This window comes from Hyperoodon ampullatus, assembly GCF_949752795.1.
Source record: "Hyperoodon ampullatus genome assembly, chromosome: 2".
Taxonomy (NCBI): domain Eukaryota; kingdom Metazoa; phylum Chordata; class Mammalia; order Artiodactyla; family Ziphiidae; genus Hyperoodon; species Hyperoodon ampullatus.
This window is the reverse complement of record NC_136915.1, coordinates 130,851,649-130,923,737: the sequence shown is the minus strand read 5'-3', so window position 1 is coordinate 130,923,737 and position 72,089 is coordinate 130,851,649.

Sequence of the window (72,089 nt, the reverse complement as noted above, 5' to 3'; positions counted from 1 at the left end):
GATGGCCATATCCTAGTGGGAACAAAAGTCTCATAGTCAATTGACACTGGAGAACAAGTCCTTATATTTAGTGTCAGGTGGTGGATGAGACTTGAACTCTCTCCCTCTACACTTTCAGGACTTGTAGCTTCATCTTACTTTTGTCTTCACTGTTGATTCCTCATGGAAAATGCACTCCCAGAGGTGGATGAGTCACAGAACACATGCTTTGGGATCACTGCATGTGCTCAGTCTCCTCATTTCAGCCTCAGCACCTCCCAAGGCTGATGTGCTGACATGCTTCCATTTGAGAGGGCTCCACGTCCAGCTGCCCCTAAAGACCCTTCATGGCCAGCAGGAATTCTAGGGGACTGTGTGAAGGGGCTGCTGGGCTTCTTCACACACTGGCTCTCACAGCCCTGCTAACCTGGTCTCCTGGAATTGACTGACCAGGCCCAGGACAGAGACTCAGGGCAGCAGGACTCAGGGTCACTGCTCTTCTTACGACCCACTGCTCCATCCGGCCAGCCCTGCCCCTGATCCCCACACTCCAGTCCTGCATACCCTCTGACCTTTCCTCAAGCCTGCCTTGGTCTTATCCTTCCCAGTTCTTCCAAGGCTGGGGTAAACCCTGTCAGGTGCTGTGTGTTTATAAGGCTTCCTCTGCTGTAGAATTTTGTTTCAGTATTCCAGACTAAGGGAATTGGGACAAGTTACTTTTAACTCTAATATTGCTTTCATCCTCTCTAAGGGACTAAGAGACTTACGGAGTTGTTTTGAAGTACCTAAGATTAGCTCAGGCACAGGACACTTACTTCTTTTGTGAAGTTGGTTGCATATCTAGGCTATTGTGTAGAATGCTGCAATGAACCTATGTTCATCTCATTGTGATATTGATTTAATTTCCTTTGGATATATACCCAGAACTGTTATTGCTGAATCATATGATATTTCTGTTTATAATTTTATAAGGAACCCCCATACTCTTTTTCATAATAGCGGCACCATTTTACATTCCCACCAGCAGCATACAATGTTTCCAATTCCCGACATCTTGGCCTTGACCTGCGGGCTCTAGAGCACAGGCTTAGTAGTTGTTGTGCACGGGCTTAGTTGCTCCATGGGTGGATTCTTAGTGAACAAAACTGGGTTCCAGCATGCCTACTACTGGGCCAATTACAACTTCATTTCATAAGAAATCTCATCTCTTAGTACGTCTCATAGCATTCTGAATGGTTATGATACATCTCTCTGCCACTTCCCTCATTCTAACTGTTTCCTATTAGAGCCTCGGGATGAGTCCTCCCCTCTTACCTGAAGCACCTAGTGCTAGGCAGGCCTCCTTCCTTTTGCAGGGAGCCCATGCTTGTACCCACATGCCACACCCAGTTCTGCAGGATTCCGAGAAAGAAGGAGCCTCCAGGAGTAGATGGAGGAAATTCACTCCACCTTTCTCCTTTGAGGCTAATATTCACTATTGGATTCTGTGCTAAGGAAACGAAATGTCCTTCTCCTGTGGAAAGTTTGTTTTCCATCAGTTGTGCTGGCCCTGTTTCTGTGTGCTGGGCAAGAAACACTGCATACAGTGAAGACAGAACCAAGACATCTACCCCAGGGATTGAGCTCAGGGTGGGCACTGGCTCCCTTCCCAGCAGGGCGGACAGGAGGTTGTGCTTTACAAGGTGGGACAGAGAAACCAAGCAGTGTGACAAGAGCATCTCCACTCATGTTGCTGTGCAAACTGCCAGGTGAAGTAGGTTCTTGGTATTTTCTGAAGGCTTTTGCAAGCAAACAGGTCTGGGAGTAAAGTCAATTAAAACATGGAAAGATATACTTAAAATTTTTTTTTCGATAGTGAGTCCTTTGAGAAATACATACATTAATAGAATATGATTGCCTTATATGTGTCAATATTTTCCCCACCAAAGAAAAAACTGAAAATGCTTGATTGTAAAATGTCACTTGATTACCCAAGAGACTGTGTATGAGTAAAGTTGTTCTAGAAATCCTCAATCCCTAGGTCATAGTTTCCTGATGGTGCTGAGGGAAACCCTGGTGTGCGATTCAGTGCCTGCTACTCACAGGCAGGCTCTTAAGAACTTACAGACCCACCCAGTGTGCCCCACGTGTGAGGACAGGATTAGAGCCTCTGGCTGGACTTGAAGAGGGAAATGCTTTAGAGAAGTGGAAGGAGATACAGGAAGGGCACCTGAGCCATGGGGAGTCAGGGGTGTTTGGTTTAGAGATCAAGGAAAAGTGTACACCTGAGCACAGCCTGGGCCACACTTAGGATGCTATTGGCGCTTCTGGTTGAATGGGGAAGAGAAAGGACATCCCCCTCTTGCTGGAGTGAACTCTGGAGAGATGTCTTCTTTAAAGCCTGGGGAGAGGAGCTTCTCTCCCATTATCTCCTGATACCTGTGTACATTCGAGACCCTTCCTCCTTTCTTCTTCCCCTCTGTTGACTCCCTTTCCTTATTTTTCTTCTTTTTTCCCCTTTTTCCACTTTGTATTTATTTTACATATGTATATTTTATTGTTGTAAAAGTACACATACAATGAAATCCAACGTCTTAACAAGTTTTAAAATGTCCAGGCAGTCCTGTGGACTACATGCACCTTGTTGTACAGCATGTGTCTAGAACTTTTGCATTTTGCAAATAACACGTTCTCACTATTGAACAGAGATTTCCCATGTCAACCTCCAGCCAGCTCTTGGAACCACCCTTCTACTCTCTGCTTCTCGGAGTTTTCTTTCAGTTTTTGACCTTCTGTGACTGGCTTATTTCACTCTTTCAAATGTCCTCCAAGTTCTTTCGTGTTGCTGCAAATGGCAGGATTTCCTTCTTTTTCAAAGACTGAATGACATTCCACTTTATGTATACACCACATTTTCTTTATTAATTCATCTTCCCATGGACACTAGGCAGTTTTCCTATGTTGTGTATTGTGTATAATGCTGCAATGGACATGAGATTGTGGATATCTCTTGGACATTCTTGTTTTATCTCCTTGGTATATAAACCTAAATGAGTGATTGCTGGATTTTATGATAGTTCTCTTAATAATTTTGGGGGGACCAACATTCTGTTTTCCATAATGGCTACACCATTTTACATTACTACAGGGTACAAAACAGGGTACAGAAGTTCCACTTCTTCACATCTTTGCCAGCATCCATTAATTTTGTTTCTTTTTTTTTTTTTTTTTTTTGCAGTACACGGGCCTCTCATGGTTGTGGGCTCTACCGTTGTGGATCACAGGATCCAAACGCACAAGTTCAGCGGCCATGGCTCATGGGCCCAGCCGCTCAGCGGCATGTGGGATCCTCCCAGACTGGGGCACGAACACGTGTCCCCTGCCTCGGCAGGCGGACTCTCAACCACTGTGCCACCACGAAAGCCCTAATTGTCTTTTTATAATACACATCCTAACAGGTGTGAGTGATATCTCCTTGTGGCTTGATTTCCATTTCCCTGATGCTTAGCAATGCTGAGCAAATTTTCATATGTAGATTGACCACTTGTATGCCTTTATGGAGAAATGTCTAGTGAAGCTTTTTACCCATTTTTAAACTCAGTTATTTGATCGCTGTTTTTTTGTAATTGACTTGTTGTAGTTTCTTATATATTCTGGATATTGGTCCCTTATTCAGATTCAAGGTTTACACATATTTCCTCCCATCCTATAGGTTGCCTTTTCATTCTGTTGATTGTTGAAGAGACTATCCTTTCTTCACTTGGTAATCTTAGAACCTTGGCCAAGATCAGTTGGCCATATATATGTGCGTTTATTTGAGGTCTCTCTATTATATTTCATTGGTCTATCTCACTGTCTTGATTCCAGTAGCAGACTCTTTTGACTACTGTGGCATTGTTATGTGTTTTGAGTTCAGGAAGTGTTAATCTGCATCATTGCTCTCTGCTCTCAAGATTGTTTTATCTACTTGTGGGGGGTTCCATATGTATTTTAGGATTCTGTCCACTTCTATAATAATGACATGGAATTATATGGGTTGTTGCGATATATGTGAACATCACTTTATGTAGTATAGAAATGCCAACAGTATTTAATAATCCAGTCTAAGAATATGGTATGTCATTCCAATTACTTGTCTCTTCCTTAAATTCTTTCCACAATGTCCTGTAGTTTTCAGTATACAAATTTTTCACCTCCGATGGGGCCTTTTCCCTGCCTTCCTCAGGTCTTCTAGAGTCAGGGGTAAGAAGGATGGACTCATGAAGAGAGTAAAATCCCTCCCTCCCCTCTGCAGCTACTCTCTGATTATGTCTAATACAGGTGTACTTGGCCATGCCCTTCACCTCTGTCTACAAGTGGGCCCCTTGCTGGGAATTTCTCTTGTATCTGAGTGTTGACTGTACTATTTCAGTGTCCACAAGGACTCTCCCAATGTCTGGCATGGGTTCAAGAGCCAAAGGTATACCTACATACGAATGATCAGATCAGGCCATCAAATTTTCTGCAGTAAAGAACAACCAGGGGAGGGTTGGCTGATTGCCTCTTTCTCATCTTTGGATTTCTTAGAGCTGAGCTTTCCAGTTTGGTATCCACTAACCAAATGTGTCTATTTATAATTAATTTAGTTCAAACAATAATTAACTCATTGTATTAAAAAATGCAAAAAACACACAATTGCTTGGTCACACTAGCCATGTTTGAAGTGTGTCTGTAACATCTGGAATTTCAGGTTGGTAAGGTTGACCGTGAAAACTATAAATGGGTTTATAGAAGTGAGGGGTCGAAAAGTGATTTTCTCAGCATCTCTCCCTCATTTGAAATTTTCAACTGTGATCAAGATCTTATTGAAGGGGCTTCCCTGGTGACGCAGTGGTTGAGAGTCCGCCTGCCGATGCAGGGTACACGGGTTCATGCCCCGGTCTGGGAAGATCCCACATGCCGCGGAGCGGCTGGGCCCGTGAGCCATGGCCGCTGAGCCTGCGCGTCCGGAGCCTGTGCTCCACAAGGGGAGAGGCCACAACAGTGAGAGGCCCACATACCGAAAAAAAAAAAAAAAAAGATCTTATTGAAGGACTCTGTCTGCACAGAGCACAGGGGAGGTCTGAGAACCTGGAGGGAAGACCAGCGTGATGCTGTGTGAGCCAGCAAGTCGAGTAGGAGAAATGGGTGGGTCAACTTGTATAATAACTTTATGCTCATGGTTGTGTTTGTACAGAATGCATGGTGGAGAGCATACATAGCAGTGATGCTGATGACGATTCACATAGGGAACAACTCTCAGGTAGGATCTAAAGTGAGACAATTCCTAGAACACTTGGGTTCCACCTGGTTCTTTAGAAACTAAGGAAGGTGAATATGAAATCAGGAAGAAGAAGGAAATATGTGTAGAATTCTGATTTGTTCTTTCCAAATTTTAATGATATAATAGATTTATTGTGTCCATGTCCTTTGACTGTACTGTGCTTATAGTCATCTTTTCTTGCTTTGCCATTCAGAAATTTTCTTTCTCACAAGACTACTCTTTCATTGCTTTTTCACTGCCAAAGATGAATAGTTCGTTTCTATTTGGTACCTGGAGGGTATTTTGCACCAGGGATTTTGGTTTCCTTTTTACATTCACGTATGATGGCCATATCCTAGTGGGAACAAAGCTCTCATAGTCACTTGACACTGGAGAGCAAGTTCTTATAGTGAGTGTCAGGTGGTGGATGAGACTTGAACTCTCTCCCTCTACACTTTCAGGACTTGTAGCTTCACCTTACTTTTGTCCTCACTGTTTATTCCTCAAGGAAACTGCGCTCCCAGAGGTGGATGAGTCACAGAACACATGCTTTGGGATCACTGCATGTGCTCAGTCTCCTCATTTCAGCCTCAGCACCTCCCAAGGCTGATGTGCTGACATGCTTCCATTTGAGAGGGTTCCACGTCCAGCTGCCCCTACAGATGCTTCATTGCCAGCAGGAATTCTAGAGGACTGTGTGAAGGGGCTGCTGGGCTCGCTTCACACACTGGCTCTCATAGCCCTGCTAACCTGGTCTCCTGGAATTGACCAGGCCCAGGACAGAGACTCAGGGCAGCAGGACCCAGGGTCACTGCTCTTCTTACAACCCACTGCTCCATCCGGACACACCTGCCCCTGCTCCCCACACTCCAGTCCTGCCTACCCTCAGACCTTTCCTCAGGCCTGCCTTGGTCTTATCCTTCCCAGTTCTTCCAAGGCTGGGGTAAACCCTGGCAGGTGCTGTGAGTTTATGAGGCTTCCCCTGCTGTAGAACTTTTGTTTCAGTATTCCAGGCTAAGGGAATAGGGACAAGTTACTTTTAACTCTAATATTGCTTTCATTCTCTCTAAGGGGCTAAGAGACTTACGGAGTTGTTTTGAAGTACCTAAGGTTAGCTCAGGCACAGGACACTTACTTGTTTTGTGAAGTTGGTTGCATATCTAGGCTATTTTGGAGAATGCTGCAATGAACCTAAGGTCATCTCATTGTGATACTGATTTAATTTCCTTTGGATATATACCCAGAACTGTGATTGCTGAATCATATGATATTTCTGTTTATAATTTTATAAGGAACCCCCATACTCTTTTTCATAATAGCGGCACCATTTTACATTGCCACCAGCAGTGTACGAAGTTTCCAATTCCCCACATCTTGGCCTTAAACTGTTAATTTTTTTCTTTATAATACACAGCCTAACAGGTATGAGGTGTTCATTTGCATTGCCCTGATGATTAGAGAGGTTGAGAACCTTTTCCTATATTTGTTAGCCATTTGTATGTCTTTTTCAGGAAATGTCTTATTTAAGTCTTTGCACATTTCTGAACCCAGTTATTTACCCTTTTTAATTTTTTAACGTATTTTGCATTTGAGTTGTAGTGTTTTTCTTAGATGTTTGGACATTAGCTCCTTTTCTGACATATGTTTGTAATCTTTCTGTAAGTTATATTTTCATCCTATTGACTGTTGAAAAAACTATACTTTCCCTATTTGTTGTCTTAGAAGCTTGGTGAATTTCATTTGGCCATGTATCTATGAGTTTTCTTGGGGGTTATTTATTCTGGTCTTTAGGCCTATGTATCTGTTTCTATGTCAGTACCATACAGTTTTGATTCCTGTGGCTTTGTAATGTGTTTTGAAGTCAGGAAGTGAGAAGCCTCCATCTATGTTCTTTCTTCTCAGGATTGTTTTGTCTGTTTGGAGTCCTTAGTAGTTCCATATGTATTTTAGGATTTTTTTTTCTTTTACCTTGAAAATGACATTGGGATTTTGATAGGTATTACAATGAATTAATACTTACCTTCGGGTAGTGTAGAAATGTCAACAATAATAAGTTTCCAGTCTATGAAGATGATATGTCATTTCAATTATTTGTTCCTTGTTTAATTCTTTCAGCAGTGGTTTGTAGTTTTCAGTGTACAGGCCATTTACCTTCTAAGGGCATTTTGTCCCTTCCTTCCCTGGATTTTTCAGAGGCAGTGGTGAGAAGGATGTCCTCATGAAGTGAGTGAATGTCCCTCCCTCCCTTCTGCACCTGCTCGCTGATTATGTCTAGCACAGGTGCACTGGGCCATGTTCATTACCTCTCCCGTCAAGTGGAACACCTGTCGGGAATTCCTCTAGGAGCTGGGTGTTGACATTACTGTTTCAGTGTCCCCAAGGTCTCATGAGTGCCTGGCAAGTGTGCATGAGCCTAGGAAACACCTACAAATGAACCATCAAATCTGGCCAGCAAACTGCCCTGCAGAAGTTGTTGGGCTGCAACTCTCACGCCTGCAAGCCCTGTACTTGCTCAGCCTCAGGGCTAAGGAAAGAGCCCGAAGTCAGGGACAGAGACATTCATGGTTTAATAAATGGGAGATGTTTCACGTCAGAAGCAAAGTGGTCCTGGAGAGACATCCCACTGTAGATAGCCGATGGCAGGCAGAACGCAGCAGCAGCAGTAGCAGCATTCTTCTCTCTGGGCCGAGTAGGCAGGCTACCAGTTAAAGGGGGAATTGACAGCAGATGGTCTCATCGCTTACCAGGGAAACCTGCAGAGGGACACATCCCTCTTACCCCTTGGGCTAAGTACCTTCACGGGGCAGAGGTTTTTCCTTTGGTAAACCATCAGCAAACAGCCATCTTGAATGGGTAGACCATACAGAGGGGAATACCCAGGGGAGCGGTGGTAACATCCTCCATATACTTTATATATATATATATACGTATATATATATATATATATATATACATATATATATATATGGAGAGAGAGAGAGAGAGGGATGTGTATTACAGTGTGGTAGACACTAGCTAGATGTGCCTGTTATAATTTATTTAATTCAATCAATGATTAACTCAGTGTATTAAAATAAAAGAAAATAAAATATCCAATTAGTCACATTAGGCACATTTTAAGTGTATCCATAAGACTTGTAAATTCATATTCGTGTTTCTACAGAATTGACTTTGGATAGCATTTGTGGCCGTGATAAAGAAAAGGATACAGGTAGGAACAACACTTAGGTAGGATCTAATGGCAGAGGGTTCCTGGAACTTTAGGGTTATATCTTCTGCTTTGGAGACTAAGGAAGGTGGATATGAAATCAGAAAGAAGAATGAAATATGTGTAGAGCTCTGACTTGTTTTTTTTTCATATTTTAATGATACAATAGAGAGAAATTGTGTCCTTCGATGTGACTGTGCTCTATAATCACCTTTTCTTGATTTGCTCATCAAAACTGATCTTTTGCACATGAGCTGCTCTTTCGTGTGCTTGTCACTGCCTAATAAGGAAGTTTGTTTTCTGGTTAGCACATCTAGGGTATTGTGCACAGTAGAGTTTGTTTTCGTTTGCATATTGACCTATGATGGACAGAACATGTGGGTCAAAACTCATGGGCCCTTGAAACTTGAGACCAAGTTCTTCTAGAAAGGGTGAGGTGGTGGATGAGAAGTGAACTGTCTCCCTCTGCACTTTCAGGACTTGTGGCTTCACCTCATATTTTGTGCTCACTGTTAGTTCCTCTTGTAAAGGACAGTCCCAGAGATGGATGAGTCACAGAACACGTGCCCTGGGATCACTGCATGTGCTCAGTCTCCTTGAGCTCATCTCAGCCTCTACACTTCCCCAAGGCTGATGTGCTCACATGCTTCCATTTGAGAGGGGTCCACATCCAGCTACCCTAGAGACCCTCCATCGGCTGCAGAAATTCTAGAGGGCTGTGTGAAGGGGCTGCTGGGCTTCTTTACACACTTGCTTTCACAGCCCTGCTGACCTGGTCTCCTGGGGTTGACCAGGCCCAGGACAGAGACTCAGGGCAGCAGGACCCAGGGTCACTGCTCTTCTTACAACTCACTGCTCAGTCCGGACAGCCCTGCCCCTGCTCCCCACACCCCAGTCCTGCCTACCCTCTGACCTTTCCTCAGGCCTGCCTTGGTCTTATCCTTCCCAGTTCTTCCAAGGCTGGGGTAAACCCAGGCAGGTGCTGTGTGTTTATGAGGCTTCCTCTGCTGTAGAATTTTGTTTCAGTGTTCCAGACTAAGGGAATTGGGACAACTTACTTTTAACTCTAATATTGCTTTCATCTGCTCTACGGGGCTAAGAGACTTACGGAGTTGTTTTGAAGTACCTAAGGTTAGCTCAGGCACAGGACCCTTATTTGTTTGTGAAGTTGTTTGCATGTTCTTCCCTCAACACAGCTGTTACCCAGATTTGGTTAATATTCCTTTTCCTCAGAAGGAGATGGTGCAGAGATAAATGTTCTAAGCTCTTGACGTCCTAAGTGGAAAAGCCATACTGAGACCCCAGGGGTGGGTCCCAATGTGGATGCACTTGATCCCTGACCTGCACTTATCACTTAGCCAAGGGGTCCTCAGTCATGGAGCAAGGGAGTCCCTGCATCCGTATCCTTGGCTGGAAGTCCTAGAATCTCCAAAGGTCCAGAACTTGCCTATCAGGTGGCCTTAGTGGTCACAGAATCCAGGGCAGCTATGGGTGGACATATCAGTTGACTTTGGCACAGTCATTAAGGTGAAATTCACCTCAGGACCTGCATTCTCCTAGTCAGCTCACAGATTCTGAGAGGTGTGAGACCCCATGTATACAGTACAGGTCATATCTGTCAGTGCTGGTGTCATTGCTTAAACAAGGCCAAAAGCAGATAAGAATCAGGGAGCTATTTTATTGTATTGGATAACATTACCATAAGCCTTAGCATTGGTCAATTCCTGTAGCCCACACCCAAGGACTCAAAGTGGAACCTGACTGTTAGCCTGTACACTTCTCCTGCACAGCTGGGTTAGAGACAGGCTGTGCTCAGTCCGGGCTCCCTCTTCATAACGAAGTGTCCCACTTATGGAACAGCTCCCTAGAGTATGGACAGCCCCTGACTCAGTGGGCATACGTACATTGTATAGAAATCAAAGACTGGGAGAAAAATATGATACGATTGATAGTGGCTGTATCTAAATGGTAGGATTTCAGTTTTGTCAAATCGTGTGGATTTGATTTTCTTTAAGACAAGTGATTAGTGAATAAATATAGCATATTTTGTCTAGGATTGAATTCAGTCCTTTAATGGAGGTTGCTGTTAATCAAGTATAAAATATCATACAACAGAAGACATGATAAATGCAGTAGCTGGCATTGTGGATGCTGGGGAAAGAGTGATCTGGGAAAAATCAAGAGACAGGGGCAATTTAGCAGAAGCTCAAAAGAGGCAGGATGGGTCATGGGTCTGTGTCATTGAAACAGAGCATGCATTTTAGTGTTTACCATTTTTTAGATCGACCCATCCCTTCTGATTAGGCTCCCCTTAGCTAGAAAGCCAAAGCTCTGTTTTCATTTCCTTCCTCTTGTCCTTTGCCTTCCTTCATCCCCCAAAGAGGATGGCCCAACACCAGCTCAGCCCACACTTACTAACCTCCCACATCCATACACACCACCCCATGTCCTCATCGAGAAGAAAGCCCCTGAGTAATTCCTGAGCCGCATCACCAGTGTCCTGACAGTTACTCTGTGTCCCTGCAGCTCTCCCTGAGGATGTGGCGGATGACCTGCACCATGATAGGACAGGAGAAAAGCCTCTGTGGATCCCCAAGGTAAGCTGGATTTTTTCTGGCCTGAGATAGAAATATTGCTTTATTTCTCTTTCAATAGAATTAAGTTATGAATATTTGAGGGTATTCCTTCCAGATACATACAATTCCCTTGGTTGGGAGAATGTGGAGTGAGAGTCTATTACCAACTCATGGTGCCTGATTCCACAGGACATTACAATTGACAGCATCCATTACAGCCTGTAGAGTATGGAGCTCTCTCTCCTGCAGCGATTTTTCCTCTAGGCAAAGAATTCTGTAATTTCCAACCTAAATGGACTTGGAAGTTCCATCCTCCCAGCAAAGTTCTTGCCTTTCAGCCTGAGTAGGTTTGTTCTGATAACCCTTGCTGGGTTCCCTGGACCACTGTTTCTTATGAGGTTTTCTACTGTCAGCAAATGAACAAAAGACCTGAGCATCACTGTGATCTTATCCTCATAGTGTTTTCTCTTCTGTAATTGCAGGTGGCCTTCCCAGAACGTGAAAACGGTATGTATTCTGGAATCAGTCACTTGGGGAGGAAGAACTTTGAAGATAAGAAAGTTGGACATTCTTGCTGGTTTTAGTGTAGACGGCAAACTAATTCCAAATTTGTGCTGGGAATGAGAGTAGGGGTCCTGGTGATAGAAAGTGATTTACAAGTAATGTGACCAATTACTATAGTCCCAGGAAGAAGCTGTATTACGGTTAGGTGATGTAGGTTTGTGTGCATGAGACTGGGTGTGTCTGTATGTGAAATGAGTGGGATGATTCTGTGTGTGTATGTGAACTTTTTGTGTTGTGTTTCCCTTGATTTATGTTCCCCTAAACATCACTATTACTGGTGCCAACTTTCTAAAAAATATTCCCATCACCACTGCATCATGAATGGGTATGGATATAAAAGTAACTAAACTGTATACTTTCAGTGTGTGCATTGATTTTATACAAAGTGAGCCTCATATAAACTGAAAAACAAATCCTATCACCACCCAGGCAAATGTTTACTGGATTCTTTTTTTTTTTTTTGGCTGTGTTGGGTCTTCGTTGCAGTGTGCGGGCTTCTCATTTCGGTGGCTTCTGTTGTTCCACAGCACGGGCTCTAGGTGCATGGGCTTCAATAGTTGTGGCACGTGGGCTCAGTAGTTGTGACTTGCAGGCTCTACGGCACAGGCTTAGTAGTTGTGGTGCACGGACTTAGTTGCCCAATGGCTGGTATCTTAATGAACAAAACTGGGTTTCAGCATCCCTACTACTGGGTCAATTACAACTTCACTTAATAAGAAATCTCATCTCTTAGTACGTCTCATAGCATTCTGAATGGTTATGATACATCTCTCTGCCACTTCCCTCATTCTAAGTGTTTCCTATTAGAGCCTCGGGATGAGTCCTCCCCCCTTACCTGAAGCACCTAGTGCTAGGCAGGCCTCCTTCCTTTTGCAGGGAGCCCATGCTTGTACCCACATGCCACACCCAGTTCTGGAGGAGTCCGAGAAAGAAGGAGCCTCCAGGAGTAGATGGAGGAAATTCACTCCACCTTTCTCCTTTGAGGCTAATATTCACTATCGGATTCTGTGCTAAGGAAACGAAATGTCCTTCTCCTGTGGAAAGTCTGTCTTCCATCACTTGTGCCGGCCCTGTTTCTGTGTGCTGGGCAAGAAACACTGCATACAGTGAAGACAGAACCAAGAGATCTACCCCAGGGATTGAGCTCAGGGTGGGCACTGGCTCCCTTCCCAGGAGGGCGGACAGGAGGTTGTGCTTTGCAAGGTGGGACAGAGAAACCAAGCAGTGTGACAAGAGCATCTCCACTCATGTTGCTGTGCAAACTGCCAGATGAAGTAGGTTCTTGGTATTTTCTGAAGGCTTTTGCAAGCAAACAAGTCTGGGAGTAAAGTCAATTAAAACATGGAAAGTTATACTTAAAAATTTTTTTTCGATAGTGAGTCCTTTGAGAAATACATACTTGAATAGAATATGATTGCCTTATATGTGTCAATATTTTCCCCACCAAAGAAAAAACTGAAAATGCTTGATTGTAAAATGTCACTTGTTTACCCAAGAGACTGTGTATGAGTAAAGTTGTTCTAGAAATCCTCAATCCCTAGGTCGTAGATTGCTGATGGTGCTGAGGGGAACCCTGGTGTGCGATTCAGTGCCTGCTACTCACAGGGAGGCTCTTAAGAACTCAGAGACCCGCCCAGTGGACCCCACGTGTGAGGACAGGATTGGCGCCTCGGGCTGGACTTGAAGAGGGAAATGCTTTAGTGAAGTGGAAGGAGGTACAGGAAGGGCACCTGAGCCATGGGGAGTCAGGGGTGGTTGGTTTAGAGATCAAGGAAAAGTGTCCACCTGAGCACAGCCTGGGCCACACTTAGGATGCTATTGGCACTTCTGGTTGAATGGGGAAGAGAAAGGACATCCCCCTCTTGCTGGAGTGAACTCTGGAGAGATGTCTTCTTTAAAGCCTGGGGAGAGGAGCTTCTCTCCCATTATCTCCTGATACCTGTGTACATTCGACACCCTTCCTGCTTTCTTCTTTCCCTCTGTTGACTCCCGTTCCTTATTTTTCTTCTTTTATCCCCTTTTTCCACTTTGTATTTATTTTACATATGTGTATTTTATTGTTGTAAAAGTACACATACGATGAAATCCAACTTCTTAACAAGTTTTGAAATGTCCAGGCAGTCCTGTGGACTACATGCACCTTGTTGTACAGCATGTGTCTAGAACTTTTCTATTTTGAAATACCACATTCTAACCATTGAACAGAGACTTCCCATGTCAACCTCCTGCCAGCTCTTGGAACCCCCCTTCTACTCTCTGCTTCTCGGAGTTTTCTTTCAGTTTTTGACCTTCTGCGACTGGCTTATTTCACTCTAACAAATGTCCTCCAAGTTCTTTCGTGTTGCTGCGAATGGCAGGATTTCCTTCTTTTTCAAAGACTGAATGACATTCCACTGTATGTATACACCACATTTTCTTTATTAATTCATCTTCTCATGGACACTAGGCAGTTTTCCTATGTTGTGTATTGTGTATAATGCTGCAATGGACATGAGATTGTAGATATCTCTTGGAAATTCTTGTTTTATCTCCTTTGCATATAAACCTAAATGAGTGATTGTTCATTTTATGATAGTTCTCCTAATAATTTTTGGGGTACCTCCATCCTGTTTACCATAATGGCTACACCATTTTACATTACTACAGGGTACAAAACAGGGTACAGGAGTTCCAATTCTTCACATCTTTGCCAACATCCATTAATTTTCTTTCTTTTTTTTTTTTTTTTTTTTTTTTGGCAGTACACAGGCCTCTCATTGTTATGGGCTCTCCCGTTGCGGAGCACAGGCTCCAAACGCACAGGCTCAGCGGCAATGTCTCATGGGCCCACCCGCTCAGCGGCATGTGGGATCCTCCCAGACCGGGGCACGAACACGTGTCCCCTGCATCGGCAGGCAGACCCTCAACCACTGTGCCACCAGGGAAGACCTAATTGTCTTTTTATAATACACATCCTAACAGGTGTGAGTGATATCTCCTTGTGGCTTGATTTCCATTTCCCTGATGCTTAGCGATGTTGAGCAAATTTTCATATGTAGATTGACCACTTGTATGTCTTTATGGAGAAATGTCTAATGAAGCTTTTTACCCATTTTTAAACTCAGTTATTTGCCCGCTCTTTTTCTGAAATTGACTTGTAGTAGTTTCTTATATATTCTGGATATTCTTCCCTTATTCAGATACTAGGTTTACACATATTTCCTCTCATGCTACAGGTTGCCTTTTCATGCTGTTGATTGTTGAAGAGACTATCCTTTCTTCACTTGGTAATCTTAGAACCTTGTCCAAGATCAGTTGGCCATATATATGTGCGTTTATTTGGAGTCTCTCTATTATATTTCATTGGTCTATCTCACTGTCTTGATGCCACTAGCAGACTGTGTTGACTACTGTGGCATTGTTATGTGTTTTGAGTTCAGGAAGTGTTAATCTCCATCATTGCTCTTTGCTCTCAAGATTGTTTTATCTACTTGTGGGGGTTCCATATGTATTTTAGGATTCTGTCCACTTCTATAATAATGACATGGAATTTTGTGGGTTTTTGTGATATATGTGTACATCACTTTATGTAGTATAGAAATGCCAACAGTATTTAATAATCCAGTCTATGAACATGGTATGTCATTCCCTTTACTTGTCTCTTCTTTAATTTCTTTCTGCAATGTCCTGTAGTTTTCAGTATACAAATTTTTCACCTCCTACGGGGCCTTTTCCACTGCCTTCCTCAGGTCTTCTAGAGTCAGGGGTGAGAAGGATGGACTCATGGAGAGTGTGAAATCCCTCCCTCCCCTCGGCACCTACTCTCTGATTATGTCTAATACAGGTGTACTGGGCCATGCTCTTCACCTCTGTCTACAAGTGGGCCCCTTGCTGGGAATTCCTCTTGGATCTGAGTGTTGACTGTACTATTTCAGTGTCCACAAGGACTCTCCCAATGCGTGGCGTGGGTCCAAGAGCCCAAGATATACCTACATACAAATGATCAGATCAGGCCATCAAATTATCTGCAGTAAAGAACAACCAGGGGATGGGTGGCTGGTTGCCTCTTTCTCATCTTTGGATTTCTTAGAGCTGAGCTTTCCAGTGTGGTAGCCACTCACCAAATGTGTCTATTTATAATTAATTTAATTCAAACAATAATTAACTCATTCTATTAAAAAATGCAAGAAACACACAATTGCTTGGTCACACTAGCCATGTTTCAAGTGTGTCTGTAATATCTGGAATTTCAGGTTGGTAAGGTTGACGGTGAAAGCTATAAATGGGTCTATAGAAGTGAGGGGTCGAAAGGTGATTTTCTCAGCATCTCTCCCTCATTTGAAATTTGCAACTGTGATCAATATCTTATTGAAGGACTCTGTCTGCACAGAGCACAAGGGAGGTCTGAGAACCTGGAGGGAAGACCAGGGTGATGCTGTGTGAGCCAGCAAGTCGAGTAGGAGAAATGGGTGGGTCAACTTGTATAATAACTTTATGTTCATGGTTGTGTTTGTACAGAATGGATCTTGGAGAGCATACATAGCAGTGATGCTGATGACGAATCACTTAGGGAACAACTCTCAGGTAGGATCTAAAGCGAGACAATTCCTAAAACACTTGGGTTCCATCCACTTCTTTAGAAACTAAGGAAGGTGAATATGAAATCAGGAAGAAGAAGGAAATATGTGTAGAATTCTGATTTGTTCTTTCCAAACTTTAATGATATAATAGAGTTATCGTGTCCATGTCCTTTGACTGTACTGTGCTTATAGTCATCTTTTCTTGCTTTGCCATTCAGAAATTTTCTTTCTCACAAGACTACTCTTTCATTGCTTTTTCACTGCCAAAAATGAAAGGTCCGTTTCTGTTTGGTACCTGGAGGGTATTTTGCACCAAGGATTTTGGTTTCCTTTTTACATTCACGTATGATGGCCATATCCTAGTGGGAACAAAACTCTCATAGTCACTTGACACTGGAGAACAAGTTCCTATAGTTTGTGTCAGGTGGTGGATGAGAGTTGAACTCTCTCCCTCTACACTTTCAGGACTTGTAGCTTCATCTTACTTTTGTCCTCACTGTTTATTCCTCATGGAAAGCACGCTTCCAGAGGTGGAAGAATCACAGAACATGTGATTTGGGATCACTGCATGTGCTCAGTCTCCTCATTTCAGCCTCAGCACCTCCCAAGGCTGATGTGCTGACATGCTTCCATTTGAGAGGGGTCCACGTCCAGCTGATCCTAAAGACCCTTCATGGCCGGCAGGAATTCTAGAGGACTGTGTGAAGGGGCTGCTGTGCTTCTTCACACACTGGCTGTCACAGCCCTGCTAACCTGGTCTCCTGGAATTCACCAGGCCCAGGACAGAGACTCAGGGCAGCGGGACCCAGGGTCACTGTCTTCTTACAACCCACTGCTCCGTCCAGACAGCCCTGCCCCTGCTCCCCACTCTCCAGTCCTTCCTAACCTCTGCCCTTTCCTCAGGCCTGCCTTGGTCTTATCCTTCCCCGTTCTTCCAAGGCTGGGTTAAACCCTGGCAGGAGTTGTGTGTTTATGAGGCTTACTCTGCTGTAGAACATTTGTTTCAGCATTCCAGACTAAGGGAACTGGTACAAGTTACTTTTAACTCTAATATTGCTTTCATCCTCTCTAAGGGGCTAAGAGACTTACACAGTAGTTTTGAAGTACCTAAGGTTAGCTCAGGCACAGGACACTTACTTGTTTTGTGAAGTTGGTTGCATATCTAGGCTATTGTGTAGAATGCTGCAATGAACCTATGTTCATCTCATTGTGATACTGATTTAATTTCCTTTGGATATATACCCAGAACTGTGATTGCTGAATCATATGATATTTCTGTTTATAATTTTATAAGGAACCCCCATACTCTTTTTCATAATAGCGGCACCATTTTACATTGCCACCAGCAGTGTACAAAGTTTCCAATTCCCCACATCTTGGCCTTAAACTGTTAATTTTTTTCTTTATAATACACAGCCTAACAGGTATGAGGTGTTGATTTGCATTGCCCTGATGATTAGTGAGGTTGAGAACCTTTTCCTATATTTGTTAGCCATTTGTATGTCTTTTTCAGGAAATGTCTTATTTAAGTCTTTGCACATTTCTGAACCCAGTTATTTGCCCTTTTTAATTTTTTAACTTAGTTTGCATTTGAGTTGTAGTGTTTTTCTTTGATGTTTTGTATATTAGCTCCTTTTCTGATATATGTTTGTAATCTTTCTTTAAGTTATATTTTCATCCTATTGACTGTTGAAAAAGCTATACTTTCCCTATTTGTTGTCTTAGAAGCTTGGTGAATTTCATTTGGCCATGTATCTATGAGTTTTCTTGGGGGTTATTTATTCTGGTGTTCAGGCCTATGTATCTGTTTCTATGTCAGTACCGTACAGTTTTGATTCCTGTGGCTTTGTAATGTGTTCTGAAGTCAGGAAGTGAGAAGCCTCCATCTATGTTCTTTCTTCTCAGGATTGTGTTGTCTGTTTGGAGTCCTTAGTGGTTCCATATGTATTTTAGGATCTTTTTTTTTTCTATTTCTTTGAAAATGACATTGCGATTTTGACATGTATTACAATGAATTTATACTTCCCTTTGGGTAGTGTAGAAATGTCAACAATAGTAAGTCTCCAGTCTATGAATATGATATGTCATTTCAATTATTTGTTCCTTGTTTAATTCTTTCAGCAGTGGTTTGTAGTTTTCAGTGTACAGGCTATTTACCTTCTAAGGGCATTTTGTCCCTTCCTTCCCTGGATTTTTCAGAGGCAGTGGTGAGAAGGATGGCCTCATGAAGTGAGTGAATGTCCCTCCCTCCCTTCTGCACCTGCTCGCTGATTATGTCTAGCACAGGTGCACTGGGCCATGCTCATTACCTCTCCCCTCAAGTGGAACACCTGTCGGGAATTCCTCTAGGATCTGGGTGTTGACATTACTGTTTCAGTGTCCCCAAGGTCTCATGAGTGCCTGGCAAGTGTGCATGAGCCTAGGAAACAGCTACAAATGAATCATCAAATCTGGCCAGCAAACTGCCCTGCAGAAGTTGTTGGGCTGCACCTCTCACGCCTGCAAGCCCTGTACTTGCTCAGCCTCAGGGCTAAGGAAAGAGCCCAAAGTCAGAGACAGAGATATTCATGGTTTAATAGATGGGAGATCTTTCACATCAGAAGCAAAGTGGTCATGGAGAGACATCCCATTGTAGATACCCAATGGCAGGCAGAACGCAGCAGCAGCAGTAGCAGCATGCTTCCCTCTGGGCGGAATAGGCAGGCTACCAGTTAAAGGGGGAATTGACAGCAGATGGGCTCAGCGGTTACTAGGGAAACCAGCAGAGGGATGCATCCCTGTTACCCCTTGGGCTAAGTACCTTCACGGGGCAGAGGTTTTTCCTTTGGTAAACCATCAGCAAACAGCCATCTTGAATGGGTAGACCATACAGAGGGGAATAACCAGGGGAGCGGTGGTAACATCCTCCATATACTTTATATATATATATATGTATATATATATATATATATATACATATATATATATATATGGAGAGTGAGAGAGAGAGGGATGTGTATTACAGTGTGGTAGCCCCTAGCTAGTTGTGCCTGTTATAATTTATTTAATTCAATCAATGTTTAACTCAGTGTATTAAAATAAAAGAAAATAAAATATCCCATTACTCAGTCACATTAGTCACATTTTAAATGTATCCATAAGACTTGTAAATTCATATTCGTGTTTCTACAGAATTGCCTTTGAATAGCATTTGTGGCCGTGATAAAGAAAAGGATACAGGTAGGAACAACACTTAGGTAGGATCTAATGGCAGAGGGTTCCTGGATCTTTAGGGTTATATCTCTTGCTTTGGAGACTGAGGAAGGTGGATATGAAATCAGAAAGAAGAATGAAATATGTGTAGAGTTCTGACATGTTTTTTTCACATTTTAATGATACAATAGAGAGCAATTGTGTCCTTAGACGTGACTGTGCTCTATAATCACCTTTTCTTGATTTGCTCATCAAAACTGATCTTTTGCACATGAGCTGCTTTTTCTTGTGCTTGTCACTGCCTAATATGGAAGTTTGTTTTCTGGTTAGCACATCTAGGGTATTGTGCATAGGAGAGTTTGTTTTCTTTTGCATATTGACCTATGATGGACAGAACCTGTGGGTCAAAACTCTCATGGGCCTTTGAAACTTGAGACCAAGTTCTTCTAGAAAGAGTGAGGTGGTGGATGAGAAGTGAACTGTCTCCCTCTGCACTTTCAGGACTTGTGGCTTCACCTCATGTTTTGTCCTCACTGTTTGTTCCTCTTGTAAAGGACAGACCCAGAGATGGATGAGTCACAGAACACGTGCTCTGGGATCATTGCATGTGCTCAGTCTCCTTGAGCTCATCTCAGCCTCTGCACTTCCCAAAGGCTGATGTGCTGACATGCTTCCATTTGAGAGGGGTCCACCTCCAGCTGCCCCAGAGACCCTCCATGGGTGGCAGAAATTCTAGAGGGCTGTTTGAAGGGGCTGCTGGGCTTCTTCACACACTTGCTTTCACAGCCCTGCTGACCTGGTCTCCTGGGGTTGACCAGGCCCAGGACAGAGACTCAGGGCAGCAGGACACAGGGTCACTGCTCTTCTTACAACCCACTGCTCCGTCCAGACAGCCCTGCCCCTGCTCCCCACACCCCAGTCCTGCCTACCCTCTGACCTTTCCTCAGGCCTGCCTTGGTCTTATCCTTCCCAGTTCTTCCAAGGCTGGGGTAAACCCAGGCAGGTGCTGTGTGTTTATGAGACTTCCTCTGCTGTAGAATTTTGTTTCAGTATTCCAGAATAAGGGAATTGGGACAAGTTACTTTTAACTCTAATATTACTTTCATCCTCTCTAAGGGGCTAAGACACTTACGGAGTAGTTTTGAAGTACCTAAGGTTAGCTCAGGCACAGGACCCTTCCTTGTTTTGCGAAGTTGTTTGCATGTTCTTCCCTCAACACAGCTGTTACCCAGATTTGGTTAATATTCCTTTTCCTCAGAAGGAGATGGTGCAGAGATAAATGTTCTAAGCTCTTGACCTCCTAAGTGGAAAAGCCATACTGAGAACCCAGGGGTGGGTCCCGGTATGGATGCTCTGGATCCCTGACCTGCACTTACCACTCAGCCAAGGGATCCTCAGTCATGGAGCAAGGGAGTCCCTGCATCCGCATAATTGGCTGGAAATACTAGCATCTCCAAAGTTCCAGACCTTGCCCATCAGGTGGCCTTAGTGGCCACAGAATCCAGGGCAGCTATGGGTGGGCTTATCAGTTGCCTTTGGCACAGTCATTAATGTGAAATTCACATCAGGACCTGCATTCTCCTGGTCAGCTCACAGATTCTGAGAGGTGTGAGACCCCATGTATACAATAGAGGTCATATCTGTCAGTGCTGGTGTCATTGCTTAAACAAGGCCAAAAGCAGATAAGAATCAGGGAGCTATTTTATTGTATTGGATAACGTTACCATTAGCCTTAGCATTGGTCAATTCCTGTAGCCCATACCCAAGGACTCAAAGTGGAACCTGACTGTTAGCCTGTACACTTCTCCTGCACAGCTGGGTTAGAGACAGGCTGTGCTCAGTCCGGGCTCCCTCTTCATAACGAAGTGTCCCACTTATGGAACAGCTCCCTAGAGTATGGACAGCCCCTGACTCAGGGGGCATACATACATTGTATAGAAAACAAAGACTGGGAGAAAAATATGACACGATTGATAGTGGCTGTATCTAAATGGTAGGATTTCAGTTTTGTCAAACCTTGTGTATTTGATTTTCTTTAAGACAAGTGATTAGTGAATAAATATAGCATATTTTGTCTAGGATTGAATTCAGTCCTTTAATAGAGGTTGCTGTTAATCAAGTATAAAATATGATACAATAGAAGACATGATAAATGCAGTAGCTGGCATTGTGGATGCTGGGGAAAGAGTGATCTGGGAAAAATCAAGAGACAGTGGCAATTTAGCAGAAGCTCAAAAGAGGCAGGATGGGTCATGGGTCTGTGTCATTGAAACAGAGCATGCATTTTAGTGTTTACCATTATTTAGATCGACCCTTCCCTTCTGATTAGGCTCCCCTTAGCTAGAAAGCCAAAGCTCTGTTTTCATTTCCTTCCTCTTATCCTTTGCCTTCCTTCATTCCCCAAAGAGAATGGCCCAACACCAGCTCAGCCCACACTTACTAACCTCCCACATCCATACACACCACCCCATGTCCTCATCGAGAAGAAAGCCCCTGAGTAATTCCTGAGCCGCATCACCAGTGTCCTGACAGTTACTCTGTGTCCCTCCAGCTCTCCCTGAGGATGTGGCAGATGATCTGCACCGTGATAGGACAGAAGAAAAGCCTCCGTGGAAAATCAAGGTTACCTGGATTTTTTCTGGTCTGAGATAGAAATATTGCTTTATTTCTCTTTCAATAGAATGAAGTTATGAATATTTGAGGGTACTCCTTCCAGATACATACAATTCCCTTGGTTGGGAGAATGTGGAGTGAGAGTCTATTACCAACTCATGGTGCCTGATTCCACAGGACATTACAATTGACAGCATCCATTACAGCCTGTGGAGTACGGAGCTCTCTGTCCTGCAGCGATTTTTCCTCTAGGAAAAGAATTCTGTAATTTCCAACCTAAATGGACTTGGAAGTTCCATCCTCCCAGCAAAGTTCTTGCATTTCAGCCTGAGTAGGTTTGCTCTGATAATCCTTGCTGGGTTCCCTGGACCACTGTTTCTTATGAGGTTTTCTACTGTCAGCAAATGAACAAAAGACCTGAGCATCACTGTGATCTTATCCTCATAGTGTTTTCTCTTCTGTAATTGCAGGTGGCCTTCACAGAACGTGAAAACAGTATGTATTCTGGAATCTGTCACTTGGGGAGGAAGAACTTTGAAGATGAGAAAGTGGGACATTCTTGCTGGTTTTAGTGTAGAGGGCAAACAGATTCCAAATTTCTGCTGGGAATGAGAGTAGGGGCCCTGGTGATAGAAAGTGATTTACAAGTAATGTGACCAATTACTATAGTCCCAGGAAGAAGCTGTATTACGGTTAGGTGGTGTAGGTTTGTGTGCATGAGACTGGGTGTGTCTGTATGTGAAATGAGTGGTATGATTCTGTGTGTGTATGTGAACATTTTGTGTTGTGTTTCCCTTGATTTATGTTCCCCTAAACATCACTGTTACTGGTGCTAACTTTCTAGAAAATATTCCCATCAACACTGCATCATGAATGGGTATGGATATAAAAGTAAATAAACTGTATACTTTCAGGGTGTGCTTTGATTTTCTACCAATTGAGCCTCATTTAACATGGAAAACAAATCCTATCACCGCCCAGGCAATTGTTTACTGGATTCTTTTTTTTTTTTTTTTTTTGGCTGTGTTGGGTCTTCGTTGCACTGTGTGGGCTTCTCATTTCGGTGGCTACTTTTGTTCCAGACCACGGGCTCTAGGTGCATGGGCTTCAATAGTTGTGGCACGTGGGCTCAGTAGTTGTGACTTGCGGGCTCTAGAGCACAGGCTTAGTAGTTGTGGTGCACGGGCTTAGTAGCTCCATGGCTGGATTCTTAATGAACAAAACAGGGTTTCAGAATCCCTACTACAGGGTCAAGTACAACTTCATTTAATAAGAAATCTCATCTCTTAGTAGGTCTCATAGCATTCTGAATGGTTATGATACATCTATCTGGACTTCCCTCATTCTAACTGTTTCCTATTAGAGCCTCGGGATGAGTCCTCCCCCCTTACCTGGAGCACCTAGTTCTAGGCAGACCTCCTTTTTGCACAGAGCCCATGCTTGTACCCACAAGCCACACCCAGCTCTGGAGGAGCCCGAGAAAGAAGGGGCCTCCAGGAGTAGATGGAGGAAATTCACTCCACCTTTCTCATTTGAGGCTAATATTCACTATCGGATTCTGTGCTAAGGAAACGAAATGTCCTTCTCCTGTGGAAAGTCTGTCTTCCATCACTTGTGCCGGCCCTGTTTCTGTGTGCTGTGCAAGAAACACTGCATACAGTGAAGACAAAACCAAGAGATGTACCCCATGGATTGAGCTCAGGGTGGGCACTGGCTCCCTTCCCAGGAGGTTGGAGAGGAGGTTGTGCTTTGCCAGGTGGGATAGAGAAACCAAGCAGTGTGACAAGAGCATCTCCACTCATGTTGCTGGGCAAACTGCCAGATGGAGTATGTTCTTGGTATTTTCTGAAGGCTTTTGCAAGCAAACAAGTCTGGGAGTAAAGTCAATTAAAACATGGAAAGTTATATATAAAAATTTTTTTCGATAGTGAGTCCTTTGAGAAATACATACTTTAATAGAATATGATTGCCTTATATGTGTCAATATTTTCCCCACCAAAGAAAAAACTGAAAATTCTTGATTGTAAAATGTCACTTGTTTACCCAAGAGACGGTGTATGAGTAAAGTTGTTCTAGATATCCTCAATCCCTAGGTCGTAGTTTCCTGATGGTGCTGAGTGGAACCCTGGTGTGCGATGCAGTGCCTTCTACTCACAGGGAGGCTCTTAAGAACTCAGAGACCCGCCCAGTGGACCCCACGTGTGAGGACAGGATTGGAGCCTCGGGCTGGACTTGAAGAGGGAAATGCTTTAGAGAAGTGGAAGGAGATAGAGTAAGGGCACCTGAGCCATAGGGAGTCAGGGGTGTTTGGTTTAGAGATCAAGGAAAAGTGTACACCTGAGCACAGCCTGGGCCACACTTAGGATGCTATTGGCACTTCTGGTTGAATGGGGAAGAGAAAGGACATCCCCCTCTTGCTGGAGTGAACTCTGGAGAGATGTCTTCTTTAAAGCCTGAGGAGAGGAGCTTCTCTCCCATTATCTCCTGATACCTGTGTACATTCGAGACCCTTCCTGCTTTCTTCTTTCCCTCTGTTGACTCCCGTTCCTTATTTTTCTTCTTTTTCCCCCTTTTTCCTCTTTGTATTTATTTTGCATATGTATATTTTATTGTTGTAAAAGTACACATACAATGAAATCCAACTTCTTAACAAGATTTGAAATGTCCAGTCAGTCCTGTTGACTACATGCACCTTGTTGTACAGCATGTGTCTAGAACTGTTCCATTTTGAAAATACCACATTCTAACCATTGAACAGAGACTTCCCATGTCAACCTCCTGCCAGCTCTTGGAACCACCCTTCTACTCTCTGCTTCTCGGAGTTTTCTTTCAGTTTTTGACCTTCTGTGACTGGCTTATTTCACTCTTACAAATGTCCTCCAGGTTCTTTTGTGTTTCTGCGAATGGCAGGATTTCCTTCTTTTTCAAAGACTGAATGACATTCCACTGTATGTATACACCACATTTTCTTTATTAATTCATCTTCCCATGGACACTAGGCAGTTTTCCTATGTTGTGTATTGTGTATAATGCTGCAATGGACATGAGATTGTAGATATCTCTTGGACATTCTTGTTTTATCTCCTTTGTATATAAACCTAAATGAGTGACTGCTGGATTTTATTAGAGTTCTCTTAATAATTTTTGTGGGACCTCCATCCTGTTTTCCATAATGGCTACAGCATTTTACATTACTACAGGGTACAAAACAGCGTACAGAAGTTCCACTTCTTCACATCTTTGCCAGCATCCATTAATTTTCTTTCTTTTTTCTTTCTTTCTTTTTTTTTTTTTTTTTGCAGTACATGGGCCTTTCATTGTTATGGGCTCTCCCGTTGCAGAGCACAGCCTCCAAACACCCAGGCTCAGCAGCCATGGCTCATGGGCCCAGCCACTCAGTGGCATGTGGGATCCTCCCAGACCGGCGCATGAACACGTGTCCCCTGCCTCGGCAGGCGGACTCTCATCCATTGTGCCACCAGGGAAGCCCTAATTGTCCTTTTATAATACACATCCTAACAGGTGTGAGTGATATCTCCTTGTGCCTTGATTTCCATTTCCCTGATGCTTAGCGATGTTGAGCAAATTTTCATATGTAGATTGACCACTTGTATGCCTTTATGGAGAAATGTCTAGTGAAGCTTTTTACCCATTTTTAAACTCACTTATTTGCCTGCTGTTTTTCTGAAATTGACTTGTAGTAGTTTTTATATATTCTGGATATTGGTCCCTTATTCAGATACAAGGTTTACACATATTTCCTCCCATTCTATAGGTTTCCTTTTCATTCTGTTGATTGTTGAAGAGATTATCCTTTCTTCACTTGGTAATCTTAGAACCTGGGCCAAGATCTGTTGGCCATATATATGTGCGTTTATTTGAGGTCTCTCTATTATATTTCATTGGTCTATCTCACTGTCTTGATGCCAGTAGCAGACTGTGTTGACTACTGTGGCATTGTTTTGTGTTTTGAGTTCAGGAAGTGTTAATCTCCATCATTGCTCTTTGCTCTCAAGATTGTTTTATCTACTTGTTGGGGTTCCATATGTATTTTAGGATTCTGTCCACTTCTATAATAATGACATGGAATTTTGTGGGTTGTTGCGATATATGTGTACATCACTTTATATAGTATAGAAATGCCAACAGTATTTAATAATCCAGTCTATGAACATGGTATGTCATTCCCTTTACTTGTCTCTTCTTTAATTTCTTTCCGCAATATCCTGTAGTTTTCAGTATACAAATTTTTCACCTCCAACGGGGCCTTTTCCACTGCCTTCCTCAGGTCTTCTAGAGTCAGGGGTGAGAAGGATGGACTCATGGAGAGAGTGAAATCCCTCCCTCTCCTCTGCACCTACTCTCTGATTATGTCTAATACCGGTGTACTTAGCCATGCCCTTCACCTCTGTCTACAAGTGGGCCCCTTTCTGGGAATTCCTCTTGGATCTGAGTGTTGACTGTACTATTTCAGTGTCCACAAGGACTCTCCCAATGCCTGGCGTGGGTCCAAGAGCCCAAGATATACCTACATACGAAGGATGAGATCAGGCCATCAAATTTTCTGCAGTAAAGAACAACCATGGGAAGGGTGGCTGGTTGCCTCTTTCTCATCTTTGGATTTCTTAGAGCTGAGCTTTCCAGTGTGGTAGTCACGAACCAAATGTGTCTATTTATAATTAATTTAGTTCAAACAATAATTAACTCATTCTATTAAAAAATGCAAAAAACACACAATTGCTTGGTCATACTAGCCATGTGTGAAGTGTGTCTGTAACATCTGGAATTTCAGGTTGGTAAGGTTGACCGTGAAAGCTATAAATGGGTCTATAGAAGTGAGCGGTCGAAAGGTGATTTTCTCAGCATCTCTCCCTCATTTGAAATTTTCAACTGTGATCAAGATCTTATTGAAGGACTCTGTCTGCACAGAGCACAGGGGAGGTCTGAGAACCTGGAGGGAAGACCAGCGTGATGCTGTGTGAGCCAGCAAGTTGAGTAGGAGAAATGGGTCGGTCAACTTGTATAATAACTTTATGCTCATGGTTGTTTTTGTACAGAATGGGTCGTGGAGAGCATACATAGCAGTGATGCTGATGACGATTCACGTAGCGAACAACTCTCAGGTAGGATCTAAAGGGAGACAATTCCTAGAACACTTGGGTTCCACCCGGTTCTTTAGAAACTAAGGAAGGTGAATATGAAATCAGGAAGAAGAAGGAAATATGTGTAGAATTCTGATTTGTTCCTTCCAAATTAATGATATAATAGAGTTATTGTGTCCGTGTCCTTTGACTGTACTGTGCTTATAGTCATCTTTTATTTATTTTTTTTATTTTTTTATTTTTATTTTTATTTTTTTTTGTTAGTTTCTGCTTTATAACAAAGTGAATCAGTCATACATATACATCTGTTCCCACATCCCCTCCCTCATGCATCTCCCTCCCTCCCACCCTCCCCATCCCACCCCTCCAGGCGGTCACAAAGCACCGAGCTGATCTCCCTGTGCTCTGCGGCTGCTTCCCACTATCTATCTACCTTACGTTTGGTAGTGTATATATGTCCATGCCTCTCTTTCCCTTTGTCACAGCTTACCCTTCCCCTTCCCCATATCCTCAAGTCCATTCTCAAGTAGGTCTGTGTCTTTATTCCCGTTTCACCTCTAGGTTCTTCATGACATTTTTTTTTTAAATTCCATATATATGTGTTAGCATACGGTATTTGTCTTTCTCTTTCTGACTTACTTCACTCTGTATGACAGACTCTAGGTCTATCCACCTCATTACAAATAGCTCAGTTTCGTTTCTTTTTATGGCTGAGTAATATTCCATTGTATATATGTGCCACATCTTCTTTATCCATTCATCCGATGATGGACACTTAGGTTGTTTCCAGCTCCGGGCTATTGTGAATAGAGCTGCAATGAACATTTTGGTACATGTCTCTTTTTGAATTATGGTTTTCTCAGGGTATATGCCTAGTAGTGGGATTGCTGGGTCATATGGTAGTTCTATTTGTAGTTTTTTAAAGAACCTCCATACTGTTCTCCATAGTGGCTGTACCAATTCACATTCCCACCAGCAGTGCAAGAGTGTTCCCTTTTCTCCACACCCTCTCCAGCATTTATTGTTTCTAGATTTCTTGATGATGGCCATTCTGACTGGTGTGAGATGATATCTCATTGTAGTTTTGATTTGCATTTCTCTAATGATTAATGATGTTGAGCATTCTTTCATGTGTTTGTTGGCAGTCTGTATATCTTCTTTGGAGAAATGCCTATTTAAGTCTTCTGCCCATTTTTGGATTGGGTTGTTTGTTTTTTTGCTATTGAGCTGCATGAGCTGTTTATAAATTTTGGAGATTAATCCTTTGTCAGTTGCTTCATTTGAAAATATTTTCTCCCATTCTGAGGGTTGTCTTTTGGTCTTGTTCATGGTTTCCTTTGCTGTGCAAAAGCTTTGAAGTTTCATTAGGTCCCATTTGTTTATCTTTGTTTTTATTTCCATTTCTCTAGGAGGTGGGTCCAAAAGGATCTTGCTGTGATTGATGTCATAGAGTGTTCTACCTATGTTTTCCTCTAAGAGTTTGATAGATTCTGGCCTTACATTTAGGTCTTTAATTCACTTTGAGCTTATTTTTGTGTATGGTGTTAGGGAATGATCGAATCTCATACTTTTACATGTCCCTGTCCAGTTTTCCCAGCACCACTTATTGAAGAGGCTGTCCTTTCTCCACTGTACATTCCTGCCTCCTTTATCAAAGATAAGTTGACCATATGTGCGTGGGTTTATCTCTGGGCTTTCTATCCTGTTCCATTGATCTATCTTTGTGTTTTTATGCCAGTACCACACTGTCTTCATTACTGTAGCTTTGTAGTATAGTCTGAAGTCAGGGAGCCTGATTCCTCCAGCTCCGTTTTTCGTTCTCAAGATTGCTTTGGCTATTCGGAGTCTTTTGTTTTTCCAAACAAATTTTGCAATTTTTTGTTCTACTTCTGTGAAAAATGCCAGTGGTAGTTTGATAGGGATTGCATTGAATCTGTAGATTTCTTTGGGTAGCAGTCGTTTTCACAATATTGATTCTTCCAATCCAGGAGCATGGTATATCTCTCCATCTATTTGTATCATCTTTAATTTCTTTCATCAGTGTCTTATAATTTTCTGCATACAGGTCTTTTGTCTCCTTTGGTAGGTTTATTCCTAGATATTTTATTCTTTTTGTTGCAATGGTAAATGGGAGTGTTTTCTTGATTTCATTTTCAGATTTTTCATCATTAGTGTACAGGATTGCCAGAGATTTCTGTGCATTAATTTTGTATCCTGCTACTTTACCAAATTCATTGATTAGCTCTAGTAGTTTTTCGGTAGCATCTTTAGGATTCTCTATGAATAGTATCATGTCATCTGCAAACAGTGACAGCTTTACTTCTTCTTTTCCAATTTGGATTCCTTTTATTTCCTTTTCTCCTCTGATTGCTGTGGCTAGAACTTACAAAACTAGGTTGAATAAGAGTGGTGAGAGTGGGCAGCCTTGTCTTGTTCCTGATCTTAGTGGAAATGGTTTCAATTTTTCACCATTGAGGACAATGTTGGCTGTGGGTTTTTCATATATGGCCTTTATTATGTTGAGGAAAGTTCCCTCTATGCCTACTTTCTGCAGGGTTTTTATCATAAATGGGTGTTGAATTTTGTCGAAAGCTTTCTCTGCATCTATTGAGATGATCATATGGTTTTTCTCCTTCAACTTGTTAATATGGTGTATCACATTGATTGATTTGCGTATATTGAAGAATCCTTGCATTCCTGGAATAAACCCCACTTGATCATGGTGTATGATCCTTTTAATGTGCTGTTGGATTCTGTTTGCTAGTATTTTGTTGAGGATTTTTGCATCTATGTTCATCAGTGATATTGGCCTGTAGTTTTCTTTCTTTGTGGCATCCTTGCCTGGTTTTGGTATCAAGGTGATGGTGGCCTCGTAGAATGAGTTTGGGAGTGTTCCTTCCTCTGATATTGTTTGGAAGAGTTTGAGAAGGATGGGTGTTAGCTCTTCTCTAAATGTTTGATAGAATTCGCCTGTGAAGCCATCTGGTCCTGGGCTTTTGTTTGATGGAAGATTTTTAATCACAGTTTCAATTTCAGTGCTTGTGATTGGTCTATTCATATTTTCTATTTCTTCCTGAGTCAGTCTTGGCAGGTTGTGCATTTCTAAGAATTTGTCCATTTCTTCCAGGTTGTCCATTTTATTGGCATAGAGTTGCTTGTAGTAATCTCTCATGATCTTTTGTATTTCTGCAGTGTCAGTTGTTACTTCTCCTTTTTCATTTCTAATTCTACTGATTTGAGTCTTCTCCCTTCTTTTCTTGATGAGTCTGGCTAATGGTTTGTCAATTTTGTTTATCTTCTCAAAGAACCAGCTTTTAGTTTGGTTGATCTTTGCTATCGTTTCCTTCATTTCTTTTTCATTTATTTCTGATCTGATCTTTATGATTTCTTTCCTTCTGCTAACTTTGGGGGTTTTTTGTTCTTCTTTCTCTAATTGCTTTAGGTGCAGGGTCAGGTTGTTTACTCGAAATGTTTCCTGTTTCTTAAGGTGGGATTGTATTGCTATAAACTTCCCCCTTAGAACTGCTTTTGCTGCGTCCCATAGGTTTTGGGTCGTCGTGTCTCCATTGTCATTTGTTTCTAGGTATTTTTTAATTTCCTCTTTGATTTCTTCAGTGATCCCTTCGTTATTGAGTAGTGTATTGTTTAGCCTCCATGTGTTTGTATTTTTTACAGATCTTTTCCTGTAATTGATGTCTAGTCTCATAGCATTGTGGTCGGAAAAGATACTTGATACAATTTCAATTTTCTTAAATTTACCAAGGCTTGATTTGTGACCCAAGATATGATCTATCCTGGAGAATGTTCCATGAGCACTTGAGAAAAATGTGTATTCTGTTGTTTTTGGGTGGAATGTCCTATAAATATCAATTAAGTCCATCTTGTTTAATGTATCATTTAAAGCTTGTGTTTCCTTATTTATTTTCATTTTGGATGATCTGTCCATTGGTGAAAGTGGGGTGTTAAAGTCCCCTACTATGATTGTGTTACTGTCGATTTCCCCTTTTATGGCTGTTAGTATTTGCCTTATGTATTGAGGTGCTGCTATGTTGGGTGCATAAATATTTACAATTGTTATATCTTCTTCTTGGATCGATCCCTTTATCGTTATGTAGTGTCCTTCTTTGTCTCTTCTAATATTCTTTATTTTAAAGTCTATTTTGTCTGATATAAGAATTGCTACTCCAGCTTTCTTTTGATTTCCATTTGCATGGAATATCTTTTTCCATCCCCTTACTTTCAATCTGTATGTGTCTCTAGGTCTGAAGTGGGTCTCTTGTAGACAGCATATATATGGGTCTTGTTTTTGTATCCATTCAGCCACTCTGTGTCTTTTGGTGGGAGCATTTAGTCCATTTACATTTAAGGTAATTATTGATATGTATGTTCCTATTCCCATTTCCTTAATGGCTTTGGGTTCGTTATTGTAGGTATAGTCCTTCTGTTGTGTTTCTTGCCTAGAGAAGTTCCTTTAGCATTTGTTGTAAAGCTGGTTTGGTGGTGCTGAACTCTCTCAGCTTTTGCTTGTCTGTAAAGGTTTTAATTTCTCCATCAAATCTGAATGAGATCCTTGCTGGGTAGAGTAATCTTGGTTGCAGGTTTCTGTCCTTCATCACTTTAATTATGTCCTGCCACTCCCTTCTGGCTTGTAGAGTTTCTGCTGAGAGATCAGCTGTTAACCTGATGGGGATTCCCTTGTATGTTATTTGTTGTTTTTCCCTTGCTGCTTTTAATAGGATTTCTTTGTGTTTAATTTTTGACAGTTTGATTAATATGTGTCTTGGCGTATTTCTTCTTGGATTTATTCTGTATGGGACTCTCTGTGCCTCCTGGACTTGATTAACTATTTCCTTTCCCATATTAGGGAAGTTTTCAACTATAATCTCTTCAAATATTTTCTCAGTCCCTTTCTTTTTCTCTTCTTCTTCTGGAACCCCTATAATTCGAATGTTGGTGCATTTAATGTTGTCCCAGAGGTCTCTGAGACTGTCCTCTGTTCTTTTCATTCTTTTTTCTTTATTTTGCTCTGCATCAGTTATTTCCACTATTTTATCTTCCACCTCACTTATCCGTTCTTCTGCCTCAGTTATTCTGCTATTGATCCCATCTAGAGTATTTTTCATTTCATTTATTGTGTTTTTAATCGATGCTTGATTCATCTTTAGTTCTTCTAGGTCCTTGTTAACTGTTTCTTGCATATTGTCTATTCTATTTCCAAGATTTTGGATCTGGGAAATAGAATCTTGGATCAGCTTTACTATCATTATTCTGAATTCTTTTTCAGGTAGACTGCCTATTACCTCTTCATTTGTTAGGTCTGGTAGGTTTTTATCTTGCTCCTTCACCTGCTGTGTGTTTTTCTGCTTTCTCATTTTGCTTATGTTACTGTGTTTGGGGTCTCCTATTTGCAGGCTGCAGATTCGTAGTTCCCATTGTTTTTGGTGTCTGTCCCCCGTGGCTAAGGTTGTTTCAGTAGGTTGTGTAGGCTTCCTGGTGGGGGGGACTAATGCCTGTGTTCTGGTGGTTGAAGCTCGATCTTGTCTTTCTGGTGGACAGGTCCACGTCTGGTGGTGTGTTTTGGGGTGCCTGTGGCCTTATTATGTTTTTAGGTATCCTCTCTGCTAATGGGTGGGGTTGTGTTCCTTCCTTGCTAGTTGCTTGGCATAGGGTGACCAGCACTGTAGCTTGCTGGTCGTTGACTGAAGCTGGGTGCTGGTGTTGAGATGGAGATTCCTGGGAGATTTTCACTGCTTGATATTATGTGGAGCTGGGAGGTCTCTTGTGGACCCGTGTCCTGAAGTTGGCTCTCCCACTTCAGAGGCACAGCACTAACTACTGGCTGCAGCACCAAGAGCCTTTCATCCACCCGGCTCAGAATAACAGTGAGAAAAAGTAGAAAGAAATAATTAGTAGAAGAAAGAAAGAGAGATTGAAAGAAAGGAAGAAGGGAAGGAAGGAAGGAAGGAAGAAAGAAAGAAAGAAAGGAGGGAGGGAGGAAGGATGGAAAGAAAGGAAAGAAAGGAGGGAGGGTGGGAGGAATGAAAGCAAAAGGAAGAGTGAATGGAAGAAGAGAGGGAGGGAGGGAGGAAGGAAAGAAAGAAAGAAAGACAGGAGGGAGGGAGGGAGGGAGGGAGGAAGGAAAGAAAAAGAAAGTGGAAAGAAGAAGGGTGGGAGGGAGGGAGGGATGGAGGAAAGAAAAAGAAAGAAGGAAAGGAGGAGCGGAGGGAGGGAGGGAGGAAGGGAAGGGAGGAAAAAAAGAAAGAGCAGGTAAAGTAAAATAGAATAAAGTATGAAATATAGTAGCGTTATTAAAATTAAAAAGTAATTATTGAAAAAAAACACGGACCGAAAGAACCCTGGGACATATGGTGGAAGCAAAGCTATACAGAGAGAATCTTACACAGAAGATTACACATACACATTCACAAAAAGAGAGCAGGGGGGAAAATCAAAAATCTTGCTCTCCAAGTCCACCTCCTCGATTTGGGATAATTCGTTGTAAAAAGAGGAAAAGGGCGAAAAGTCTGAAATCTTGCTAAGTCCACCTCCTTAATTTGAGATAATTCGTTGTAAAAAGAGGGGAAAAAAAGGGGGGAAAGTCTTAAATCTTGTCCTCAAGGTCCACTTCCTCAATTTGGGATGATTCGCTGTCCATTCATGCACTCCACAGACGCAGGGCACATCAAATGGACCGTGGAGCTTTAATCCGCTGCCTCGGAGGCTTTTGGGGGGGTCTGAGGTCTTCTGTCAGCGTTCAGTAGGTGTTCTGTTGGAGTTGTTCCACGTGTAGATGAATTTCTGATGTATCTGTGGGGAGGAAGGTGATCTCCGCGTCTTACTCTTCCGCCATCTTCCTCCGGCTCCAATCAAAATGTCTTAAAGACGGATGGTGAAAGAGTGGATGCTTTCCCCTAAGATAAGGAACAAGACAAAGATATCCACTCCTCCCAGTTCTAGTCAACATAGTACTGGAGATTCAGTAAGCATCCCTGCTGGCACCCTGACCTTGGGATTTCAGTCTCCAGAACTCGGCGGGCAGGCGTCTCCTCAGGAAGGCCGGCAGTAGGCTGTCCTCGATGTAAGGGTTGCCCAGGCGAGGCAGCCCCGAGCCGAAGGCCCCGTCGGGATCCGTCTATAGTCATCTTTTCTTGCTTTGCCATTCAGAAATTTTCTTTCTCACAAGACTACTCTTTCATTGCTTTTTCACTGCCAAAGATGAAAGCTTCGTTTCTGTTTGGTACCTGGAGTGTATTTTGCACCAGGGATTTTGGTTTCCTTTTTACATTCACGTATGATGGCCATATCCTAGTGGGAACAAAAGTCTCATAATCAATTGACACTGGAGAACAAGTCCTTATATTTAGTGTCAGGTGGTGGATGAGACTTGAACTCTCTCCCTCTACACTTTCAGGACTTGTAGCTTCATCTTACTTTTGTCCTCACTGTTGATTCCTCATGGAAAATGCGCTCCATGAGGTGGATGAGTCACAGAACACATGCTTTGGGATCACTGCATGTGCTCAGTCTCCTCATTTCAGCCTCAGCACCTCCCAAGGCTGATGTGCTGACATGCTTCCATTTGAGAGGGCTCCACGTCCAGCTGCCCCTAAAGACCCTTCATGGCCAGCAGGAATTCTAGAGGACTGTGTGAAGGGGCTGCTGGGCTTCTTCACACACTGACTCTCACAGCCCTGCTAACCTGGTCTCCTGGAATTGACTGACCAGGCCCAGGACAGAGACTCAGGGCAGCAGGACTCAGGGTCACTGCTCTTCTTACAACCCACTGCTCCATCCGGCCAGCCCTGCCCCTGATCCCCACACTCCAGTCCTGCATACCCTCTGACCTTTCCTCAAGCCTGCCTTGGTCTTATCCTTCCCAGTTCTTCCAAGGCTGGGGTAAACCCTGTCAGGTGCTGTGTGTTTATAAGGCTTCCTCTGCTGTAGAATTTTGTTTCAGTATTCCAGACTAAGGGAATTGGGACAAGTTACTTTTAACTCTAATATTGCTTTCATCCTCTCTAAGGGGCTAAGAGACTTACAGAGTAGTTTTGAAGTACCTAAGATTAGCTCAGGCACAGGACACTTACTTCTCTTGTGAAGTTGGTTGCATATCTAGGCTATTTTGGAGAATGCTACAGTGAACCTAACTTCATCTCATTGTGATATTGATTTAATTTCATTTGGATATATACCCAGAACTGTGATTGCTGAATCATATGATATTTCTGTTTATAATTTTATAAGGAACCCCCATACTCTTTTTCATAATAGCTGCACCATTTTACATTCCCACCAGCAGCGTACAATATTTCCAATTCCCGACATCTTGGCCTTGACCTGCGGGCTCTAGAGCACAGGCTTAGTAGTTGTTGTGCACGGGCTTAGTTGCTCCATGGGTGGATTCTTAGTGAACAAAACTGGGTTCCAGCATGCCTACTACTGGGTCAATTACAATTGCATTTAATAAGAAATCTCATCTCTTAGTAGGTCTCATAGCATTCTGAATGGTTATGATACATCTCTCTGCCACTTCCCTCATTCTAACTGTTTCCTATTAGAGCCTCGGGATGAGTCCTCCCCCCTTACCAGAAGCACCTAGTGCTAGGCAGGCCTCCTTCCTTTTGCAGGGAGCCCATGCTTGTACCCACATGCCACACCGAGTTCTGCAGGATTCCGAGAAAGAAGGAGCCTCCAGGAGTAGATGGAGGAAATTCACTCCACCTTTCTCCTTTGAGTCTAATATTCACTATTGGATTCTGTGCTAAGGAAACGAAATGTCCTTCTCCTGTGGAAAGTTTGTTTTCCATCAGTTGTGCTGGCCCTGTTTCTGTGTGCTGGGCAAGAAACACTGCATACAGTGAAGACAGAACCAAGAGATCTACCCCAGGGATTGAGCTCAGGGTGGGCACTGGCTCCCTTCCCAGGAAGGCGGACATGATGTTGTTCTTTGCATGCTGGGATAGAGAAAACAAGCAGTGTGACAAGAGCATCTCCACTCATGTTGCTGTGCAAACTGCCAGGTGAAGTAGGTTCTTGGTATTTTCTGAAGGCTTTTGCAAGCAAACAGGTCTGGGAGTAAAGTCAATTAAAACATGGAAAGTTATATATAAAAATTTTTTTTCGATAGTGAGTCCTTTGAGAAATACATACTTTAATAGAATATGATTGCCTTATATGTGTCAATATTTTCCCCACCAAAGAAAAAACTGAAAATGCTTGATTGTAAAATGTCACTTGTTTAGCCAAGAGACTGTCTATGAGTAAAGTTGTTCTAGAAATCCTCAATCCCTAGGTCGTAGTTTCCTGATGGTGCTGAGGGAAACCCTGATGTGCGATTCAGTGCCTGCTACTCACAGGCAGGCTCTTAAGAACTCAGAGACGCGCCCAGTGGGCCCCACGTGTGAGGACAGGATTAGAGCCTCTGGCTGGACTTGAAGAGGGAAATGCTTTAGAGAAGTGGAAGGAGATAGAGGAAGTGCACCTGAGCCATGGGGAGTCAGGGGTGGCTGGTTTAGAGATCAAGGAAAAGTGTCCACCTGAGCACAGCCTGGGCCACACTTAGGATGCTATTGGCACTCCTGGTTGAATGGGGAAGAGAAAGGACATCCCCCTCTTGCTGGAGTGAACTCTGGAGAGATGTCTTCTTTAAAGCCTGGGGAGAGGAGCTTCTCTCCCATTATCTCCTGATAACTGTGTACATTCGAGACCCTTCCTGCTTTCTCCTTTCCCTCTGTTGACTCCCTTTCCTTATTTTTCTTCTTTTTTCCCCTTTTTCCACTTTGTATTTATTTTACATATGTATATTTTATTGTTGTAAAAGTACACATACAATGAAATCGAACTTCTTAACAAGTTTTGAAATGTCCAGTCAGTCCTGTGGACTACATGCACCTTGTTGTTCAGCCTGTGTCTAGAACTTTTCCATTTTGAAATAACACATTCTAACCATTGAACAGAGACTTCCCATGTCAACCTCCTGCCAGATCTTGCAATCACCCTTCTACTCTCTGCTTCTCGGAGTTTTCTTTCAGTTTTTGACCTTCTGTGACTGGCTTATTTCACTCTTACAAATGTCCTCCAAGTTCTTTCGTGTTGCTGCAAATGGCAGGATTTCCTTCTTTTTCAAAGACTGAATGACATTCCACTGTATGTGTACACCACATTTTTTTATTAATTCATCTTCCCATGGAAACTAGGCAGTTATCCTCTATTGTGTATAATGCTGCAATGGACATGAGATTGTAGATATCTCTTGAACATTCTTGTTTTATCTCCTTTGTATATAAAACTAAATGAGTGATTGTGGATTTTATGATAGTTCTCTTAATAATTTTGGGGGGACCTCCAATCTGTTTTCCATAATGGCTACACCATTTTACATTACTGCAGGGTACAAAACAGTGTACAGAAGTTCCACTTTTTCACATCTTTGCCAGCATCCATTAATTTTCTTTCTTTTTTTCTTTTTTTTTTTTTTGCAGTGTCCCCTGCATCGGCAGGCGGACTCTCAAACACTGTGCCACCAGGGAAGCCCTAATTGTCTTTTTATAATACACATCCTAACAGGTGTGAGTGATATCTCCTTGTGGCTTGATTTCCATTTCCCTGATGCTTAGCGATGTTGAGCAAATTTTCATATGTAGATTGACCACTTATATGTCTTTATGGAGGAATGTCTAGTGAAGCTTTTTACCCATTTTTAAACTCAGTTATTTGCCCGCTGTTTTTCTGAAATTGACTTGTAGTAGTTTCTTATATATTCTGGATATTGGTCCCTTATTCAGATACAAGGTTTACACATATTTCCTCCCATCCTATAGGTTGCCTTTTCATTCTGTTGATTGTTGAAGAGACTATCCTCTCTTCACTTGGTAATCATAGAACCTTGGAAAAGATCAGTTGGCCATATATATGTGCGTTTATTTGGGATCTCTCTATTATATTTCATTGGTCTATCTCACTGTCTTGATGCCAGTAGCAGACTGTTTTGACTACTGTGGCATTGTTATGTGTTTTGAGTTCAGGAAGTGTTAATCTCCATCATTGCTCTTTGCTCTCAAGATTGTTTTATCTACTTAGCGGGTTGCATATGTATTTTAGAATTCTGTCCACTTCAATAATAATGACATGGAATTTTGGGGGTGGTTGTGATATATGTGTACATCCCTTTATGTAGTATAGAAATGCCAACAGTATTTAATAATCCAGTCTATGAACATGGTATGTCATTCCAATTACTTGTCTGTTCTTTAATTTCTTTCCACCATATCCTGTAGTTTTCAGTATACAAATTTTTCACCTCCTACGGGGCCTTTTCCTCTGCCTTCTTCAGGTCTTCTAGATTCAGGGGTGAGAAGGATGGACTCATGGAGAGAGTGAAATCCATCCCTCCCCTCTGCACCTACTCTCTGATTATATCTAATACAGGTGCACTGGGCCATGCCCTTCACCTCTGTCTACAAGTGGGCCCCTTGCTGGGAATTCCCCTTGGATCTGAGTGTTGACTGTACTATTTCAGTGTCCACAAGGACTCTCCCAATGCCTGGCGTGTGTCCAAGAGCCCAAGATATACCTACATACGAATGATCATATCAGGCCATCAAATTTTCTGCAGTAAAGAACAGCCAAGGGAGAGGTGGCTGCTTGCCTCTTTCTCATCTTTGGATTTCTTAGAGCTGAGCTTTCCAGTGTGGTATCCACTAACCAAATGTATCTATTTATAATTAATTTAGTTCAAACAATAATTAACTCATTCTATTAAAAAATGCAAAAATCACACAATTGATTAGTCACACTAGCAATGTTTCAAGTATGTCTGTAACATCTGGAATTTCAGGTTGGTAAGGTTGACCGTGAAAGCTATAAATGGGTCTATAGAAGTGAGGGGTCGAAAGGTGATTTTCTCAGCATCTCTCCCTCATTTGAAATTTTTAACTGTGATCAATATCTTATTGAAGGACTCTGTCTGCACAGAGCACAGGGGAGGTCTGAGAACATGGAGGGAAGACCAGGGTGATGCTGTGTGAGCCAGCAAGTCGAGTAGGAGAAATGGGTGGGTCAACTTGTATAATAACTTTATGCTCATGGTTGTGTTTGTACAAAATGCATGGTAGAGAGCATACATAGCAGGGATGCTGATGACGATTCACGTAGGGAACAACTCTCAGGTATGATCTAAAGCGAGACAATTCCTAAAACACTTGGGTTCCACCCACTCCTTTAGAAACTAAGGAAGGTGAATATGAAATCAGGAAGAAGAAGGAAATATGTGTAGAATTCTGATTTGTTCTTTCCAAATTTAATGATATAATAGAGTTATTGTGTCCATGTCCTTTGACTGTACTGTGCTTATAGTCATCTTTTCTTGCTTTGCCATTCAGAAATTTTCTTTCTCACAAGACTACTCTTTCATTGCTTTTTCACTGCCAAAAATGAAAGGTTCATTTCTGTTTGGTACCTGGAGGGTATTTTTCACCAGGATTTTGTCTTCATTTTTACATTCACGTATGATGGCCATATCCTAGTGGGAACAAAACTCTCATAGTCACTTGACACTGGAGAAGAAGTTCTTATAGTGAGTGTCAGGTGGTGGATGAGACTTGAAATCTCTCCCTCTACACTTTCAGGACATGTAGCTTCATCTTACTTTTGTCCTCACTGTTTATTCCTCATGGAACACACGCTCCCAGAGGTGGATGAGTCACAGAACACATGCTTTGGGATCACTGCATGTGCTCAGTCTCCTCATTTCAGCCTCAGCACCTCCCAAGGCTGATGTGCTGAGATGCTTCCAACTGAGAGGGCTCCAAGTCCTACTGCCCCTAAAGACCCTTCATGGCTGGCAGGAATTCTAGAGGACTGTGTGAAGGGGCTGCTGGGCTCACTTCACACACTGTCTCTCACAGCCCCGCTAACCTGGTCTCCTGGCATTCACCAGGCCCAGGACAGAGACTCAGTGCAGCAGGACCCAGGGTCACTGCTCTTCTTACAACCCACTGCTCCATCCGGACAGCCCTGCCCCTGCTCCCCACACTCCAGTCCTGCCTACCCTCTGACCTTTCCTCAGGCCTTCCTTGGGCTTATCCTTCCCAGTTCTTCCAAGGCTGGGGTAAACCCTGGCAGGTGCTGTGTGTTTAGGAGGCTTCCCCTGCTGTAGAACTTTTGTGTCAGTATTCCAGACTTAGGGAATTGGTTCAAGTTACTTTTAACTCTAATATTGCTTTCATCCTCTCTAAGGGGCTAAGAGACTTACAGAGTTGTTTTGAAGTACCTAAGGTTAGCTCAGGCACAGGACACTTACTTGTTTTGTGAAGTTGGTTGCATATCTAGGCTATTGTGGAGAATGCTGCAATGAACCTAAGTTCATCTCATTGTGATACTGATTTAATTTCCTTTGGATATATACCCAGAACTGTGATTGCTGAATCATACGATATTTCAGTTTATAATTTTATAAGGAACCCTCATACTCTTTTTAATAAGAGCTGCACCATTTTACATTACCACCAGCTGTGTACAAAGTTTCCAATTCCCCACATCTTGACCTTAAACTGTTAATTTTTTTCTTTATAATACACAGCCTAACAGGTGTGAGGTGTTCATTTGCATTGCCCTGATGATTAGTGAGGTTGAGAACCTTTTCCTATATTTGTTAGCCATTTGTATGTCTTTTTCAGGAAATGTCTTATTTAAGTCTTTGCACATTTCTTAACCCATTTATTTACCCTTTTTAATTTTTTAACTTCGGTTGCATTTGAGTTGTAGTGTTTTTCTTATATGTTTTGGACATTAGCTCCTTTTCTGATATATGTTTGTAATCTTTCTGTAAGTTATATTTTCATCCTATTGACTGTTGAAAAAACTATACTTTCCCTATTTGTTGTCTTAGAAGCTTGGTGAATTTCATTTGGCCATGTATCTATGAGTTTTCTTTGGGGTTATTTATTCTGGTCTTTAGACCTATGTATCTGTTTCTTTGTCAGTACCTTACAGTTTTGAGTCCTGTGGCTTTGTAATGTGTTTTGAAGTCAGGAAGTGAGAAGCCTCCATCTATGTTCTTTGTTCTCAGGTTTCTTTTGTCTGTTTGGAGTCCTTAGTGTTTCCATATATATTTTAGGATCTTTTTTTTTCTATTTCTTTGAAAATGACATTGGGATTTTGATATGTATTACAATGAATTTATACTTACCTTTGCATAGTGTAGAAATGTCAACAATAATAAGTCTCCAGCCTATGAATATGATATGTCATTTCAATTATTTGTTCCTTGTTAAATTCTTTCAGCATTGGTTTGTAGTTTTCAGTGTACAGGCCATTTACCTTCTAAGGGCATTTTGTCCCTTCCTTTCCTGGATTTTTCAGAGGCAGTGGTGAGAAGGATGGCCTCATGAAGTGAGTGAATGTCCCTCCCTCCCTTCTGCACCTGCTCGCTGATCATGTCTAGCACAGGTGCACTGGGCCATGCTCATTACCTCTCTCCTCAAGTGGAACACCTGTCGGGAATTCCTCTAGGTTCTGGGTGTTGACATTACTGTTTCAGTGTCCCCAAGGTCTCATGAGTGCCTGGCAAGTGTGCATGAGCCTAGGAAACACCTACAAATGAATCATCAAATCTGGCCAGCAAACTGCCCTGCAGAAGGTGTTGGGCTGCACCTCTCACGCCTGCAAGCCCTGTACTTGCTCAGCCTCAGGGCTAAGGAAAGGGCCCGGAGTCAGGGACAGAGGCATTCATGATTTAATAGATGGGAGATCTTTCACGTCAGAAGCAATGTAGTCCCAGAGAGACATCCCACTGTAGATAGCCAATGGCAGGCAGAATGCAGCAGAAGCAGTAGCAGCATTCTTCCCTCTGGGCGGAATAGGCAGGCTACCAGTTAAAGCGGGAATTGACAGCAGTTGGGCTCATCGGTTACCAGGGAATCCAGCAGAGGGACACATCCCTCTTACTCCTTGGGCTAAGTACTTCATGGGGCACAAGTTTTTCCTTTGGTAAACCATCAGCAAACAGCCATCTTGAATTGGTAGATATATATATATATATATATATATATATATATATATATATATATATATGGAGAGAGAGAGAGAGAGGGATGTGTATTATAGTGTGGTAGCCACTAGCTAGATGTGCCTGTTATAATTTATTTAATTCAATTAATGATTAACTCAGTGTATTATAATAAAACAAAATAAAATATCCAATTACTCAGTCACATTAGTCACATTTTAAATGTATCCATAAGACTTGTAAATTCATGTTCGTTTTTCTACAGAATCGACTCTGGATAGCATTTGTGGCCGTGATAAGGAAAAGGATACAGGTAGGAACAACACTTAGGTAGGATCTAATTGCACAGGTTTCCTGGAACTTTAGGGTTATATCTCCTGCTTTGGAGACTGAGGAAGGTGGATATGAATTCAGAAAGAAGAATGAAATATGTGTAGAGTTCTGACTTGTTTTTTTCTTATTTTAATGATACAATAGAGAGCAATTATGTCCTTAGACGTGACTGTGCTCTATAATCACCTTTTCTTCATTTGCTCATCGAAAATGATCTTTTCCACATGAGCTGCTCTTTCTTGTGCTTGTCACTGCCTAATATGGAAGTTTGTTTTCTGGTTAGCACATCTAGGGTATTGTGCACAGGAGAGTTTGTTTTCTTTTGCATATTGACCTATGATGGACAGAACCTGTGGGTCAAAACTCTCATGGGCCCTTGAAACTTGAGACCAAGTTCTTCTAGAAAGGGTGAGGTGGTGGATGAGAAGTGAACTGTCTCCCTCTGCACTTTCAGGACTTGTGGCTTCACCTCATGTTTTGTGCTCACTGTTAGTTCCTCTTGTAAAGGACAGTCCCAGAGATGGATGAGTCACAGAACACGTGCTGTGGGATCACTGCATGAGCTCCTTGAGCTCATCTCAGCCTCTCCATTTCCCCAAGGCTGATGTGCTGACATGCTTCCATTTGAGAGGTGTCCACGTCCAGCTACCCCTAAGGACCCTTCATGGCCGGCAGGAATTCTAGGGAGCTGTGTGAAGGGGCTGCTGGGCTTCTTCACACAATTGCTTTCACAGCCCTGCTGACCTGGTCTCCTGGTTTTGACCATGCCCAGGACACAGACTCAGGGCAGCAGGACCCAGGGTCACTGCTCTTCTTACAACCCACTGCTCCTTCCAGACAATCTAGCCCTTGCTCCACACACCCCAGTTCTGCCTACCCTCTGACCTTTCCTCATGCCTGCCTTGGTATTATCCTTCCCAGTTCTTCGAAGGCTGGGATAAACCCTGGCAGGTGCTGTGTGTTTATGAGTCTTCCTCTGCTGTAGAATTTTGTTTCAGTATTCCAGAATAAGGGAATTGGGACAAGTTACTTTTAACTCTAATATTGCTTTCATCCGCTCTAAGGGGCTAAGAGACTTACGGAGTTGTTTTGAAGTACCTAAGGTTAGCTCAGGCACAGGACCCTTACTTGTTTTGTGAAGTTGGTTGCATGTTCTTCCTTCAACACAGCTGTTGCCCAGATTTGGTTAATATTCCTTTTCCTCAGAAGGAGATGGTGCAGAGATAAATGTTCTAAGCTCTTGACCTCCTAAGTGGAAAAGCCAAACTAAGAACCCAGGGGTGGGTCCCAATGTGGGTGCAGTTGATCCCTGACCTGCACTTACCACTCAGCCAAGGGATCCTCAGTCATGGAGCAAGGGAGTCCCTGCATCTGTATCGTTGGCTGAAAGTACTAGCATCTCCAAAGTTCCAGACCTTGCCCATCAGGTGGCCTTAATGATCACAGAATCCAGCGCAGCTATGGGTGGACTTATCAGTTGACTTTGGCAGAGTCATTAATGTGAAATTCACCTCAAGACCTGCATTCTCCTGGTCAGCTCACAGATTCTGAGAGGTGTGAGACCCCATGTATACAGTACAGGTCATATCTGTCAGTGCTGGTGTCACTGCTTAAACAAGGCCAAAAGCAGATAAGAATCAGGGAGCTATTTTATTGTATTGGATAACATTACCATAAGCCTTAGCATTGGTCAATTCCTGTAGCCCACACCCAAGGACTCAAAGTGGAACCTGACTTTTAGCCTGTACACTTCTCGTGCACAGCTGGGTTAGAGACAGGCTGTGCTCAGTCTTTGCTCCCTCTTCATAACGAAGTGTCCCACTTATGGAACAGCTCCCTAGAGTATGGACAGCCCCTGACTCAGTGGGCATACATACATTGTATAGAAAACAAAGACTGGGAGAAAAATATGATACGATTGATAGTGGCTGTATCTAAATGGTAGGATTTCAGTTTTGTCAAATCTTGTGTATTTGATTTTCTTTAAGACAAGTGATTAGTGAATAAATATAGCATATTTTGTCTAGGATTGAATTCAGTCCTTTAATGGAGGTTGCTGTTAATCAAGTATAAAATATCATACAACAGAAGACATGATAAATGCAGTAGCTGGCATTGTGGATGCTAGGGAAAGAGTGATCTGGGAAAAATCAAGAGACAGTGGCAATTTAGCAGAAGCTCAAAGCATGGGTCATGGGTCTGTGTCATTGAAACAGAGCATGCATTTTAGTGTTTACCATTTTTTAGATCGACCCTTCCCTTCTGATTAGGCTCCCCTTAGCTAGAAAACCACAGCTCTGTTTTCAATTCCTTCCTCTTGTCCTTTGCCTTCCTTCATCCCCCAAAGAGGATGGCCCAACACCAGCTCAGCCCACACTTACTAACCTCCCACATCCATACACACCACCCCATGTCCTCAACGAGAAGAAAGCCCCTGAGTAATTGCTGAGCCGCAGCACCAGTGTCCTGACAGTTACTCTGTGTCCCTCCAGCTCTCCCTGAGGATGTGGCAGTTGACCTGCACTGTGATAGGACAGAAGAAAAGCCTCCGTGGATCATCAAGGTAAGCTGGATTTTTTCTGGTCTGAGATAGAAATATTGCTGCTTTATTTCTCTTTCAATAGATTTAAGTTATGAATATTTGAGGGTATTCCTTCCAGATACATACAATTCCCTAGGTTGGGAGAATGTGGAGTGAGAGTCTATTACCAACTCATGGTGCCTGATTCCACAGGACATTAAAATTGACAGCATCCATTACAGCCTATAGAGTACGGAGCTCTCCCTCCTGCAGCGATTTTTCCTCTAGGAAAAGAATTCTGTAATTTCCAACCTAAATGGACTTGGAAGTTCCATCCTCCCAGCAAAGTTCTTGCCTTTCAGCCTGAGTAGGTTTGCTCTGTTAACCCTTGTTGGGTTCCCTGGACCACTGTTTCTTATCAGGTTTTCTACTGTCAGCAAATGAACAAAAGACCTGAGCATCACTGTGATCTTATCCTCATAGTGTTTTCTCTTCTGTAATTGCAGGTGGCCTTCACAGAACGAGTAAACAGTATGTATTCTGGAATCAGTCACTTGGGGAGGAAGAACTTTGAAGATGAGAGAGTGGGACATTCTTGCTGGTTTTAGTGTAGAGGGCAAACTGATTCCAAATTTGTGCTGGGAATGAGAGTAGGGGCCCTGGTGATAGAAAGTGATTTACAAGTAATGTGACCAATTACTGTAGTCCCAGGAAGAAGCTGTATTACGGTTAGGTGGTGTAGGTTTGTGTGCATGAGACTGGGTGTGTCTGTATGTGAAATGAGTTGTATGATTCTGTGTGTGTATGTGAATATTTTGTGTTGTGTTTCCCTTCATTTATGTTCCCATAAACATCACTGTTACTGGTGCCAACTCTCTAAAAAATATTCCCACTCCCACTGCATCATGAATGGGTATGGATATAAAAGTAAATAAACTGTACACTTTCAGGGTGTGCATTGATTTTATACCAATTGAGCCTCATTTAACCTGTAAAACATATCCTATCAAAACCCAGGCAAATGTTTACTAGATTCTTTTTTTTTTTTCTTTTGGCTGTGTTGGGTCTTCGTTGCACTGCACGGGCTTCTCATTTCAGTGGCTGCGGTTGTTCCAGACCACGGGCTCTAGGTGCATGGGCTTCAATAGTTGTAGCACGTGGGCTCAGTAGTTGTGACTTTGGGGCTCTAGAGCACAGGCTTAGTAGTTGTGGTGCACGGGTTTAGTTGTTCCATGGCTGGATTCTTAGTGAACAAAACTGGGTTTCAGCATCCCAAGTACTCGTCAATTACAACTTCATTTAATAAGAAATCTCATCTCTTAGTAGGTCTCATAGCATTCTGAATGGTTATGATACATCTCTCTGCCACTTCCCTCATTCTAACTGTTTCCTATTAGAGCCTCGGGATGAGTCCTCCCCCCTTACCTGAAGCAGCTAGTGCTAGGCAGGCCTCCGTCTTTTTGCAGGGAGCCCATGCTTGTACCCACATGCCACACCGAGTTCTGGAGGAGTCCGAGAAAGAAGGAGCCCTCAGGAGTAGATGGAGGAAATTCACTCCACCTTTCTCCTTTGAGGCTAATATTCACTCTCGGATTCTGTGGTTAGGAAACGAAATGTCCTTCTCCTGTAGAGAGTATGTCTTCCATCACTTGTGCCGGCTGTGTTTCTGTGTGCTGGGCAAGAAACACTGCATACAGTGAAGACAGAACCAAGAGATCTACCCCAGGGATTGAGCTCAGGGTGGGCACTGGCCCCCTTCCCAGCAGGGTGGACAGGAGGTTGTGCTTTGCATGCTGGGACAGAGAAACCAAGCAGTGTGGCAAGAGCATTTCCACTCATGTTGCTGTGCAAACTGCCAGATGATGTAGGTTCTTGGTATTTTCTGAAGGCTTTTGCAAGCAAACAAGTCTGGGAGTAAAGTCAATTAAAACATGGAAAGTTATACTTAAAAATTTTTTTTCGATATGAGTCTTTGAGAAATACATACTTTAATAGTATATGATTGCCTTATATGTGTCAATATTTTCCCCACCAAAGAAAAAACTGAAAATGCTTGATTGTAAAATGTCACTTGTTTACCCAAGAGACTGTCTATGAGTAAAGTTGTTCTAGAAATCCTCAATCCCTAGGTCGTAGTTTCCTGATGGTGCTGAGGGTAACCCTGGTGTGCGATTCAGTGCCTGCTACTCACAGGGAGGCTCTTAAGAACTCAGAGACCCGCCCAGTGGACCCCACGTGTGAGGACAGGATTAGAGCCTCTGGCTGGACTTGAAGAGGGAAATGCTTTAGAGAAGTTGAAGGAGATACATTAAGGACACCTGAGCCATGGGGAGTCAGGGGTGGTTGTCTTACAGATCAAGGAAAAGTGTACACCTGAGCACAGCCTGGACCACACTTAGGATGCTATTGGCACTTCTGGTTGAATGGGGAAGACAAAGGACATTCCGCTCTTGCTGGAGTGAACTCTGGAGAGATGTCTTCTTTAAAGCCTGGGGAGAGGAACTTCTTTCCCATTATCTCCTGATACCTGTGTACATTCGAGACCCTTCCTGCTTTCTTCTTTCCCTCTGTTGACTCCCTTTCCTTATTTTTCTTCTTTTTTCCCCTTTTTCCACTTTGTATTTATTTTACATATGTGTATTTTATTGTTGTAAAGTACACAAATGATGAAATCCAACGTCTTAACAAGTTTTGAAATGTCCAGGCAGTCCTGTTGACTACATGCACCTTGTTGTACAGCATGTGTCTAGAACTTTTCCATTTTGTAATAACACATTGTAACCATTGAACAGAGACTTCCCATGTCAACCTCCTGCCAGATCTTGGAACCCCCCTTCTACTCTCTGCTTCTCGGAGTTTTCTTTCAGTTTTTGACCTTCTGTGACTGGCTTAATTCACTATTAAAAATGTCCTCCAAGTTCTTTCATGTTGCTGCAAATGGCAGGATTTCCTTCTTTTTCAAAGACTGAATGACATTCCACTCTATGTATCCAACACATTTTCTTTATTAATTCATCTTCCCATGGACACTAGGCAGTTTTCCTATGTTGTGTATTGTGTATAATGCTGCAATGCACATGAAATTGTAGATATTTCTTGCACATTCTTGTTTTATCTCCTGTGTATATAAACCTAAATAAATGATTGCTGGATTTTGTGATACTTCTCTTAATAATTTTTGAAGGGACCTCCATTCTGTTTTCCATAATGGCTATACCATTTTACTTTACTACAGGGTACAAAACAGGGTACAGAAGTTCCACTTCTTCACATCTTTGCCAGTATCCATTAATTTTCTTTCTTTTTTTTTTCTGCAGTACACGGGCCTCTCATTGTTGTGGGCTCTCCCGTTGCGGAGCACAGGCTCCAAACGCACAGGCTCAGCAGCCATGGCTCATGGGCCCAGCCGCTCAGCGGGATGTGGGATCCTCCCAGACCGGGACACAAACACGTGTCCCCTGCATCGGTAGGCGGACTCTCAACCACTGTGCCACCAGGGAAGCCCTAATTGTCTTTTTATAATACACATTCTAATACACAGGTGTGAGTGATATCTCCTTGTGGCTTGATTTCCATTTCCCTGATGCTTAGCGATGTTGAGCAAATTTTCATGTGTAGATTGACCACTTGTATGTCTTTATGGAGAAATGTCCAGTGAAGCTTTTTACCCATTTTTAAACTCAGTTATTTGCCCGCTGTTTTTCTGAAATTGACTTGTAGTAGTTTCTTATATATTCTGGATATTGGTCTCTTATTCAGATACAAGGTTTACACATATTTCCTCCCATCCTATAGGTTGCCTTTTCATTCTGTTGATTGTTGAAGACACTATCCTCTCTTCACTTGGTAATCTTAGAACCTTGGCCAAGATCAGTTGGCCATATATATGTGCGTTTATTTGGGATCTCTCTATTATATTTCATTGGTCTATCTCACTGTCTTGATGCCAGTAGCAGACTGTTTTGACTACTGTGGCATTGTTATGTGTTTTGAGTTCAGGAAGTGATAATCTCCATTATTGCTCTTTGCTCTCACTATTGTTTTATCTACTTGGGGGGGTTCCATATGTATTTTAGGATTCTGTCCACTTCTATAATAATGACATGGAATTTTGTGGGTTGTTGCGATATATGTCTACATCCCTTTATGTAGTATAGAAATGCCAACAGTATTTAATAATCCAGTCTATGAAAATGGTATGTCATTCCAATTACTTGTCTCTTCTGTAATTTTTTTCTGCAATGTCGTGTAGTTTTCAGTATACAAATTTTTCAATTCCTACGGGGCCTTTTCCATTGCCTTCCTCAGGTCTTCTAGAGTCAGGATTCAGAAGGATGGACTCATGAAGAGAGTGAAATCCCTCCCTCCCCCTGCACCTACTCTCTGGTTATGTCTAATACAGGTTTACTGGGCCAAGCCCTTCACCTCTGTCTACAAGTGGGCCCCTTGCTGGGAATTCCTCTTGGATCTGAGTGTTGACTGTACTATTTCAGTGTCCACAAGGACTCTCCCAATGCCTGGCGTGGGTCCAAGAGCCCAAGATATACCTACGTACGAATGATCAGATCAGGCCATCAAATTTTCTGCAGTAAAGAACAACCATGGGAAGGGTGGCTGGTTGCCTCTTTCTCATCTTTGGATTTCTTAGAGCTGAGCTTTCCAGTGTGGTAGCCACTAACCAAATGTGTCTATTTATAATTAATTTAGTTCAAACAAGACTTAACTCATTCTATTAAAAAGTGCAAAAAACACACAATTGCTTGGTCCCACTAGCCATGTGTGAAGTGTGTCTGTAACATCTATAATTTCAGGTTGGTAAGTTTGACGGTGAAAGCTATAAATAAGTCTATAGAAGTGAGGGGTCGAAAGGTGATTTTCTCAGCATCTCTCCCTCATTTGAAATTTTCAACTGTGATCGATATCTTATTGAAGGGCTCTGTCTGCACAGAGCACAGGGGAGTTCTGAGAACCTGGAGGGAAGACCAGCGTGATGCTGTGTGAGCCAGCAAGTCGAGTAGGAGAAATGGGTGTGTCAACTTGTATAATAACTTTATGCTCATGGTGTGTTTGTACAGAATGGACCACGGAGAGCACAGATAGCAGTGATGCTGATGACGATTCACATAGCGAACAACTCTCAGGTAGGATCTGAAGCGAGACAATTCCTAGAACACTTGGGTTCCACCCGGTTCTTTAGAAACTAAGGAAGGTGAATATGAAATCAAGAAGAAGAAGGAAATATGTGTAGAATTCTGATTTGCTCTTTCCAAATTTTAATGATATAATAGAGTTATTGTGTCCATGTCCTTTGACTGTACTGTGCTTATAGTCATCTTTTCTTGCTTTGCCATTCAGAAATTTTCTTTCTCACAAGACTACTCTTTCATTGCTTTTTCACTGCCAAAAATGAAAGGTTCATTTCTGTTTGGGACCTGGAGGGTATTTTTCACCAGGATTTTGACTTCATTTTTACATTCACGTATGATGGCCATATCCTAGTGGGAACAAAACTGTCATAGTCACTTGACACTGTAGAAGAAGTTCTTATAGTGAGTGTCAGGTGGTGGATGAGACTTGAACTCTCTCCCTCTACACTTTCAGGACTTGTAGCTTCATCTTACTTTTGTCCTCACTGTTTATTCCTCATGGAAAGCGCTCTCCCACCAGTGGATAAGTCACAGAACACATGCTTTGGGATCACTGCATGTGCTCATTCTCCGCATTTCAGCCTCAGCACCTCCCAAGGCTGATGTGCTGACATGCTTCCATTTGAGCGGGGTCCACGTCCAGCTGCCCCTAAATATCCTTCATGGCCGGCAGGAATTCTAGAGGACTGTGTGAAGGGGCTGCTGGGCTCGCTTCACACACTGGATCTCACAGCCCTGCTAACCTGGTCCCCTGGAATTCACCAGGCCCAGGACAGTGACTCAGGGCAGCAGGACCCAGGGTCACTGCTCTTCTTACAACCCACTCCTCCATCCGGACACACCTGCCCCTGTTCCCCACACTCCAGTCCTGCCTAACCTCTGACCTTTCCTCATGCCTGCCTTGGTATTATCCTTCCCAGTTCTTCCAAGGCTGGGGTAAACCCTGGCAGGTGCTGTGTGTTTATGAGGCTCCTTCTGCTGTAGAATTTTGTTTCAGTATTCCAGACTAAGGGAATTGGGACAAGTTACTTTTAACTCTAATATTGCTTTCATCCTCTCTAAGGAGCTAAGAGACTTACAGAGTAGTTTTGAAGTACCTAAGGTTAGCTCAGGCACAGGACCCTTACTTGTTTTGTGAAGTTGGTTGCATATCTAGGCTATTGTGGAGAATGCTGCAATGAACCTAAGTTCATCTCATTGTGATACTGATTTAATTTCCTTTGGATATATACCCAGAACTGTGATTGCCAAATCATATGATATTTCTGTTTATAATTTTACAGAGTACACCCATACTCTTTTTCATAATAGCTGCAACATTTTACATTCCCACCAGCAGTGTACAAATTTTCCAATTCCCCACATCTTGGCCTTGACTTGCGGGCTCTAGAGCACAGGCTTAGTAGTTGTGGTGCACGGGCTTAGTCGCTCCATGGCTGGATTCTTAGTGAACAAAACTGGATTTCAGAATCCCTACTACTGGGTCAATTACAACTTCATTTAATAAGAAATCTCATCTCTTAGTAGGTCTCATAGCATTCTGAATGGTTATGATACATCTCTCTGCCACTTCCCTCATTCTAACTGTTTCCTATTAGAGCCTTGGGATGAGTCCTCTCCCCTTACCTGAAGCAGCTAGTGCTAGGCAGGCCTCCGTCTTTCTGCAGGGAGCCCATGCTTGTACCCACATGCCACACCGAGTTCTGGAGGAGTCCGAGAAAGAAGGAGCCCTCAGGAGTAGATGGAGGAAATTCACTCCACCTTTATCCTTTGAGGCTAATATTCACTATCGGATTCTGTGGTTAGGAAACGAAATGTCCTTCTCCTGTAGAGAGTATGTCTTCCATCACTTGTGCCGGCTGTGTTTCTGTGTGCTGGGCAAGAAACACTGCATACAGTGAAGACAGAACCAAGAGATCTACCCCCAGGATTGAGCTCAGGGTGGGCACTGGCTCCCTTTCCAGGAGGGCGGACAGGAGGTTGTGCTTTGCAAGGTGGGAGAGAGAAACCAAGCAGTGTGACAAGAGCATCTCGACTCATGTTGCTGTGCAAACTACCAGATGAAGTAGGTTCTTGGTATTTTCTGAAGGCTTTTGCAAGCAAACAAGTCTGGGAGTAAAGTCAATTAAAACATGGAAAGTTATACTTAAAAATTTTTTTTCGATAGTGAGTCCTTTGAGAAATATATACTTTAATAGAATATGATTGCCTTATATGTGTCAATATTTTCCCCACCAAAGAAAAAACTGTAAATGCTTGATTGTAAAATGTCACTTGTTTACACAAGAGACTGTGTATGAGTAAAGTTGTTCTAGAAATCCTCAGTCCCTAGGTTGTAGTTTCCTGATGGTGCTGAGGGGAACCCTGGTGTGCGATTCAGTGCCTGCTACTCACAGGGAGGCTCTTAAGAACTCAGAGACCCGCCCAGTGGACCCCAAGTGTGAGGGCAGGATTGGAGCCTCGGGCTGGACTTGACGAGAGAAATGCTTTAGAGAAGTGGAAGGAGATACAGGAAGTGCACCTGAGCCATGGGGAGTCAGGGATGGTTGGTTTAGAGATCAAGGAAAAGTGTCCACCTGAGCACAGCCTGGGCCACACTTAGGATGCTATTGGCGCTTCTGGTTGAATGGGGAAGAGAAGGGACATGACCCTCTTGCTGGAGTGAACTCTGGAGAGATGTCTTATTTAAAGCCTGGGGAGAGGAGCTTCTCTCCCATTATCTCCTGATACCTGTGTACATTCGAGCCCCTTCCTGCTTTCTTCTTTCCCTCTGTTGGCTCCCTTTCATTATTTTTCTTCTTTTTTCCCCTTTTTCCACTTTGTATTTATTTTACATATGTGTATTTTATTGTTGTAAAAGTACATATTCGATGAAATCCAACGTCTTAACAAGTTTTGAAATGTCCAGGCAGTCCTGTTGACTACATGAACCTTGTTGTACAGCATGTGTCTAGAACTTTTCCATTTTGCAAATAACACATTCTAACTATTGAACACAGATTTCCCATGTCAACCTCCTGCTAGCTCTTGGAACCACCCTTCTACTCTCTGCTTCTCGGAGTTTTCTTTCAGTTTTTGACCTTCTGTGACTGGCTTATTTCACTCTTACAAATATCCTCCAAGTTCTTTCATGTTGCTGCAAATGGCAGGATTTCCTTCTTTTTCAAAGACTGAATGACTTTCCACTCTATGTATACACCACATTTTCTTTATTAATTCATCTTCCCATGGACACTAGGCAGTTTTCCTATGTTGTGTATTGTGTATAATGCTTCAATGGACATGAGATTGTAGATATCTCTTGGATATTCTCATTTTATCTCCTTTGTGTATAAACCTAAATGAGTTATTGCTGGATTTTATGATAGTTCTCTTAATAATTTTTGGAGTACCTCCATTCTGTTTTCCATAATGGCTACAACATTTTACATTACTACAGGGTACAAAACAGGGTACAGAAGTTTCACTTCTTCACATCTTTGCCAGCATCCATTAATTTTCTTTTTTTTCTTTTCTTTTTTTTTTTTTTTTTTTGCAGTACACAGGCTTCTCATTGTTGTGGGCTCTCCCGTTGTTTAGCACAGGCTCCAAACGCACAGGCTCAGCGGCCATGGCTCACGGGCCCAGCCGCTCGGCGGCATGTGGGATCCTCCGAGACCGGGGCACAAACATGTGTCCCCTGCATCGGCAGGCGGATTCTCAACCACTGTGCCAACCAGCAGGCCCTAATTGTCTTTTTATAATACACATCCTAAGAGGTGTGAGTTATATCTCCTTGTGGCTTGATTTCCATTTCCCTGATGCTTAGCAATGTTGAGCAAATTTTCATATGTAGATTGACTACTTGTATGTCTTATTGTAGAAATGTCTAGTGAAGCTTTTTACCCATTTTTAAACTCCGTTATTTGCCCGCTGTTTTTCTGAAATTGCCTTGTAGTAGTTTCTTTTATATTCTGGATATTGGTCCCTTATTCAGGTACAAGATTTACACATATTTCCTCCCATCCTATAGGTTGCCTTTTCATTCTGTTGATTGTTGAAGACACTATCCTCTCTTCACTTGTTAATCTTAGAACCTTGGCCAAGATCAGTTGGCCAAATATATGTGCGTTTATTTGGGGTCTCTCTATTATATTTCATTGGTCTATCTCACTGTCTTGATGCCAGTAGCAGACTGTTTTGACTACTGTGGCATTGTTATGTGTTTTGAGTTCAGGAAGTGTTAATCTCCATCATTGCTCTTTGCTCTCACTGTTTTTCTATCTACTTGGGGTGGTTCCATATGTATTTTAGGATTCTGTCCACTTCTATAATAATGACATGGAATTTTGTGGGTTGTTGCGATATATGTCTACATCCCTTTATGTAGTATAGAAATGCCAACAGTATTTAATAATCCAGTCTATGAACATGGTATGTCATTCCAATTACTTGTCTCTTCTGTAATTTTTTCCCGCAATGTCATGTAGTTTTCAGTATACAAACTATTCACCTCCTACGGGGCCTTTTCCACTGCCTTCCTCAGGTCTTCTAGAGTCAGGATTCAGAAGGATGGACTCATGAAGAGAGAGAAATTCCTCCCTCCCCCTGCACCTACTCACTGATTTTGTCTAATACATGTGTACTGGGCCATGTCCTTCACCTCTGTCTACAAGTGGGCCCCTTGCTGGGAATTCCTCTTGGATCTGAGTGTTGACTGTACTATTTCAGTGTCCACAAGGACTCTCCGAATGCCTGGCCTGGGTCCAAGAGCCCAAGATATACCTACATACGAATGATCAGATCAGGCCATCAAATTTTCTGCAGTAAAGAACAACCATGGGAAGGGTGGCTGGTTGCCTCTTTCTCATCTTTGGATTTCTTAGAGCTGAGCTTTCCAGTGTGGTAGCCACTAAGCAAATGTGTCTATTTATAATTAATTTAGTTCAAACAAGACTTAAATGTTTCTATTAAAAAGCGCAAAAAACACACAATTGCTTGGTCCCACTAGCCATGTTTGAAGTGTGTCTGTAACATCTAGAATTTCAGGTTGGTAAGTTTGACGGTGAAAGCTATAAATAAGTCTATAGAAGTGAGGGGTCGAAAGGTGATTTTCTCAGCATCTCTCCCTCATTTGAAATTTTCAACTGTGATCAATATCTTATTGAAGGGCTCTGTCTGCACAGAGCACAGGGGAGTTCTGAGAACCTGGAGGGAAGACCAGGGTGATGCTGTGTGAGCCAACAAGTCGAGTAGGAGAAATGGGTGTGTCAACTTGTATAATAACTTTATGCTCATGGTGTGTTTGTACAGAATGGACCACGGAGAGCACAGATAACAGTGATGCTGATGACGATTCACATAGCGAACAACTCTCAGGTAGGATCTGAAGCGAGACAATTCCTAGAACACTTGGGTTCCACCCAGTTCTTTAGAAACTAAGGAAGGTGAATATGAAATCAAGAAGAAGAAGGAAATATGTGTAGAATTCTGATTTGCTCTTTCCAAATTTTAATGATATAATAGAGTTATTGTGTCCATGTCCTTTGACTGTACTGTGCTTATAGTCATCTTTTCTTGCTTTGCCATTCAGAAATTTTCTTTCTCACAAGACTACTCTTTCATTGCTTTTTCACTGCCAAAAATGAAAGGTTCGTTTCTGTTTGGTACCTGGAGGGTATTTTTCACCAGGATTTTGGCTTCATTTTTACATTCACGTATGATGGCCATATCCTAGTGGGAACAAAACTGTCATAGTCACTTGACACTGGAGAAGAAGTTCTTATAGTGAGTGTCAGGTGGTGGATGAGACTTGAACTCTCTCCCTCAACACTTTCAGGACATGTAGCTTCATCTTACTTTTGTCCTCACTGTTTATTCCTCATGGAAAGCGCGCTCCCACCAGTGGATAAGTCACAGAACACATGCTTTGGGATCACTGCATGTGCTCATTCTCTGCATTTCAGCCTCAGCACCTCCCAAGGCTGATGTGCTGAAGGTGCTTCCATTTGAGAGGGGTCCACGTCCAGCTGCCCGTAAAGATCCTTCATGGCCGGCAGGAATTCTAGAGGACTGTGTGAAGGGGCTGCTGGACTCGCTTCACATACTGGCTCTCACAGCCCTGCTAACCTGGTCCCCTGGAATTCACCAGGCCCAGGACAAAGACTCAGGGCAGCAGGACCCAGGGTCACTGCTCTTCTTACAACCCACTCCTCCATCCGGACACACCTGCCCCTGTTCTCCACACTCCAGTCCTGCCTAACCTCTGACCTTTCCTCACGCCTGCCTTGGTATTATCCTTCCCAGTTCTTCCAAGGCTGGGGTAAACCCTGGCAGGTGCTGTGTGTTTATGAGGCTTCCTCTGCTGTAGAATTTTGTTTCAGTATTCCAGACTAAGGGAATTGGGACAAGTTACTTTTAACTCTAATATTGCTTTCATCCTCTCTAAGGGGCTACGAGACTTACAGAGTAGTTTTGAAGTACCTAAGGTTAGCTCAGGCACAGGACCCTTACTTGTTTTGTGAAGTTGATTGCATATCTAGGCTATTTTGGAGAATGCTGCAATGAACCTAAGTTCATCTCATTGTGATACTGATTTAATTTCCTTTAGATATATACCCAGAACTGTGATTGCTAAATCATATGATATTTCTGTTTATAATTTTACAGGGAGCACCCATACTCTTTTTCACAATAGCTGCAACATTTTACATTCCAACCAGCAGTGTACAAATTTTCCAATTCCCCACATCTTGGCCTTGACTTGCGGGCTCTAGAGCACAGGCTTAGTAGTTGTGGTGCACGGGCTTAGTTGCTCCATGGCTGGATTCTTAGTGAACAAAACTGGATTTCAGAATCCCTACTACTGGGTCAATTACAACTTCATTTAATAAGAAATCTCATCTCTTAGTAGGTCTCATAGCATTCTGAATGTTTATGATACATCTCTCTGCCACTTCCCTCATTCTAACTGTTTCCTATTAGAGCCTCAGGATGAGTCCTCCCCCATTACCTGAAGCACCTAGTGCTAGGCAGGCCTCCTTCCTTTTGCAGGGAGCCCATGCTTGTACCCACATGCCACACCCAGTTCTGGAGGAGTCCGAGAAAGAAGGAGCCTCCAGGAGTAGATGGAGGAAATTCACTCCACCTTTCTCCTTTGAGGCTAATATTCACTCTCGGATTCTGTGCTAAGGAAACGAAATGTCCTTCTCCTGTGGAAAGTCTGTCTTCCATCACTTGTGCGGGCCCTGTTTCTGTGTGCTGGGCAAGGAACACTGCATACAGTGAAGACAGAACCAAGAGATCTACCCCAGGGATTGAGCTCAGGGTGGGCACTGGCTCCCTTCCCAGGAGGGCTGGGAGGAGGTTGTGCTTTGCAAGGTGGAACAGAGAAACCAAGCAGTGTGACAAGAGGATCTCCACTCATGTTGCTGTGCAAACTGCCAGATGACATAGGTTCTTGGTATTTTCTGAGGGTTTTTGCAAGCAAACAAGTCTGGGAGTAAAGTCAATTAAAACATGGAAAGTTATATTTAAAATTTTTTTTTCGATAGTGAGTCCTTTGAGAAATACATACTTTAATAGAATATAATTGCCTTATATGTGTCAATATTTTCCCCGCCAAAGAAAAAACTGTAAATGCTTGATTGTAAAATGTCACTTGTTTACACAAGAGACTGTGTATGAGTAAAGTTGTTCTAGAAATCCTCAATCTCTAGCTCGTAGTTTGCTGATGGTGCTGAGGGGAACCCTGGTGTGCGATTCACTGCCTGCTACTCACAGGGAGGCTCTTAAGAACTCAGAGACCCGCCCAGTGGACCCCACGTGTGAGGACAGGATTGGAGCCTCGGGCTGGACTTGAAGAGAGAAATGCTTTAGAGAAGTGGAAGGAGATACCGGAAGTGCACCTGAGCCATGGGGAGTCAGGGGTGGTTGGTTTAGAGATCAAGGAAATGTGTCCACCTGAGCACAGCCTGGGCCACACCTAGGATGCTATTGGCACTTCTGGTTGATTGGGGAAGAGAAGGGACATGACCCTCTTGCTGGAGTGAACTCTGGAGACATGTCTTCTTTAAAGCCTGGGGAGAGGAGCTTCTCTCCCATTATCTCCTGATACCTGTGTACATTCGAGCCCCTTCCTGCTTTCTTCTTTCCCTGTGTTGACTCCCTTTCATTATTTTTCTTCTTTTTTCCCCTTTTTCCACTTTGTATTTATTTTACATATGTGTATTTTATTGTTGTAAAAGTACATATTCGATGAAATCCAACGTCTTAACAAGTTTTGAAATGTCCAGGCAGTCCTGTTGACTACATGAACCTTGTTGTACAGCATGTGTCTAGAACTTTTCCATTTTGAAATAACACATTCTAACTATTGAACACAGATTTCCCATGTCAACCTCCTGCCAGCTCTTGGAACCACCCTTCTACTCTCTGCTTCTCGGAGTTTTCTTTCAGTTTTTGACCTTCTGTGACTGGCTTATTTCACTCTTACAAATGTCCTCCAAGTTCTTTCGTGTTGCTGCAAATGGCAGGATTTCCTTCTTTTTCAAAGACTGAATGACTTTCCACTCTATGTATACACCACATTTTCTTTATTAATTCATCTTCCCATGGACACTAGGCAGTTTTCCTATGTTGTGTATTGTGTATAATGCTTCAATGGACATGAGATTGTAGATATCTCTTGGACATTCTCGTTTTATCTCCTTGGTATATAAACCTAAATTTGTGATTGCTGGATTTTATAATAGTTCTCTTAATAATTTTTGGGGTACCTCCATTCTGTTTTCCATAATGGCTACAACATTTTACATTACTACAGGGTACAATACAGGGTACAGAAGTTCCACTTCTTCACATCTTTGCCAGGTTCCATTAATTTTCTTTTTTTCTTTTCTTTTTTTTTTTTTTTTTTGCAGTACACGGGCTTCTCATTGTTGTGGGATCTCCCGTTGTGGAGCACAGGCTCCAAACGCACAGACTCAGCGGCCATGGCTCACGGGCCCAGCCGCTCGGCGGCATGTGGGATCCTCCCAGACCGGGGCACAAACACGTGTCCCCTGCATCGGCAGGCGGATTCTCAACCACTGTGCCAACCAGCAGGCCCTAATTGTCTTTTTATAATACACATCCTAAGAGGTGTGAGTTATATCTCCTTGTGGCTTGATTTCCATTTCCCTGATGCTTAGCAATGTTGAGCAAATTTTCATATGTAGATTGACTACTTGTATGTCTTTTTGTAGAAATGTCTAGTGAAGCTTTTTACCCATTTTTAAACTCCGTTATTTGCCCACAGTTTTTCTGAAATTGCCTTGTAGTAGTTTCTTTTATATTCTGGATATTGGTCCCTTATTCAGATACAAGGTTTACACATATTTCCTCCCATCCTATAGGTTGCCTTTTCATTCTGTTGATTGTTGAAGACACTATCCTCTCTTCACTTGGTAATCTTAGAACCTTGGCAAACATCAGTTGGCCATATATATGTGCGTTTATTTGGGGTCTCTCTATTATATTTCATTGGTCTATCTCACTGTCTTGATGCCAGTAGCAGACTGTTTTGACTACTGTGGCATTGTTATGTGTTTTGAGTTCAGGAAGTGTTAATCTCCATCATTGCTCTTTGCTCTCAAGATTGTTTTATCTACTTGGGGGGGTTCCATATGTATGTTAGAATTCTGCACACTTCTATAATAATGACATGGAATTTTGTGGGTTGTTGCGATATATGTCTACACCCCTTTATGTAGTATAGAAATGCCAACAGTATTTAATAATCCAGTCTATGAACATGGTATGTCATTCCAATTACTTGTCTCTTCTTTAATTTCTTTCTGCAATGTCGTGCAGTTTTCAGTATACAAATTTTTCACCTCCTACGGGGCCTTTTCCACTGCCTTCCTCAGGTCTTCTGGAGTCAGGGGTGAGAAGGATGGACTAATGGAGAGAGTGAAATCCATCCCGCCCCTTTGCACCTACTTTCTGATTATGTCTAATACAGGTGTACTGGGCCATGCCCTTCACCTCTGTCTACAATTGGGCCCCTTACTGGGAATTCCTCTTGGTTCTGAGTGTTGACTGTACTATTTCAGTGTCCACAAGGACTCTCCAATGCATGGCATGGGTCCAAAAGCCCAAGATATACCTATATATGAATGATCAGATCAGGCCATCAAGTTTTCTGCAGTAAGGAACAGCCAGGGGAGGGGTGGCTGGTTGCCTCTTTCTCATCTTTGGATTTCCTAGAGCTGAGCTTTCCAGTGTGGTAGCCACTAACAAAATGTGTCTATTTATAATTAATTTAGTTCAAATAATAATTAAATCTTTCTATTAAAAAGCGCAAAAAACACACAATTGCTTGGTCACACTAGCCATGTTTCAAGTGTGTCTGTAACATCTGGAATTTCAGGTTGGTAAGGTTGACGGTGAAAGCTATAAATGGGTGTATAGGAGTGATGGGTCGGAAGGTGATTTTCTCAGCATCTCTCCCTCATTTGAAATTTTCAACTGTGATCAATATCTTATTGAAGGACTCTGTCTGCACAGAGCACAGTGGAGGTCTGAGAACCTGGAGGGAAGACCAGGGTGATGCTGTGTGAGCCAGCAAGTCGAGTAGGAGAAATGGGTGGGTCAACTTGTATAATAACTTTATGCTCATGGTTGTGTTTGTACAAAATGCATGGTGGAGAGCATACATAGCAGTGATGCTGATGACGATTCACGTAGGGAACAACTGTCAGGTAGGATCTAAAGGGAGACAATTCCTAGAACACTTTGGTTCCACCCGGTTCTTTAGAAACGAAGGAAGTTGAATATGAAATCAGGAAAAAGAAGGAAATATGTGTAGAATTCTGATTTGTTCTTTCCAAATTTTAATGATATAATAGAGTTATTGTGTCCATGTCCTTTGACTGTACTGTGCTTATAGTCATCTTTTCTTGCTTTGCCATTCAGAAATTTTCTTTCTCACAAGACTACTCTTTCATTGCTTTTTCACTGCCAAAAATGAAAGGTTCTTTTCTGTTTGGTACCTGGAGGGTATTTTTCACCAGGATTTTGTTTTCATTTTTACATTCACGTATGATGGCCATATCCTAGTGGGAACAAAACTGTCATAGTCACTTGACACTGTAGAAGAAGTTCTTATAGTGAGTGTCAGGTGGTGGATGAGACTTGAACTCTCTCCCTCTACACTTTCAGGACATGTAGCTTCATCTTACTTTTGTCCTCACTGTTTATTCCTCATGGAAAGCGCGCTCCCAGAGGTGGATGAGTCACAGAACACATTCTTTGGGATCAATGCATGTGCTCAGTCTCCTCATTTCAGCCTCATCACCTCCGAAGGCTGATGTGCTGACATGCTTCCAATTGAGAGGGCTCCACGTGTAACTGCCCCTAAAGACCCTTCATGGCCAGCAGGAATTCTAGAGGACTGATTGAAGGGGCTGCTGGGCTCGCTTCACACACTGGCTCTCACAGCCCTGCTAACCTGGTCTCCTGGAATTTCCCGGGCCCAGGACAGAGACTCAGGGCAGCAGGACCCAGGGTCACTGCTCTTCTTACAACCCACTGCTCCATCCGGACAGCCCTGCCCCTGCTCCCCACACTCCAGGCCTGCCTACCCTTTGACCTTTCCTCAGGCCTTCCTTGGGCTTATCCTTCCCAGTTCTTCCAAGGCTGGGGTAAACCCTGGCAGGTGCTGTGTGTTTATGACGCTTCCCCTGCTGTAGAACTTTTGTTTCAGTATTCCAGACTAAGGGAATTGGTTCAAGTTACTTTTAACTCTAATATTGCTTTCATCCTCTCTAAGGGGCTAAGAGACTTACAGAGTTGTTTTGAAGTACCTAAGGTTAGCTCAGGCACAGGACACTTACTTGTTTTGTGAAGTTGGTTGCATATCTAGGCTATTGGGGAGATTGCTGCAATGAACCTAAGTTCATCTCATTGTGATACTGATTTAATTTCCTTTGGATATATACCCAGAACTGTGATTGCTGAATCATATGATATTTCTGTTTATAATTTTATAAGGAACCCCCATACTCTTTTTCATAATAGCTGCACCATTTTACATTACCACCAGCAGTGTACAAAGTTTCCAATTCCCCACATCTTGGCCTTAAACTGTTAATTTTTTTCTTTATAATACACAGCCTAACAGGTATGAGGTGTTCATTTGCATTGCCCTGATGATTAGTGAGGTTGAGAACCTTTTCCTATATTTGTTAGCCATTTGTATGTCTTTTTCAGGAAATGTCTTATTTAAGTCTTTGCACATTTCTGAACCCAGTTATTTGCCCTTTTTAATTTTTTAACTTCGTTTGCATTTGAGTTGTAGTGTTTTTCCTAGATGTTTTGGACATTAGCTCCTTTTCTGATATATGTTTGTAATCTTTCTGTAAGTTATATTTTCATCCTATTGACTGTTGAAAAAACTATACTTTCCCTATTTGTTGTCTTAGAAGCTTGGTGAATTTCATTTGGCCATGTATCTATGAGTTTTCTTTAGGGTTATTTATTCTGGTCTTTAGGCCTATGTATCTGTTTCTATGTCAGTACCATACAGTTTTGAGTCCTGTGTCTTTGTAATGTGTTTTGAAGACAGGAAGTGAGAAGCCTCCATCTATGTTCTTTGTTCTCAGGATTGTTTTGTCTGTTTGGAATCCTTAGTGTTTCCATATATATTTTAGGATCTTTTTTTTTTCTATTTCTTTGAAAATGACATTGGGATTTTGATATGTATTACAATGAATTTATACTTACCTTTGGGTATTGTAGAAATGTCAACAATAATAAGTCTCCAGTCTATGAATATGATATGTCATTTCAATTATTTGTTCCTTGTTTAATTCTTTCAGCAGTGGTTTGTAGTTTTCAGTGTACAGGCCATTTACCTTCTAAGGGCATTTTGTCCCTTCCTTCCCTGGATTTTTCAAAACAGTGGTGAGAAGGATGGTCTCATGAAGTGAGTGAATGTCCCTCCCTCCCTTCTGCACCTGCTCGCTGATCATGTCTATCACAGGTGCACTGGGCCATGCTCATTACCTCTCCCCTCAAGTGGAACACCTGTCGGGAATTCCTCTAGGATCTGGGTGTTGACATTACTGTTTCAGTGTCCCCAAGGTCTCATGAGTGCCTGGCAAGTGTGCATGAGCCTAGGAAACACCTACAAATGAATCATCAAATCTGGCCAGCAAACTGCCCTGCAGAAGGTGTTGGGCTGCACCTCTCACGCCTGCAAGCCCTGTACTTGTTCAGCCTCAGGGCTAAGGAAAGAGCCCGGAGTCAGGGAGAGAGACATTCATGGTTTACTAGATGGGAGATCTTTCACGTCAGAAGCAATGTAGTCCTGGAGAGACATCTCACTGTAGGTAGCCAATGGCAGGCAGAACGCAGCAGCAGCAGTAGCAGCATTCTTCACTCTGGGCGGAATAAGCAGGCTACCAGTTAAAGGGGGAATTGACAGCAGTTGGGCTCATCGGTTACCAGGGAAACCAGCAGAGGGACACATCCCTCTTACCCCTTGGGTTAAGTACTTCACGGGGCACAAGTTTTTCCTTTGGTAAACCATCAGCAAACAGCCATCTTGAATGGGTATATATATATATATGGAGAGAGAGAGAGAGAGGGATGTGTATTATAGTGTGGTAGCCACTAGCTAGATGTGCCTGTTATAATTTAATTCAATCAATGATTAACTCAGTGTATTAAAATAAAACAAATAAAATATCCAATTACTCAGTCACATTAGTCACATTTTAAATGTATCCATAAGACTTGTAAATTCATGTTCGTGTTTCTACAGAATCGACTCTGGATAGCATTTGTGGCCGTGATAAGGAAAAGGATACAGGTAGGAACAACACTTAGGTAGGATCTAATGGCAGAGGTTTCCTGGATCGTTAGGGTTATATCTCCTGCTTTGGAGACTGAGGAAGGTGGATATGAAATGAGAAAGAAGAATAAAATATGTGTAGAGTTCTGACTTGTTTTTTTCATATTTTAATGATACAATAGAAAGCAATTGTGTCCTTAGACTTGACTGTGCTCTATAATCACCTTTTCTTGATTTGCTCATCAAAAATGATCTTTTGCACATGAGCTGCTCTTTCTTGTGCTTGTCACTGCCCAATATGGAAGTTTGTTTTCTGGTTAGCACATCTAGGGTATTGTGCACAGGAGAGTTTGTTTTCTTTTGCATATTGACCTATGATGGACAGAACCTGTGGGTCAAAACTCTCATGGGCCCTTGAAACTTGAGACCAAGTTCTTCTAGAAAGGGTGAGGTGGTGGATGAGAAGTGAACTGTCTCCCTCTGTACTTTCAGGAATTGTGGCTCCACCTCATGTTTTGTCCTCACTGTTTGTTCCTCTTGTAAAGGACAGACCCAGAGATGGATGAGTCACAGAACACTTGCTCTGGGATCACTGCATGTGCTCAGTCTCCTTGAGCTCATCTCAGTCTCACCATTTCCCTAAGGCTGCTGTGCTGACATGCTTCCATTTGAGAGGGGTCCACGTCCAGCTGCCCTAGAGACCCTCCATGGGTGGCAGAAGTACTAGAGGGCTGTGTGAAGGGGCTGCTGGGCTTCTTGACACACTTGCTTTCACAGCCCTGCTGACCTGGTCTCCTGGGGTTGACCAGGCCCAGGACAGAGACTCAGGGCAGCAGGACCTTGGGTCACTGCTCTTCTTACAACGCACTGCTCCTTCCAGACAGCCCTTCTCTTGCTCCCCCGACCCCAGTCCTTCCTACCCTCTGACCTTTCCTCAGGCCTGCCTTGGTCTTATCCTTCTCAGTTCTTCCAAGGCTGGGGTAAACCCTGGCAGGTGCTGTGTGTTTTTGAGGCTTCCTCTGCTGCAGAATTTTGTTTCAGTATTCCAGAATAAGAGAATTGGGAAAAGTTACTTTTAACTCTAATATTGCTTTCATCTTCTCTAAGGGGCTAAGAGACTTACAGAGTTGTTTTGAAGTACCTAAGGTTAGCTCAGGCACAGAACCCTTACCTGTTTGTGAAGTTGTTTGCATGTTCTTCCCTCAACACAGTTGTTGCCCATATTTGGTTAATATGCCTTTTCCTCAGAAGGAGATGGTGCAGAGATAAATGTTCTAAGCTCTTGACCTCCTAAGTGAAAAGCCAAACTGAGAACACAGGTGTGGGTCCCAATATGGATGCTCTGGATCCCTCACCTGCACTTACCACTCAGCCAAGGGATCGTCAGTCATGGAGCAAGGGAGTCCCTGCCTCCGTATCCTTGGCTGGAAGTCCTAGCATCTCCAAAGGTCCAGACCTTGCCCATCAGGTGGCCTTAATGATCACAGAATCCAGCGCAGCTATGGGTAGACTTATCAGTTGACTTTGGCACAGTCATTAATGTGAAATTCACCTCAAGACATGCATTCTCCTGGTCAGCTCACAGATTCTGAGAGGTGTGAGACACCATGTATACAGTACAGCTCATATCTGTCAGTGCTGGTGTCATTGCTTCAACAAGGTGAAAAGCAGATAAGAATCAGGGAGCTATTTTATTGTATTGGATAACATTACCATAAGCCATAGCATTGGTCAATTCCTGTAGCCCACACCCAAGGACTCAAAGTGGAACCTGACTGTTAGCCTGTACACTTCTCCTGCACAGCTGGGTTAGAGACAGGCTATGCTCAGTCCAGGCTCCGTCTTCATAACGAAGTGTCCCACTTATGGAACAGCTCCCTAGAGTATGGACAGCCCCTGACTCAGGGGGCATACGTACATTGTATAGAAAACAAAGACTGGGAGAAAAATATGATACGATTGATAGTGGCTGTATCTAAATGGTAGGATTTCAGTTTTGTCAAATCTTGTGTGTTTGATTTTCTTTAAGACAAGTGATTAGTGAATAAACATAGCATATTTTGTCTACGATTGAATTCAGTCCTTTAATACAGGTTGCTGTTAATCAAGTATAATATATTATAAAACAGAAGACATGATAAATGCAGTAGCTGGAATTGTGGATGCTGGGGAAAGAGTGATCTGGGAAGAATCAAGAGACAGTGGCAATTTAGCAGAAGCTCAAAAGAGGCAGGATGGGTCATGGGTCTGTGTCATTGAAACAGAGCATGCATTTTAGTGTTTACCATTTTTTAGATCGACCCTTCCCTTCTGATTAGGCTCCCCTTAGCTAGAAAGCCAAAGCTCTGTTTTCATTTCCTTCCTCTTGTCCTTTGCCTTCCTTCATCCCCCAAAGAGGATGGCCCAACACCAGCTCAGCCCACACTTACTAACCTCCCACATCCATACACACCACCCCATGTCCTCATCGAGAAGAAAGCCCCTGAGTAATTCCTGAGCCGCATCACCAGTGTCCTGACAGTTACTCTGTGTCCCTGCAGCTCTCCCTGAGGATGTGGCGGATGACCTGCACCGTGATAGGACAGAAGAAAAGCCTCTGTGTATCATCAAGGTAAGCTGGATTTTTTCTGGTCTGAGATAGAAATATTGCTTTATTTCCCTTTCAATAGATTTAAGTTATAAATATTTGACAGTATTCCTTCTAGATACATACACTTCCCTTGGTTAGGAGAATGTGGAATCACAGTCTATTACCAAATCATAGTGCCTGATTCCACAGGACATTACAATTGACAGCATCCATTACAGCCTGTAGAGTATGGAGCTCTCTCTCCTGCAGCGATTTTTCCTCTAGGCAAAGAATTCTGTAATTTCCAACCTAAATGGACTTGGTAGTTCCATCCTCCCAGCAAAGTTCTTGCCTTTCCGCCTGAGTAGGTTTGCTCTGATAACCCTTGCTGGGTTCCCTGGACCACTCTTTCTTATGAGGTTTTCTACTGTCAGCAAATGAACAAAAGACCTGAGCATCACTGTGATCTTATCCTCATAGTGTTTTCTCTTCTGTAATTGCAGGTGGCCTTCACAGAACGTGAAAACAGTATGTATTCTGGAATCTGTCACTTGGGGAGGAAGAACTTTGAAGATGAGAAAGTGGGACATTCTTGCTGGTTTTAGTGTAGAGGGCAAACTGATTCCAAATTTGTGCTTGGAATGAGAGTAGGGGCCCTGGTGATAGAAAGTGATTTACAAGCAATGTGACCAATTACTATAGTCCCAGGAAGAAGCTGTATTACGGTTAGGTGGTGTAGGTTTGTGTGCATGAGACTGGGTGTGGCTGTATGTGAAATGAGTGGTATGATTCTGTGTGTGTATGTGAACATTTTGTGTTGTGTTTCCCTTGATTTATGTTCCCATAAACATCACTGTTACTGGTGCCAACTTTCTAAAATATATTCCCATCACCACTGCATCATGAATAGGTATGGATATAAAAGTAAATAAACTGTACACTTTCAGTGTGTGCATTGATTTTATACCAGTTGAGCCTCATTTAACGTGGAAAACACATCCTATCACCACCCAGGCAAATGTTTCATGGATTCTTTTTTTTTTTTTTTTTTCTTTTGGCTGTGTTGGGTCTTCGTTGCACTGCGCAGGCTTCTCATTTCGGTGGCTACTGTTGTTCCAGACCACGGGCTCTAGGTGCATGGGCTTCAAAAGTTGTGGCACGTGGGCTCAGTAGTTGTGACTTTCGGGGTCTAGAGCACAGGCTTAGTAGTTGTGGTGCACGTGTTCAGTTGCTCCATGGCTGGATTCTTAGTGAACAAAACTGGGTTTCAGCATCCCTACTACTGGGTCAATTACAACTTCATTTAATAAGAAATCTCATCTCTTAGTAGGTCTTATAGCATTCTGAATGGTTATGATACATCTCTCTGCCATATCCCTCATTCTAACTGTTTCCTATTAGAGCCTCGGGATGAGTCCTCCCCCCTTACCTGAAGCACCTAGTGCTAGGCAGGCCTCCTTCTTTTTGCAGGGAGCCCATGCTTGTACCCACATGCCACACCGAGTTCTGGAGGAGTCCGAGAAAGAAGGAGCCTCCAGGAGTAGATGGAGGAAATTCACTCCACCTTTCTCCTTTGAGGCTAATATTCACTATCGGATTCTGTGCTAAGGAAATGAAATGTCCTTCTGCTGTAGAAAGTGTGTCTTCCATCACTTGTGCCGGCCCTGTTTCTGTGTGCTGGGCAAGGAACACTGCATACAGTGAAGACAGAACCAAGAGATCTACCCCAGGGATTGAGCTCAGGGTGGGCACTGGCTCCCTTCCCAATAGGGTGGAGAGGAGGTTGTGCTTTGCCAGGTGGAACAGAGAAACCAAGCAGTTTGACAAGACCATCTCTACTCACGTTGCTGTGCAAACTGCTATATGATATAGTTTCTTGGTATTTTCTGAAGGCTTTTGCAAGCAAACAAGTCTGGGAGTAAAGTCAATTAAAACATGGAAAGTTATACTTAATAATTTTTTTTCGATACTGAGTCCTTTGAGAAATACATACTTTAATAGAATATGATTGCCTTATATGTGTCAATATTTTCCCCACCAAAGAAAAAACTGAAAATGCTTGATTGTAAAATGTCACTTGTTTACCCAAGAGACTGTCTATGAGTAAAGTTGTTCTAGAAATCCTCAATCCCTAGGTCGTAGTTTGCTGATGGTGCTGAGGGGAACCCTGGTGTGCGATTCAGTGCCTGCTACTCACAGGGAGGCTCTTAAGAACTCAGAGACCCGCCCAGTGGACGCCACGTTTGAGGGCACGATTGGCGCCTCGGGCTGGACTTGAAGAGAGAAATGCTGTAAAGAATTGGAAGGAGATACATTAAGGACACCTGAGCCATGGGGATTCAGGTGTGGTTCGTTTAGAGATCAAGGAAAAGTGTCCACCTGAGCACAGCCTGGGCCACACTTAGGATGCTATTGGCACTTCTGTTTGAATGGGGAAGAGAAAGGACATCCCCCTCTTGCTGGAGTGAACTCTGGAGAGATGTCTTCTTTAAAGCCTGGGGAGAGGAGCTTCTCTCCCATTATCTCCTGATACCTGTGTACATTCGAGACCCTTCCTGCTTTCTTCTTTCCCTCTGTTGACTCCCTTTCCTTATTTTTCTTCTTTTTTCCCCTTTTTCCACTTTGTATTTATTTTACATATGTGTATTTTATTGTTGTAAAAGTACACATACGATGAAATCCAACGTCTTAACAAGTTTTGAAATGTCCAGTCAGTCCTGTGGACTACATGCACCTTGTTGTACAGCATGTGTCTAGAACTTTTCCATTTTGAAATAACACATTCTAACCATTGAACAGAGACTTCCCATGTCAACCTCCTGCCAGCTCTTGGAACCACCCTTCTACTCTCTGCTTCTCGGAGTTTTCTTTCAGTTTTTGACCTTCTGTGACTGGCTTATTTCACTCTTACAAATGTCCTCCAAGTTCTTTCGTGTTGCTGCAAATGGCAGGATTTCCTTCTTTTTCAAAGACTGAATGACATTCTGCTGTATGTATACACCTCATTTTCTTTATTATTTTACCTTCCCATGGACACTAGGCATTTCCGTATGTTGTGTATTGTGTATAATGCTGCAATGGACATGAGATTGTAGATATTTCTTGGACATTCTTGTTTTATCTCCTTGGTATATAAACCTAAATGAGTGATTGCTGGATATTATGAAAGTACTCTTAATAATTTTTGGGGTACCTCCATTCTGTTTTCCATAATGGCTACAACATTTTACATTACTACAGGGTACAAAACAGGGTACAGATGTTCCACTTCTTCACATCTTTGCCAGCATCCATTAATTTTCTTTTTTTCTTTTTTTTTTCCCACTACATTGGCGTCTCATTGTTGTGGGCTCTCTACTTGCGGAGCACAGGCTCCAAACGCACAGGCTCAGTGGCCATGACTCATGGGCCCAGCCGCTCAGCGGCATGTGGGATCCTCCCAAACCGGAGCAGGAACACGTGTCCCCTGCATCGGCAGGCGGACTCTCAAACACTGTGCCACCAGGGAAGCCCTAATTGTCTTTTTATAATACACATCCTAACAGGTGTGAGTGATATCTCCTTGTAGCTTGATTTCCATTTCCCTGATGCTTAGCGATATTGAGCAAATTTTCATATGTAGATTGACCACTTGTATGTCTTTATGGAGAAATGTCTAGTGAAGCTTTTTACCAATTTTTAAACTCAGTTATTTGCCCGCTGTTTATCTGAAATTGACTTGTAGTAGTTTCTTATACATTCTGGATATTGCTCCCTTATTCAGGTACAAGGTTTACACATATTTCCTCCCATCCTATAGGTTGCCTTTTCATTCTGATGATTGTTGAAGAGACTATCCTTTCTTCACTTGGTAATCTTAGAACCTTGGCAAAGATCAGTTGGCCATATATATGTGCGTTTATTTGGGGTCTCTCTATTATATTTCATTGGTCTATCTCACTGTCTTGATGCCAGTAGGAGACTGTTTTGACTACTGTGGCATTGTTATGTGTTTTGAGTTCAGGAAGTGTTAATATCCATCATTGCTCTTTGCTCTCAAGATTCTTTTATCTACTTGTGGGGGTTCCATATGTATTTTAGGATTCTGTCCACTTCTACAATAATGAAATGGAATTTTCTGTGTTGTTGCGATATATGGGTACATCCCTTTATGTAGTATAGAAATGCCAACAGTATTTAATAATCCAGTCTATGAACATGGTATGTAATTCCAATTACTTATCTCTTGTTTAGTTTTTTTCAGCCATGTCCTGTAGTTTTCAGTATACAAATTTTTCACCTCCTACGGGGCCTTTTCCACTGCCTTCCTCCGGTCTTCTAGAGTCAGGATTGAGAAGGATGGACTCATGGAGAGATTGAAATCCCTCCCTCCCCTCTGCACCTATTCTCTGATTATGTCTAATAACAGGTGTACTGGGCCATGTCCTTCACCTCTGTCTACAAGTGGGCACCTTTCTGGGAATTCCTCTTGGATCTGAGTGTTGACTGTACTATTTCAGTGTCCACAAGGACTCTCCCAATGCCTGGCGTGCGTCCAAGATCCCAAGATATACCTACATACAAATGATCAGATCAGGCCATCAAATTTTCTGCAGTAAAGAACAACCAGGAGAGGGGTGGCTGGTTGCCTCTTTCTCATCTTTGGATTTCTTAGAGCTGAGCTTTCCAGTGTGGTAGCCACTAACCAAATGTGTCTATTTATAATTAATTTAGTTCAAACAATAATTAACTCATTCTATTAAAAAATGCAAAAAACACACAATTGCTTGGTCACACTAGCCATGTTTCAAATGTGTCTGTAACATCTGTAATTTCAGGTTGGTAAGGTTGATGGTGAAAGCTTTAAATGGGTCAATAGAAGTGAGGGCTCGAAAGGTGATTTTCTCAGCACCTCTCCCTAATTTGAAATTTTCAACTGTGATCAATATCTTATTGAAGGACTCTGTCTGCACAGAGCACAGGGGAGGTCTGAGAACCTGGAAGGAAGACCACGGTGATGCTGTGTTTGCCAGCAAGTCGAGTAGTAGAAATGGGTGGGTCAACTTGTATAATAACTTTACGCTCATGGTTGTGTTTGTACAGAATGGATCGTGGAGAGCATACATAGCCGTGATGCTGATGACGTTTCACATAGCGAACAACTCTCAGGTAGGATCTAAAGCGAGACAATCCCTAGAACACTTGGGTTCCACCCGGTTCTTTAGAAACTAAGGCAGGTGAATATGAAATCAGGAAGAAGAAGGAAATATGTGTAGAATTCTGATTTGTTCTTTCCAAATTTTAATGATATAATAGAGTTATTGTATCCATGTCCTTTAACTGTACTGTGCTTATAGTCATCTTTTCTTGCTTTGCCATTCAGAAATTTTCTTTCTCACAAGACTACTCTTTCATTGCTTTTTCACTGCCAAAGATGAAAAGTTCGTTTCTGTTTGGTACCTGGAGGGTATTTTGCACCAGGGATTTTGGTTTCCTTTTTACATTCACGTATGATGGCCATATCCTAGTGGGAACAAAACTGTCATAGTCACTTGACACTGGAGAAGAAGTTCTTATTGTGAGTGTCAGGTGGTGGATGAGACTTGAACTCTCTCCCTCTACACTTTCAGGACTTGTAACTACACATTACTTTTGTCCTCACTG